The sequence below is a fragment of the Mustela lutreola genome, chromosome X, assembly GCF_030435805.1.
Source record: "Mustela lutreola isolate mMusLut2 chromosome X, mMusLut2.pri, whole genome shotgun sequence".
Classification (NCBI taxonomy): Eukaryota; Metazoa; Chordata; class Mammalia; order Carnivora; family Mustelidae; genus Mustela; species Mustela lutreola.
The window spans coordinates 61,800,430-61,861,377 of NC_081308.1; the positions used below are offsets into that span (position 1 = coordinate 61,800,430).

Sequence of the window (60,948 nt, forward strand, 5' to 3'; positions counted from 1 at the left end):
GGAAGCCGTGCTCCGGAGGACACCTACGTCCTGACTCAGCCACCTCTGAATACCGTATGAAATTGGGTGGCCGCCCTCGGCACTCTGCAAAACAGTGTATACACACGTGTGCGCTCATGCATGTGTGTGCATGTGTGTGGACATACGTGACAGCTGGACATCTAGGTGGATTTACAGTTGTGCATGAGGCTCTGGTCCCGTACATGTGTTTGAGTCTACATGTGTTTTGGGCTCCATTTGTCTAGGTCAAGGTAGACATCTGGAGCTTGGTGTGATTGTATACATGTGTCCATCCACATGTGTCATGGCATCTGTGGATGTGTATTTCTTTGTGTAAATATGTGTACGCCCTGCATTCTCTGCAGTGTCTAGGTGCGGGTATGACACCGAGACATGTGGGGTGGGGGTTCGCCCAGGCCTGCAGAAGACTGATGTATACAGCTTGCTGTGTCTAGAGGAGCCTGATTGTCAGGGCTCTTATTGCACAGCCGAGGGAATGTCTACACATGCAGGTCCAGATTCAGGTTGAGGGCTGGGTGTGAGAGCAGTGCATGTCACACACTCGAATACATCTGCACGTGGGTCTGTGGCTACATGCGCCTGGCCCACGCCAGAGCCCTGAGCATACTCGGGCCTGCTGTTGGTCTTTGCCAGTGAATCTCAGCAGTGCCCCAGCACCTCCCAGCTTCAGCGACCCGCCCCCGACGCCAAGGAATTGGGACCCATCGGGCGTGAGCATCCCTATTACACCCTACCAAGTGTGCTAATCCCCCTGGGGAAGTCATTACCAACAACCATCCACAGCCAGAGTTGCTTAATCACTCTTAAGAAATTTCTTTATAATCTGAGTAAATTACTTTAATTACTTGCAACTACCAATTAGTGTTTGAAAGTTTCCCTTCCAGCCTCCTGCTCTGGACTTCCAGTCCCCATGAGGGCTGCTCACCTAGCTACCCCTCCCCCCAGGCGCCAGGCTGCCCCCTTTCCGCCCACAGCACCTGGCCACAGAGGCCCAGGCCCTGACATGGCTTCAGGGGGCCTCAGTTTCTCACCGGCATTGTAAGCACCACTTTCTGACCCCCAGACCTGTGCCCAAGCAGGTTACGGCACCAGCAGGCCTCTCCCAGCTCACCCCATGGGGCCTGGGTCAGTGCCGGTTTATTCTTGGCTCTGTGGTCAATGGCCAGAACTTTCCTTCTCTGGACCTTTCTCCTTCCCAGCTGCTCCCTGTCTCTCCAGGCCTGCAAGAAGGATGGCTGCTGCCTCTGAGCTCCTCGTGCAAATCAGGCTGTTGTCTGTTCTCACTGAAGCCCGAAGAAGAGGTGCTGGCCCCACCCCGCTTCCACGCCCAGCCCAGGGAGCCCCCTGGGAACTCCCTAAGAAAAAGCAGTGCACTGTAAGAGGAAGGAGAGGGACCCTGGCTTTGGCTGGAGTCCCGGCTTTAGTTCACCCTAGTTGCACGACTGGAGGCAAGTTGCTTCCCCACTCCAAGCCTTAGTTTCCTTATGTGTGAAACACGGAAGATGAGGATGACTTCACAGTGGGGTGTGAAGATAAAACCCCACCCCTCATAGCTAATGTCTGGCGTGCTGGGAACAGGAACATGGAGAGAGAAACTATGGCGGTGCCACTGTTGGGAAGCTTTCAGTCTCCCAGGGAGGACAGGACATGCAGAGAAGTAATGGAATGGAAGAATTGTGGTGCTCACCCTAAGAAAGAGACACAAAGTATGGAGGGTAGTCAGGTCAACAAGAGCTGGAAAGGTGGGCTTACTTAAGGAGGCCCTTTCCTTTGCAACTCAGTTCACCGCCTACTTCCTGTTTGTCCCTCCCTGGCTTCATCTAGGCCTTGCACACATGGGCAGGGGGCATCTTTGCGGGCTGGATGCTGTGTGAAGAGCCATATAGGAAGTTAAGAGACATCCTCCAGGGCTGTTTTTGCTCATTTGTGCGTGTGTGTGTGCGTGCATGCATGTGCATGTTTTTGTCTGTGTGTATATATATATATATATATATATATATATATATGCACGTGAATGTAGAGATAAGTGTGTGTTTGTGTGTGTGTGTGAGAGGGAGAGAGAGAGAGAGAAAGAGAGAGAGAGAAACTTGGAGCAGAGAAAGAGTGGGTGAAGACAAGGAAAACGAAGACGGTACCAGGAAACAAGGCTCCACCCCCTCCTCCCTGCCAACTCCCCTCTCCTTCCCAGTGCTGGTCACTGAGTTTGAGGGGTGCAACCTCCCACCCACCGCCCCCTCCAGACCCCACTCTTCCACTCAGTGCCCCCCAACCCCCGTTCATGAGACGGCTCCCACAGGCTCTTTCTTTCAGTTATCTGAACATACCCTTGCCACAGCATTTGCTCTTCCCATGTCCCAATTGTTCCCAGGGTCCTGAACAACTTAGTGCTCTTACTACGTCTGCTTTAAAGATGAGGAAACTGAGGCACAGAGAACTGTTATAATTAATCCAAAATAAACACTGTTGGAAAAGAAACTCTTGAACTCCTAACCCCTTCTCTATTTAACTTGCCCCATTTGAGGGGCGGGGGCTGGGGAACAGGAGGGGAAGGCAGCTTCCCTGTCTGGGAGCCTGGGATCACTTGGGTCTCAGCTCCACACCCTTTCTCTTAGGCTTCAGTTTCACTGGTCCTCCCCTTTCCCAACCCCCACGGAGAGGAGGGAATCAGTAGCCTTCTGGGCAGGCAGTAGGGCTTGGGGGTTAATTAACTGTTTCCCAAAAAGCTTTGAAGATGAAGGTTCTTCCAGGAGGAAGGAGGGAGAGGGGCAAGCCAGCTCACAGGCAGGCAGAGCCGCCAATGAATTGGGACACCAGGTTGTTATTAAGGAAAAATCCCCAGCTTCTGGCCTCCCCTCCACCCACCCCCTTTCAGGTGCTGCCAGTCGCTTCCTCACTTTGCAAGCTTTCTGGACCCCATGCCCTGTACCATGTCCAGGCGTGCTTTCTGAAGGTGTGCAAGCCCTGGTTGGGGGGTGGGGTGGCTGAGACCCTGGTTTCTGGCAGGCAAATAGGGAAGAAGGGGAAGGCCCTGGGCTGGAGGCAGTATAGATCCCAGGGTCCACATAGAGAGGAGGGTGGATGTGCGACTCAGACATCCTGCCTGTGAGCCCAGCTCATCAGGGGGAGGGAGGCTGCTGGCTCCCTGCTCAGCTCAAGCAAGCCAGGATTCTCCCACGATGTGCCTCTATGGTGGGCCTCATCTAGAGGACCAAAAAATGGCTCTCGATTCGATTCCTTGTGTCCTCAGAAGGCCGGAATCGTGTTGGAGATGCTTCTACCCAGGAAAGACAGGTGGAAAACAAACTTCCTTCTACCTGCAAGTCAGAGGGTTTCTGTAGTCACTTCCTTAACCTCTTCCTCATCTATCACCCTCTCTCCCAGTACACCCAGAGCTTACAGTCTAGCTGCGGGGACAGAGCTGTAAGGAGATACCGTATGATTATTTAACCCTGTATTCCTCTCCTGGGTCATTATCCTACAGATAATGGACTCAAACATGCACAGTGATAGATGGAAAATCACGGCGCGTCGAAGACAGGCAGATTGCATACATCCTAAATGGCCATCAATAGGGGACTGACTAAATAAACTATTCCACACTTGGGGATCCAAACAAGGCTGTTCAAAAGCCCAAGATAGATCTACACATGCAGAATGGAAAGATGCCCCACGCCCACAGCTGAGATCAAAAAATAAGTTGTAAAACATGCACGCATATAAAGGAGGACCCGATTTGTGACGAATGAAGCCAGTTCTACATCTATGCATTTTCTTATGTATGTGTGCAGATGCATAGAACAAATTTCTAGCTTTTCCTTGGCCCCCTGCACTACTCCGCTAGGTGCCGGCCCTTAGTTGGGAGCCTGATGCTTCTTTACTGACCCTTGTCTTTTTGGTGCAACAAGAGGAAAACTACAAAACCACTTACTTCTTTCAAGAAGTAAGAAAGCGCCCACTCTGGGCCAGGCCCTTGCTAGGACTGAACATGTGTTTCCCCGGGGGCGGCTGAGGTGCCCAAACACCTCCGGAAGTCATCCGTCCCGACCCCTGCCTCCACACCATATGGCTTCCTCCCTTGCCTGCCAAGCAGGGTCTCCCCCAGCTGAAGGCATCTGCAAAGCATAGCTTCCTTCCCTAGTTGGAGGCCAGGAGTGCGCGAGGGAGTGTGTACTCTGCGAACCATGCTGGGCACTGATGGGGGAACTGGGGGACCAGAGGATGGTGTCTGCCCCTGCAGTCTGCTGAGGGATGGAGGAGAGAGGGATTGGAGGGCACACGCAGAAACCAGACTGGGTCACCTGGAGCAGAAAGGAAATTTGTACCGAGGCTCCTAGAGGGGCACTCTCAGAACTCACGGAAGCTACAGAAGCAGACTTCAGAGTGAGCGGAAGGCAGGGAAGATTTGAGCATCCAAGACACGGGAAGGGCCGTCCTTGTCTTGTAATCAGCATGGCCTGGCCAGGATACCTTAGCTGCCAGGCAGCATGCATAACCAGTCCCCACCCTTCTGCCATGGCTCTTGCTGGAAGAGGGAGCATCTTTGTGGCTGAGTTCCGATCATGTGTCAGCCCCATTGACATCTGAAGCAATTGCCTTCTATCACCCCCTACTAAGACAACATAAAATGAGACAGGTTAAATTCTCCAAAAGAAATCAGGATGCCAGGACACCTGGATTGCTCAGTCAGTTAAGTGCCTGCCTTCAGATCAGGTCATAAGACCAGAGCTGTGGGATCGAGTCCCATGTTGGACTCCTTGCTCAGTGGGGAGCCTGCTTCTCCCTCTCCTTCTGCCTGCCACTCCCCTACTTGTGCGCTCTCTCTTTCTAACAAACAAACAAACAAAAAACAAAACAACAACAACAAAAAAAAAACAGGATGCCCAAAATGACAAATGACCATGACAAGAGAAGCTAAGACACAGACCCAAAAAGCTGTCTGTGCTTGAGAGTATGGGCAATGGCTGCACGGGGCCTGTGGGGGAGTCAGTGTTGAGGTCCTCTTTGGGGCTGGCTCCATACCTGGCTCTTTGCTCATGTCACCATCTTCAGCCCTGAGAAACAGGCATTATTACCTCCATATACAGATGAGGACCTGAAGGCTCAGAGGCAGGGAGTGACTTGTCCAGTGCCATCGTTTACCAAGTGGCTGAATCTGGACTTGAATCCAGGATTCTGGCTATGCTCTGCTCTGCCGCCCCCCGCCCCCACCCAGTGGTGTGGGAGGAGCTGCAGCTGCTGTCTGAGCTGCCCTTCGGGGATCTGCCTTGAGAGCTCTCTATCAACAGCATCCTCTTGGCTTTCTCTTTGCCCTCCTTTTCCATCTCCTGCTTCCAGAACTCAATCCTCAGCAAATCCCTGAGCTCTATTTAGAATGGGTGCTGGAGGCCTTTGTTGCCAGCCGACTTGTGGGCAGAGACAAGGTAAGCTGTGGTCACATTCCCTGGAGGCTCTCCCACCAGCTCCCTGCAATACTGCCCGGGATCCCTTGGCCGTGGCACACTGCCTCCATCCTCTCCCCCATGACTGGCAGGGCACAACTATCAGAACACAAGTCCTTTCCAGACACCCAACTGCATCGTGGACTCCTGGCTCCTCACTCCTACTTGGCGTGTTGCAATTTAGCGAGATGAGCCTTGGGGGACCCTGGGTGGGTCCTTCCAGGGCCCCAGGCAGATCTTGGCCTCTGGCATTGAGGTTTACATTATCTCTCTGCAGCCATGGCCCCGAGGGATTAGCAGTTCTCTGGACTCAACTTGTAGAAATGCTTGACCTGTCATTCTCCATGGCCCCCCAGCTGGGTGGCAAAAGCGGCAAATCTCAGCCTGGGTGAAAGTTCCTTCCTGCTGTTGTTCTCCAGGGCCACCACAGGCGATGGGGGAGGTGTGTGTCAGGGCAGGTGGTGGGAAAGAAACAGGGCACAGACACCTGCCTGGTCCCAACCCTGCCCCTACTGGTGATGCGACCTGGGGTGAGGCCCTCCCCTAGCTAGCTTCCTCTGGCCACCCCGAGGTCACAAATTTGCTGTACACTCTGGTGAATCAAAGGATGTACATAAACTCTAACGATAATAAGCGGCCGGGTGCTCCCTATGGGCCAGGCACTATTCTAAGCACTTTACGAGTGTTAACGCATTTAAGCCTCACAGCAGCCCCGTGACCCAGGGACCTCTTGCTCTTGTGATCTTATGAAGGTTTGAAAGAGATCGAAGTCACAGAGAGAGAGCCTCAGTCACTTGCCCCATGTCACAGGACGAAGGAGGAGCTGGGCCCATGTGCAAACCCAGGTGGGCCTGGCTCCTGAACCTTCCCTCAGTAACCGCTGTGCTCTACTATACAAGACTGCACGGCCTCCGTGTTATTTTGTAATAGCTGCCTCTAACTGAGGCTGCTTGTGGCTGGAGCTCTTCAGATAGGAGACTGTTCGGGAAGCTTTGGAACGGAGAAAATAGAGCCTGCTTTCTGAAGCTGGTAGAGGTCGGCGGAGGTCAGCTCTGCCTTGCTCTGACTAGGGCAGAGGACCCCTTCCCCTCCAGATCCTTGTATTTGGTGGGGCAGGGGGGCATCTCGGTGCCTCCCATCCGCTCTGGTTGCAGAGGGAAGGATGGTGGGGCAAGAGCAGCGGGTGAGCCAATAATCAGAAGCAGCAGGCCTTCCCCGGGTGCAGCCCAACCGCTTGGCTCCCTCTGATGCAGCAGCCAGCGCCTGCTGAAAGGGCCCTGCTCCACCCGGGAGCTACTGGTGGTGGTGGCGGCGCGATGATGGAGAGCCTGGGAAGCCCCTCCCCAGGGGCCCTGCTGCCCGCCACTCTGCTTGGATAGCCTGGTCCGAGTGGCAAGACTGCAGTCCAGCAGCTCCTCGGGCGTTGCACACATTCTTCCTGGCCAAGAAGGAACGTGGAGAGCTAACAGGATCCAGATGTGGGACTGTGCTGGGCTTGAACCCCAAATACCCCACATACCAGCCAGGCCACTGAGAAACCTGGGGATGCACAGAAGGGCTGCCGGGGACTCCTGGCCTCCTTGAGGGCCTGGAAGCCAGCCCCCCAACCCCCTCTAGTTGTTCTCTAGGGGCCCTCTAGGGCCTTAAGAGCCCCTTGGCCAGACCTCAGCTCCTTCTTTTGAGTCTGGGCTTCATTCTCATGCTCAGCCTGCTGGGCAAATCAGCTCCCTCCCCATGGATAGTTGGTGAGTCTGAGCTCAAGGAGGCCCACCCAAAAGGTTATTTGCTCCTGTGTGCAGCAGAAGCTCCATCCCCTGACACTGGTGAACCCCCAAGCTGGTCCTTTCCGTCTAGGGATGGAGGGGCTTTGGCCAGCTATGAGGTTCAGGGTCACCAAACTTCCATATCAGTTCAGATCCCCTATATCTTAGTGCCATGGCCCTGAGCATGGCCTTTCATTTTTTTAGAGGTCCATTATGCAATCCCCGTGATGAGGCCGTGTGCGGGTGGGTCTATCACAGGAAGACCCCGTGGCACAGAGGGAAAGGAGCTCATGTTGGTGCCACGTCCCCTCATCTTACTTGCTTCCTTTGCCCTGGGGGCCAGGCTACATAAAGGGGGAGGAAGGGGGCTGGCCAGGTGTGTCTTGGACCCCTATTGCTGGTGCCCAAGGGCTGAGAAGAAAATCCCGGAGGGCCTCTTTGGCCACCTTCCTTTAAGAGCTAATGCCACTCAACCCATGGCAGTGTGTTCATCAATATGTTGTGATCCCAACACCTTGGGGGGCGGGGCTCAGCTGGTTATGTCTGCCTTCGGCTCAGGTCATGATCCCGGAGTCCCAGGATCGAGCCCCGCTTCAAGCTCCCTGCTCAGCTCACTGGGGAGACTGCTTCTCCCTCTGCCCCCTCTCTGACTCACACTCTTGCGCCTGCACTCTCAAATAAATAAATAAAATCTTTAAAAAAATATACACTGTGATCCCAGACCAGCAGCACTCCGGGAACATGTGGCAAAACAGGCTGCTGGATAAATGGTGCGTCACATAATGAGATGGGCTCTTAACAGGTCTCCCTCTCCCCCACAGCTCTTGTCCAGCCTCTGAGAAGTCCAGAGAGCCTGAAATTGCACCCCGAGCACTTTACAGCAAGTTGTTATTTGCCATTGACCCCATGGTGTGAACTAGTTGATTTGCGGGCTGTAGTTTTAGGAGTAATGGGGATAGGGGAACATTTCAGAGGCATGAGAAATTGCCTGGAAAGGTGGATCTGGTCCTGAGTCAGGTGCAGGGGGAAGCAGTGCTAGGCCCCCGAAACTGTGGGCACAGACTGAAGAGCTGACAGGGCAGGGGGCTGACGTTCTGGGATGCTGGACAGAGAAACAGAAGACCTGAGTTTGAGTTCTGCCGTTACTGGCACAGACCAAGTTTCATGATCACAGTCAGATCATTCCCCTCTTCTGAGCTTCAGCGGAAGAGCCTGTCGTGGATGAGAGCTCTCTTAAGGATAGCATTCAAGGATTTGCATTTCTCAGTGCTGCTCTGAGTTGGGCCTAGCCTGGGGTTTCCATATGCTCCTGAGGAAAGCAGGGGAAACAGTCTTAGTAAGAGGAATAAGGAAAAAAAAAAAAAAAAACTCTGGGCCACAGGAGTGAGGAGTAGGGGGTTCCTGCCTAGTGGGAGAATCAATTCTTCATCTACACAAGTTCAGAAAGGTAGCTCCAGAAAGAGGAGAGGGAACAAGAGGGATAAGCCTAGTCTATTCCCCTCACTGCATTCCCTTTTAAAATAAAACCCATTTATATATAAATGTTGGCCTGATGCCCAGTCTCTGTAGAAAAGCTTTTCTGTATTAAACGCTACAATGAATTAAATTAACCATAATGATTTCTTTGTGAATGGAAACACCTCTCTCTCTCTCCTCTCTCCTTATTTCCCCCCCCACTCTGCCCCTCCTTTGTGACATGGTTTTGATCAGGCTTCCCCCCTTTCTCTCTTTTTTTTTTAAAGATTTTATTTATTTATTGGACAGAGAGAGAGATCACAAGTAGGCAGAGAGACAGGCAGAGAGGAGGAAGCAGGCTCCCCACTGAGCAGAGAGCCCGATGCGGGGCTCAATGCCAGCACCCTGGGATCATAACCTGAGTGGAAGGCAGAGGCTTAACCCACTGAGCCACCCAGGTGCCCCCCCTTTCAACTCCACCACCACCTGACCACCCCATCCTCCCGAACCCCCACCCGCAGCAGCAGCAACACCCTCACAGCAAGTGACCAGTTCAGTGAGTGCTTCCCAGGATGAAACAGGAGCCTTCTGGTGTCCAGTGTGGGACAGAAATCAGTCAGCCCAGGAAGTCTTATGGGCACAAATGGTGCCCTGGGGAAGTCTGTGCCCAGTGGGACTCCCCTAGGAGGCTTTTCTGGCTGTGGGTACCTCTCTGAGCCTTACCTTCATCATCTGTAAGCTGGAGCTGGGGGTACTGGGTCCAGTAGATTCAAGGGGGAGCAATCGGAAAGGCACACACACATGCATGGTGGCAGGCTGTGCACAGGGGAGAGGTAGATGTGAATGTGGGCATTCGTGGGCCATGCCTGAGAACACCTGCATCCACAGGGGCATCTCCAAGTGTGGGTCCCTGGACCTTTGCCTGACCTCATCTGTTTAGCCGTGTCAGGGTGGGGGAGTGGTGCCCAGAAGAGAAGTGCACATGAGATTCTATCTGCAGGGCTACAGCCTGTTGATGCTGAGAGACATCAGACAGGGCCTCGGCCTTCGAGGCACTCACGGATGCTCTACATGGAGCATTCAGAAATAGGGTGATGCCTGCCCACTGGCAAGAGCAGGGCAGGCTTCCTTCCGGTGGTAGTTTCTAAGCTGTGGGCCAGAAGAGGGGTCCCAATCACAACAATCTTTTCCATGGACACAGGGCTTCCCATTTTCAATGCCCTTTGATAGGCATGATGTCATTTCTCCTACACATCGATCTTATAAACTGTGTGCTATTATGCCCATGTTAGAGATGAGAAGACTGAGGGTTTCAAGGTTCGGGTACCAGATTACAGCCACAGCCCAGCTCCAGGCCACCCAACCTTCCATCTCCGCTGGGCCCAGATGCCCTTGGCACCCACAGCCACCGCGGTGACCCCAGTTTTAAACTTGTGGCTCATGGAGCTCTCCCCTGCTTCTTCACCACCACCTCATGAGGGTAAAACCCTGGGGATGGACATTTTTTCCACAGCTTAGCCTCCCCCATCTATATCATAAACGGTACCCAGAACTCAAGCCTTATCCCCCAACAACACCAGGCTGTTGTGTACCATTGGGTCTCTTCCCACAGCCCTTCCTCTGCCTCCTTGTCCGCCTCCCACACACCTACTAACCTTGCAGTTCTCCCTGGTGCCTAGTGAGAACTCTGTCACTGCCTCCCTCGCACTCCCTCCCTGCACTTGGAACGATCTCCCAGCATGATACCTAACTAGGACATTCGCATTACCAGTGGCTATGTTTGTGTATCCCACCAGATGGTGAGTCCGTAAGGGCAGGAGTGATCTCTGATACATTTCTCCATGACTCAGCAGAGTCAGACACAGAGAGTTTGTGGAAAGAAGGGAGGGAGGGAGGGAGGGAGGGTCTTTCCATTGTAGAGTAGACTGGGGTGTTCATAGCCTTCATTCTAGAGAATGCTATTGAGATAGAGGAACATTTTATATTTGTAAAATGCATCAGCTCAGTACCAGTTAGAAACAGGAAAGGAGAAGAGTGTGCCATGGCTGGGGTAAGTGATGGGACATGGACGATCCCCAGGGTAATGAAGTCTTCCCACCAAGGCTGAAAAGACTCTGGAAAAATCAGGTCCCAGCAGCCACGGAGCATAGCAGGCAGAAGCCACAAACCCTAAAGGACCAGCCCTGCAGACAAAGGCAGATTTATTTCTAGGAACCAGAATCCTCTGAAGTTTCGTGGCCAGGAAGACCCAGGAGACTGGTAAGGGGGTGTCATCTTGAGTTCCACAAGAAGCAAAGGGTGGAGCTGTGGGGGGGACCCCAATCCCACACTTTAGCTTTCATTCTACCTTCCTTGTCCTGAAACTGGTGAGCCCCGGCCTGGTCCTGAAGCTGATAGGCTTCTAGATGGCTGCTAGCTTCCCAGACATCCGGCTGGGGCAGAAGCCGGAGATGTAAGCAAGGCCACCTCCCAAGTCTCCAGCCCTTTGGAGGCTCCTCCACAGATGGCGGCCATGGGGCCTACGCAGGAGGACCAGGCAGTAGGGCTGGCCCAGAAGAGTTTGGCAGGGTGCCAGCAGGCCTGCCCTGGCACAGAGATGTGAGCGGATGGCCGTTGCAACTGGTCTAATTGCTGTCTCATTGGCTTTCCCAGGGGCTTATTCCTGAGCCAAACGAAGGGAGGTTTCTGCTTACGAGACTTGAGGGAGCCTGAGGAGAGGTGGAGGGCCCGGCACTTTGAAAGGCATTGACAAACCCCAGCATGCCCAGGGCAAAGACCCAATTTGGGGGTGGTGGGGGGTGGGCAGGGAGCAAAGAAGCCAGGAGGGGAGGGCCTGATATTCCCATCATGTGCTCTTGGTTCCCCCTTGACCCTGTGTCTCCCTCTAGCTGATGCTCTGTATCTCCTTTTCCCAGGGTCCTTGCCGGCCTGTCCCTCCTTCTTCACCTGTACTCACTGCATGAGACGCCCTGCCATCAGGCTCCCATCCCTACTTGGCTGTCACCTGACCTCAGAGATCTAATTACAGAACTCAGAGGATGCTTTTCTATCCTTGACTCCATGGACTGCTGGGCTACATGAGGTATCTGTGAGCACCTCCTGCTTCCTGAGTATCTCTACTCTCATATTCTATACTCTCTGTGTAGCTGTGGTTTCCCTGGTTCTCCTACTTCTTTGACCAACCTTCGTCAATCGCTTCCCTGGGCCCCTTTTCTTCAGCATGCCCCTTAAAGACTGGGCTTCCCAAACTGACTCTCGTAAGCCTCTCCTCACAGACACTTCCTGACCATGCTCAGCCACTCCTGTGGCTTCTACCACCTCTGCTAGGCAAGCGAATTCCAAATGTCCCCTCAGCCTGGACCGCTCTCCCAAGTTTTAGTCAGTATTGACATTTCCCTAGTGGTTGTCTCCAAGGACATGTCAAACCCACCTCACCCCAAACAGAACCTAATACTCAGGGGGCACATTTCTGCCTTTTTCGTTTCTCAAGGGGCAGCCCCACAACCCACCCAGGCTCTCAACCTAGAAACCTTTGCTCCTCCTTCTCCCTCATCCCTCGCATCTAATTAATTACCATGACCTGCCAATTTTACCTCTTTAATAGCTCTGGAATCCATCCCAAGCATTCCATCCCCACAAACACTGCCCTGATTCAAACCTTGTTGTACTTCGCTGCCGCCAGAGTGCGTCCTCCTCTGACCAGCCTCCCTACTGCGGCCACAGAGACTTTTTCTGTGGACAAATCTGAGCACTTAATTCCCCAATTAAAATCCACCAGTGACTCCTGGTCATCCCAGAGTCTGAGTCTAAGTTCCTCAGCCGGATGCACAAAGGACCCTGCTTACCCAACTTATAGCCTAGTCCTGCCATGTACCACAATCTTCATGTCAACCTCAATACTCCCCAGCCTCCTCTTTACCCAGGGAATTCCTAATCACATCGCCAGCTTGGTGGGGGTTGTTAAGAGTGTGAACTTGGGGGGGGGGGCAGGTTCTGATGCCCAGCTGGGCAAGTCACTTACCTTCTCTGTGCCTTGGTTTCCATATCTGTGAAATGGGGATATCAACATGTGTTTTTGCCTAAAGTTGTATTCATCTCGGAGGGCATGCTTGTTAATTAGATCATGCATGGAAAGCCCTTAGAATAGTGCCCGATGCATATTCAGGGCTGTATAAGGGTTAGCTGTTCTTAGTGATTATTCCCTCCTCGAGGACCAGCCCAGACATTACCATCCCTCTGAAGCCACCTTCTCCTCTGAGACTAGGATAAGCGGCCCTCTTCTGGGCCCCCAGAGCCCTGGCTAAATTCCATCATGGCACTTGAGACCATTTGCCTGCTGCTTGAACTTCCCCTCCTACTACTTGATATAAAGGACTGAGGTCTAATTTAGCTCTGCATCCCTAGCCCCTAGCCCCTAGCCCCTAGCCCCTAGCCCAGGACCTATCATTTGAGACTCAGGCTAGCCAGAGAGTAGGGATATCATCTCCATTCTGCAGATAGAGAAACTGAGGCTCAGGGAGGTAAGGGGAACATCCCAAGATCACACAGCTAGACACTGGCAAAACATGGGTTTCAACCCCGGGTCTGCATGATTCCAAGCCCATGGATCTTTCTACTTCACCTAACTGCCTTGGAGGAAAGGGTCATGAAATCTTGTCCTGGAAGGAAGGACTTAAAGGAACTAGCGAATGCTCTGCCTAAAAGAGAGACAACTCAGGGGCAAGGACAATTCTCTCCCCCTCCCTCCCCGATCTGTTTGAAGCTTACTGGTACTGGTATGTGGGTTTCAATAGCGGTGCCAACGCATATGTTGGACACGTGTGTGATGAGGTCATGCCAGAATGCTAGAGATGAAAGCCCAGAGATGAGTACCTTCATCTCAGAAACCCTAACTCACCTTTGTATGGTCCTCCAGAGTTTAAAAATGCTTTGCCATCCCATTTTGTCATTTGGTCAGCCTCACACACCTGTGATGAGGTAGCCTTGGCTCAGACAGAGCAGCAACTTAGCCCAAGTCATCTAGCTCAGAAGTGGGAGAGCTGGGGCTTCGCCATTGAATTGATACATAAAGTCTTGAACAAACCCCCATTTCCTTTCACCTGGACGCCTCAGGAGAATCAGACTATGACTGGGGAGGGTTCTTACCCAAAGAAATGGGTATGTGAATGTTACAGTGGTTGGGGGTGTCTTGCCTAGAGGGAGGAGACAAAAGAGAGGGTCTCTAGGACTTCAGTGTTCTTGTCCACCAAAAGGAGTGACACCCCCAGCCTCACACCATAGGTGCAAGTCCCAGTGAAATGGCACAAATAGAACAGACAAATGTGGAGTGCCTGGGTGGCTCAGTGGGTTAAAGCCTCTGCCTTTGGCTCAGGTCATGATCCCAGGGTCCTGAGATGGAGCCCCAAATCAGGATCTCTGCTCGGCAGGGAGCCTGCTTCCCCCTCCCTCTACCTGCCTCTCTGCCTACTTGTGATCTCTGTCAAATAAATAAATAAATAAATATCTTTAAAAAAAAAAAAAAAAAAGAAAGAACAGACAAATGCCTCCTGCACGGTGAGCTCTCAACAGATAGAACATTGCTTCGGAATTCTTAGAATGCTTGTAACCATGTAACCGTGACAAAGGCGTTGGAGGGAAGTCAGCATGTCAAGAAGCAGGCAGAACCAGGTTTTGAAATGCTGCCTCTGCCCGTTCCCGATTGTGGGACCCTGAGAAAGATCTGTCCCGTCTTCCTTGCCCTGTCTGTGCAATATAGAAAATTTGTGCATGTCTTACAGAATTTTACATGAGAGGACATGTGTGGAGTGGCTGGCATGGGGAGCAGGTGCCAATCATGGTAGACACAGGAATTAGGACTTGGGAGTCAGACCACCTACTTCGGTTCCAAGCCCAGCTTCTTCATCTGGCAGCTGTTTGACCAGCCGACCTCTCACAAGTCACTTCTCTGGGCGTTGGTTTCTTCCTTGTGGAGCTGGTTGCAAAGATTAAATGAGAGAATACATGTCAAGTGCTTAGGACTGCTTCTGGCACAGAGTTCGTGCTCTGGGCATGCTGGCCATTATTGTTACTATCAGACAGAGGCCTGAGAGGTATGAAATAGTACCCGCCCCTCTTCTCCCAAGGCACTGCATCCTTTCATAAACAAAGACATGAGTTGAGGCTGCTCAGAACAGATTAGTGGCTTTCCTTTCAGTTGGCTTCCTAAAGGTCCAGAATGACCCCCTCCAGGACTGGCACCCTGCTTTTAGGGTTGCTGTGAACAAGCCAAACCTTAGCCAAGATGCCCCACGCTCTCTCCCAGATTAGGCCAGAACTGTGGAGAGCCACTATAAAGAAAGAGCTTTGTTGGATTTAGAGAGCTCAGAAACCATTACCTGACATCCCACTTCTTCCCTGAGGGGCCACGGATAGAAATTAGGGAATCCATTCATCTCTCACCCTTGTAACTCTGACCGCCCTGACCGAGAGGCTACACGGGCTTGGCATACTGGGCCCAGCAGCAGCAGAGGGCAGGGCAGGGCTGGGGACTGGCACCTGGTGTCCAGGCCTAGCCGGGTGAGGGCAGGTTGTGTCACCTGATGTTCCTGTGAGGGCCTCATTTACAACAGGGCTCTTGGAGACCCAGTTACCTGCTTTAAGCTTTCATGGCTTCTCCTTACCACCAAGGCCTCACTCAGGCTTTGGGCACCCCAAAGGAAGCAGGAGCCCAAGGAGCCCCTTGGGTCAGTGCTCAGAGGTCCGGTGGGTTTCCACACACAAAAGCTGCTGTCTTGAGTTAGTGACCCCTCCCCACCTGAGCCCCGCCCCCCCCCGCCTCCACCCCAAGCACCATGGGGAGGAAAATCAGGAGAAGCTGAAGAATTGTTTGTAATTAGTGTGTTTTTAAAGGCTTTTCCGTGAGCCTTTAGCAGATTTCTGGGAAGGGCATCTTGCCAGGGAGCATTGAAATGGAAATCCTGTGTTCTAGCTGGGATAGTCTTGGAAGGAGATTCTTCCCAGAGAAAAGGCCAGAAGCCCCGCCCCCTCCCCCAAGTCCCCCATGCTCCACTGTGGTCACTGCGAGGCTTGGCGATGTGGGGGGCTTTGTGGAATGGCATTCGTGCCCACAGGCCTCAGCTCTGCCCTCAGGACCCATCCATTTAGCCTCCACATGAAAGGCAGCTCCACAGACCCCTAGCTCCACTGTCTTCGACCTCAGGGGCACATCCGTTCACCACCTCCCCATACACACACACTGAATAATCACCCACTTTCCTCTCTCTTTCCAAGAGGGAGTCTGGTCCTGGAACATGGGCCCTCCAGGGTGAGCTCCTCCGAAGTTACCCAGAAGTCAGGCATACATACAAGAAACCATTCTGCAAACAGAACAGTCCCTCCCGTCTGAGCAGCATTTTACAGTTTGCAATGTCTTTGCCCATCTGCCAGTCCACCTACTTATCCAGCAGATAACTTATCCATGGCAGAGCTACTGTCTATGATTACCAGTTTACAAATGGGGCTAGGGGGCGGGGGGGGGGGCGGTTACTGGCCTGAGTTTGCTCAGCTAGCAGAATCCCAGAGCTGGGCCTAAGGCCGAGGTCTGTAGGATGCCTCTTCCCGCCCCACGCCAGGCTGCCTCTCCCACATGCTGGCTGACACGCAGGCAGGACTGTTCTGGTGCAATCCTGGGGCCTTGTGGTCTGGGATCATTTCCTGTGGCCTGAAGTACTTATTTGCAAGTTGTAAGGACTGCCCGTTTTCTGGAGGCCTCACTGAATGCTTCCAGCTGGGAATTTAACCTTCTCAGACCCAGCTGTGGATCTCAAGAGCTCTCTTCATTCCCACCCATTTTCCTAGAACCCCCCACCCCCACCCTGTGGTAACTTAGTTATGTAAGGGTGGGGAATGATGGAGGAGCACTGGCCTGGGACCCAGAAGAACTGGTCTGGACTGGCTTCACCACACACTTGCTCTGTGACCTTGTGCAAGTTCCTTCACCTCTCTGACCTCAAATCAAGACTCAGAAAGTGTGCTTCCCTGCCCGCCTCTTGTTTTCACTGGAACATGAATGGAACTGACCTCCCTTTTGCAGCTCCTCCACAGCCCCAGGTCCTGAGAGAAGTGGTAGATTTGTTGCACATGAAAGCTGGCTAGGTTGGCCCTTTGAGGACAGTGAAAACCATACCCCCACCCCCGACAGCCCCTCCAGCATCATACGAACAGGCAAACTGAGGCACAGGAAAAGGGGAGTCACTTGGCCAGGGTCATGCACCGAAGCTAATGGTAAGGTCAGGATTAAAATCCAGTTCTGTTGTGGTGGCACTCAAGGCTGGCATGGGAGATTTTAGCCTCCTATAATTTTCCCCGCCAGCCCCCATAAGCCATTCCCAATAAAACAGTAATAATAAATGCATGCTTAAACTCCTAGAGAAAATTTGACTCAAAATACCTTCAGAAATTTTTGTAATTTTTTTTAAAGATTGTATTTATTTATTTGAGAGAGAGACCAAGCAAGAGGGAGAGAAAAGAATGGGGAGGGGCAGAGGGAGAGAGAGTAGCAGACTCCCTGCTAAGCAGGAAGCCCAATGTGGGGCTCAATCCCAGGACCTGCGGATCATGACCTGAGCTGAGAGCAGACACTTAACCGACCAAGCCACCCAGGTGCCCCCAATTTTTGCTATTTTTATAGATAACATAACACCCATGCTCTGGGTAAATACAGGGTTTTCTGGCCTCCAGAGATGCCCAGCCCATGCTAGACTGCCAAGGCCCTCAAGGCCATCCTGGAGGAGTGGTGGTGGTGACACGACAGGTGTGGGCTCCTCGTGCTCCCTCCAGCAGCCTCTTCTCTGAGTCTGCAGGAATGGCATCCCTGGATACCTCCCCTGCCCCGCCCCCCGGCCCTCCTGAACTAGGAGATGGTTCTCTAAGACAACCCTTCTCCCCTCCGCCTCTGCCCTTACACTGGCTCTAGGAAGACAAAGATGAGAAGGGGGGTCTAAGACGGACACAAGAGTGAAGGAAAGGACATATCATAGATATTTTAGAAGTGACTCTGCGTGTCATGTCTTTCTCCAGAAAGGAAGTTTCTGAGCCTGCCCCAGTGCACAGAACATAAAAGAACCAGAGCATGCTAGAGTTATAATAGCCCTTCAAGATCTCCAATTCAGCCCTCTCACGTGACACATGGAGAAACTGAGGCTTAGACGGGGGATAAGGGCCTCTTCTGGCCCTGCAGCCAGTATTTTGTTGTTGTTGTTTTCCCACCCTCCCTCGTACCCTGCTGCCTATCGTGCCCACGTGCAGGCTCACCCATGTGTGTGCTAATGCAGGCTGACAGCTGCTGGGAGGGTCACACATGGAGACGAGCACCGGCCCATTCACTCTGACACATACCCCAGCTGGCGGTCCCCTGACAGACTCCTCCATCCCCACTCCCCAGCACCTACCCACCACCCCCACCCCATCTTCTCCACCAGCCTTGTCCTAGAGCAAAACCCACCTGGCACCAAGTCACAGGCCCCTCCCTGCTGGTGCCCCTCCCCAAGAGTCTTGCTTTGTGGAAAGGCCAGTACACAGCTAGGTCGAGAAAAGCTGGGTTTGAGGGTGCTCCTGGGAGGGGGGCAGGGGGGAGCAGCTGGAGGCTCAGGGCCAAGGGGCTGGGATGTGCATTATGTGGTGTTTCTCTGACTGCAGGCTGGATCCAGAAGGCTCCGCCAGGAGGCCTGGAGCCCCTCCACACCTTAGATAAAGCAAAGCAAGGGGAGGAGGAGTCTTGGAGCATTTGGAGAGAGAACAGGAGAGAAATGGAGACAGGGCTAAATAGCCTGTAAAAGTTAAGCCTAGGAGTGGAGTCCTGGAGGCCGGTTCTGGCTGAGGTGGGACTTGTCCTAGAAAAAAAGCTGCCAGGCAGCCATCCAGAAAGTGTGAGCTCAGGAGCCACCGGACACAAGCCTGGGCCAGGGTGGGGGAGGGGCGGGAGTTGGGGGTATAGCTCCCTAGAGCTGGGGTGAGAAGTTGCTGAACTGAGGGGAGGCCAGGCAGAGGCCTCTGACAGCAGAGGTACAAAGGTAATTAGTGTCTCAGGCTGGGTGGGGTTGGACAGTGCCTGACACCCTGGGGGTCCATGCAGGATGGCTAAATGGAAAAAAGAGATGGATGAATGGACGAGTGAATGAATGAATGAGTGGGTTCTGTCTCCCTTTAGAAGTTTGGGCCTGAGGCACCCTCACAGCCAGGGCGGGCTTGATGTGGCTAGTGGCCTGAGGAAGGATTAAAGGGACTGCTGCCTTGAGAAAAGAATCAGAACCCTTTGGCACCGCTAGGGATACCAGGTTGCCAGGCACAGTGGGGCTCGGTAGGTGGGGCTTGGCTCATTATCCTCTTGGGCTTTGGTGCCCCTCATAGCCATCTAATCTAATCTCTCCCCCTCCCATGTGCTTTAAAAGGAGAAACTGAGATTCAGACCAGGAATGAGATTTCCCTGATCCTGCAGCCCGCTGGTGGCTCAGCTCAGCCTCCAGATTTTCTCCACTGGCCTGGGGAGCCTGCCGTTTACCTTAGCTGCTGTCTGTTTCTGTTGCCTCTACCACAGCACCCTCAGCCAGTGGCTGAGTGGCCTCTGGGGCCCAGGAGAGCCATAGGGAAACCAGGAAGGGAGGGGAACAAGAATACAGAAAAGAGGAGAGGTGAATTTCTCTTGGGAAGCAAAGGAAGGGTCCCCTGCCTGTTAGGACAGTGCATATCAGAAGGAGGTGTCTGCCAGAACCCTTCTGTCCACCAGGACACTGCTGAGGTCAAGGCCGATGACCCTCACCCCCAAAAGTCTATGGGGCAAGGTGTGTGTTCCTCACACACCACACCACACGCACAGGTATGCACGCACACACATACACACACAGGGTCCTGGCATCCATGTCCCGTTGTGTGACAGAAACAGTGATTATGAAGACAGTCTCCATCCCCCAGCTCACAGCGGGGCCTGGCCTCAGCTAGAAGGGAAGTACTGGGTGGCTTGGGGGACAAAGGCCATTGGATTCCACACACCACCAATGGATATTTTTCTCGTCAACACACAATGCTGCTTATATAACTGGAACTGGCTAGACACTGTGAGAAACGTTTAAAGCTTAAGAAAAAGCAGGAGGAGGAATAAATAGCCACAAAGCCACAGGGTCCCAGGGGCTGCTTTTCTGAGGATGCTCTGTTCCCCCTCCCTCCAACACTCCCATGAATGGGGGTTCTGGAAAGGAGGTTTCGAGGACGGAACCCGTTCATGTCTCAGCGGCCCAGACAGGCCTCATCAGCTCACAGGGCTTTCCTCTGTGAACACAACCCGAGGTTGTCCACGGCCCCTCACCTTTTTTTGTCCAGCTGGCCTTGAACCCCGCTACCTTCTGGGCCCAGCTTGCCACCAAACCCCATCTATAGGCTGGGTCCAGGCTGAGAGAGCAGTGGTAAGACTCGGATGACTGTCAAATTCAGGGCCAAAGGGATGTCTCTATCCACCCTAGTAACGTCTACAGAGTGAGGCCAGTTGCTTCCACTCAAGTCTGACCCTGACTCCGGTCTCAGCCCCAGTTCCAGGTAGAAAGCAATCCAGTAGAGAACAAGCCAGGCCTCAAGGACTCACAAAAGATGGAGGGGGGGCAAACGATAAAGGAAACCAATTTTATCAGCACATTCAGAACCACTGCGGCCCCCAAAAGTGGCCACCCTCTTTGTCTCCTCAGCGTGCCAGGCAGTATCTCTAAACGGAGGACCAAGCCAAAAGGGCAAAGGACAATGTGCCAAGTTGCTCAACCCAGCTGTGCAAGGAAACACATATGTGTGTGTAGGGGTAAGCGTGCAAGGTAAAGGAGCAAGGATGACACGATGCCCCCCCTTAGTGTCCCAGAGCCAGGTCACCCAGCCCCAGAGACTGCCTTCTTGATGATCACTTGCTCCCTGGGACAAGTAGGCTGTACAGTAAATGGCCACATGACAGCCCACATTCTCCCATTCTAGGACTGGGCAAGGGGAGTCGAAAAGATTGCTGCTATTTTGCAAACAGAACTTCCTGTCTCCATACCCTTACATCTTTTCTGGAGGCAGTAGTTCTCGGAACTTCTCTTCATGCCCACCTCTGCCTTTCGCATCCTCAGAGAATCCCACCCACCCTAGAGACTGGCACTCCTCGGAAAGTGCCCAATCTACTTCCCTAGCATCACCATCCCTGCTCTTGCTCTGCCTGCCCGCTGGAAAATGGGTAAGGAGGATCCGGTGACTGGCACCCGTAGGTCTCTAAATGAGAAGCATGTTTGTTTATAGCTAGATGAAATCCATCCCTACTTCCACCCCCTTCCCCAGGCCATGTCTGCGTATACATCTCAGAATTCCTGCCACGGCCTCTACACCAAGCTTCTGGCTTCTCCCAACCTTCCCACCCCTGGATCCCTGAGAGGCGGGGCTGAGGCAGCCGCCACATTCAGCGTGGCAGAGCCTAGCTCAGTACAAATCAGAAACACATTGGAGGCAGGCAGGCCGGGAGGGAGCAGACAGGCCGGGACTGGGGCCCATTAAGGCCGGAGCCTGGCCATGCTGTTTGCCGCCTCAGCAAAAGGTTTCAGGTCTACCTCCTGATTGTTTGTTTGTCTCAGAGATGAGACAGGCTGAGAAGGCAGTTGACAAGGACCATGGAGGGTGGGAGGCAGTGGGGGTGGGGGGCGGCACAGGGAGACCCCCACCCCGGCTCTCATCCCGGTTCTCCCCAGCCTGGAACTCAGGGAGTACAGGAGAAGCCGCCGAGCTGCCTCATTTCCCTCCCCCCACCCCCAAATTCCAAACAGATGTGCAGTCAGATTCTTCCTCTGCTTGGTTGGGGGAAACAAAAGAAATTAAAAATGGGACCCTAGAGACACTACTTTCAGGCGAGCCCTAACATAAAGAAGGGATAAAAGGGAGACACAGGAAGGACTTCCAGAAGTGCAGGTGAGATGGCAGAGGTGGGGGCATAGTTCACCCCTTGCCTTAAAGATAACTTCTGTGAAGATTCCGGTTGTTGTGGGGAGGATTCCGGTTGTTGTGCTTGGAAGGACGATTGCTCTGGGAGGTCCAACTGAGTCTCACATGGGAAGGATTCAAAGGTGTCTGCTGTCATGAGGAGAATCTAGATATCTTGACTCAGTGAGCCCTGGTTTCATCGGGCCTGGCATTAGAGATCATGGAGCCCGCCCCCTCACTCAGACATACTCTGAGGCCCAGAGAGGGGAAGTCATTGCCCAGGGTCTCACAGTGGATCTGACTCTGGATTCAGTCATCTCAAATGGAGGCCTCCCTGCTCCCCAGCCAGTGCTCCCTTGGCTTCACATTGTTCCCCTTTGTCAGTTTTCTCATTTTTTAGGAAAGCAGATCCCCTACCCTTCTCAGTCTGTTTCATGCCAGCCCGAACCTAGGGTCTGGGCATACTCTCTGATGGGAAATCTTTGAAGTCTGGAAGTCTCTGGATTTGTTTGGCAACCATGGCCCCCTCTAAGGAGGTTTCTGCTAGTGCTCCCCCTTTCCCCGGGGCCAGCCTCAAACACCCACAATTGGTTGTGGACAGTGTGGTCATGTGGCAATCACCCGGCCTTAGGCTACCTCGTTGCTGACAACAGAGCTTCCAGCCTGCCACTGGCTAAGCCTTTTCGAGGGCACTATGAGTCTCATGCCCAGCGCTGTTGTGGTCTCAGCTCAACTCATCCCTCCTCTCTGATCTGCCTGTCACCTTGTCGAACCTGCCCTAGCCGTCATCTCCACCCATGCCTACCAGAGGCCAGGCCGAAGCTGTCTCTGGGCTCCCTGTAGGCTCCCGATGGGGCTCAGCTGAAGATGTCCCCCATGACAAACACGTGCTTGCACAAGTGCACACACAGTGTATGTGCATACTCTCTTTCTAGAAGCATCTGGTGATTGTTGCTCTGCTATTTTGGTCTAGGGGATGAGCCAAGCCTCACTCTACCATTCAGACAACCAGCCTGGCAATCACCACAGCACACATCACATGGCACATTTTCCCCTTGAAGCCCTTGCCCCAGGAGACTTGAAAATTCCTGACTATTGGTGTTCGTGCCAGTGCTGCTAAGGGATAGGTTTGGGGAGCTGGTGGCCAAAGAGAAGGAATCCTCTTCCTTTCTCTCTCTCACTCACCCATTCACACACACACACACACACACACACACACACATCTTCCTCATTTTTCTTTCCCTTTTTTTTCCCTCTCCCTCCCTCCCTCCCCATCTCTCTTTTTTCTTACAGTAAATTCCAAACAGATGGGCAAGTCTTCTCTCCCACTTCTGAAGTTGAGGGGAATATCAGCCATGGGGAAACCAGAAATCACTCCCTTCCTCAGAGTAGATCACCTCAGCCTCGCTGGGTCTCCTATTCCAGTGTCTCACACCTCGCTGGATTAGGTCAGATATTAACAAGTATTTCCTCAAACCCTTTTGTTCCAAGTCTACTATTGACACTTGTGCTTTCCTCAGTGCGGGGCCTCAGACGTCATGGGGTGGAGGAGGAGGGAGGGAGGGGAGCAGGACATACTTTCTGGGATTCAACTAGAATCTTGGGCCAGACCTGGGCTGCAACCCCATTATCAAGGGGGAAGAAGAGCTCAACTGCTGGACATGACTGAGAATATCAATGGAGTGCTGTGTCTGCCTATACAAGCTCTCTAAGCCTAGAGACAAGCACAAACAGAAACGGCAGCATTTGGAGCAGTTAAATTCTGCTTCTTGCTTTGCAGTGAGAACTGCGTTTTGTTATTTAAGCTATAGACAGAGGGATTTATATGTCTCCATGTGATTTTTTCCTTACAGTGCTGAGGCGTGGAATCCCTGTGTATGGCGGGGCTGGGACAAAGCCTCTCCTATCTACAGATGGTCCCAGAAAGGGCAGCGGGAGCCTGAGTGGGGCTGAGCTGCCCCATTTCCAGGGCCTGCAGCCTCTTGTGACCACATCTGTGGCCATGGAGCCACCCCCTCCCCAGGCCCCTGATTCCCCAACCTTGGCTGAAACTTCACCTGGACGCTTGGCTCGAGGACAGTCAGCATCTTCTGGAAGTGGTTTCACTTCATCAGCTTGTACCTTGGCTTGGTACCCCAGATCTGACAGAGCTAGTCCCACAAATCTGGGCCCATTCTAGGACTGCAGAAGGATGCCAGAAGAGGGTTATGATCCCAGCCTGCTTCCCTGACAGGTAAGGAGAATAATGCTAACTAATACGTTTTGAGTAGTGACTCTGTGTCAGGCACCGTTCCAAGAGCTTGACATGTACCTTGTGACATAGGAAATCTTACCGTTACTCTCATTTTACAGATGAGGAACCTGAGCAATAGAGGTTAAGTAACTTGTCCAAGGTCACATAGCTAGCAAGTGGCAGAACTGGAATGCAGCCCAGTCTAGAGACTGGGCTCTCCGGCATGTAATCACTGCTTTCAAAGGCTACTGCCCAGGCTTCCCGGGACTGAGGTCAGGCCTCCCAGCCCGATGTCCTGTGGCTCTGCCTCCACGACCTTCCATCAGAGTCTCGTTACCAGATAAGACCTGTCTGCCTGACTCCTGTCCAGCCGCTGAGTCTGGGCTCACCAGTCCTCCTGCTGTCAAGCTAGGCCTTGTCTTCTTGACGTCTGCTGGGACCTTTCTCCATTTCCTGCCTGGCCCTGTCCCAGCCTCTAGTCAGAACGGAGAGCCTGGTCACTTCCACTGGAGATTTAGCACTGTACTGTTCCATAGAAATATCATGCCAGCCACACAGGGAACTTTGTAGTAGCTAAGTTTAAAAAGTATTTTTCAAAAGTGGAATTAATTTTTCATAATACCTTTCCTTTCACTCAAAATATCCCAAGTAGTATCATTTCAGCATCTGTATTTTGTAATCCCAGCCTGTCTTTTTTTTCAAGATTTTATTTATTTATTTAACTGAGAGAGAGAGAGAGAGAGCACACAAGCAGGGGGAGTGGCAGGCGGAGTGAGAGGGAGAAGCAGGCTCCCTGCTGAAGCAAGGAGCCTGATGCGGGACTCGATCCCAGAATCCTGAGATCATGACCTGAACTAAAGGCAGACACTTAACCGATTGAGCCACCCAAGCACCCCCTACACTCCCAGCATATCTTAATTCCACCTACGCACACGTGAAGCACCCAGATGGCACAGGCAGCGAGAGGCTGCAGTACTAAACAGCACAGATCTACAAGCAGAGTCTGGATTCAGAGAAGCCCTGGGTACAGAGGATAAGTAAAACAACTCCTGAGTTCTACCCTTGGTGCTGATACCAGATCCCTAGTGAGCTTGAGTAAACCCCTTGCTCCCTCTGGATAGTAGAACGAGAAGGTTGGCCTGAAGACCCTTCCACCTTGAACATTCTACTCCTACCCACCTACTCCACACCCCTCCCATCTCCCCTACATCCCCACAGTACCCAGTTCTCAGTAGAGAGAAAGTCCAGGAAAGGATAAAACACTCAAGCATGATGAAAACCAGCAGAGCCTCGTGGTCTCCAGAACATAAATCTGTGGTCTCTACTGCCTCTTCTGGAAACAGCCCCGGTTACCCGGTTTCATGGAGCTTGGCCCTTCATTCCTCATGGCCACTAGAAGCTGGGATTTGGCCTAAGACTGCCACATGCTCCTCGATCTGTGCAAAGAGGGTCAGGTCATCTCTCCAGTAACAGGAGTGGTTTGAGCGGAAGTGAGCCCAGTGGTACGCCAGGCAGTCGGTCTTTACCTTCTTAGAGAACCCAGCTGGCTCAAAGCTTCTCAGTCTTCATTTGTGCACACCACCTTCCATGTTCTATGTATCCTGTACCAACCAAAATGATTTTGATATAAGCTTGGCTTTCTGGACATTAGACAACCAGGGGGGAAAAATAGGTATATTGAATACACTTTTATCGACCACACATACCTTTGGGAATTCTGTAATTTACCCTTCCACGCACCCCAACTCCTGGCCCAGCTGAGTCACTGGCCTAAACGGAAAACGTATAGCCATTAGAGAAATGTTATTAGTAGGGATCTAGAGATTTGAGGAAACAAAGGAGTTTCCAAGTGATTTTGACTAGATATAACACAACTGGAACAATGTTGGCCTAGTCAAAGGATTCTTTTTTTTGTTTTTTTTAAGATTTTGTTTGTCAGACAGAGAGAGCACAGGCAGGGGGAGCAGCAGGCATAAGGAGAAACAGGCTCCCCGCTGAGCAGAGAGCCCAGTGAAAGACTCCATCCCAGGACCCTGAGATCATGACCTGAGCCGAAGGCAGATGCTTAACAGACTGAGCCTCCTAGATGTCCCAATTCATGATTCTTTTGAAGAAAATACTGACTGCTTAAAATCACCATTGGAGTAAAGTGACCTTCTTATCACCAAGGTCGAATATCTGTAGAATTGAAATAGGGATTCTATTTCCAGTTCATGAAGTGATTTTTCTTTGGTGATTCAAGGCGTTGTTTATGAAGGTGGGACAGACCAACACAGGCACCTGTAGGTATCGAACCTTGTCAGTGGGTACCAGAACACAGAAGAGGGGGCCATTTTGGTTGGATATTACCCCTGAAGACATTGTTTTGAGACTGGGTCTAAGCTCCGGCTATAGATGCTAAAGCCAAAATGATTCCCTCCTCTGAGATTTTTGGCCCCCTCTCCTGGTCAGGTGCAACCAAACAGAGCCTGCTCTGCCCTCCTGTGGCCCAGAGTGTTTGTCTCGGGGAGGATAAGGGTCCCATGCTGGACCTAATAGGTGGGAGTGGATTTCATATTGGGACCCTGTGAGGGATTATTCCACCCCCACCCCCAAGGAAAACAAGGGTACAAACATGGAGATTCCTGTGTCCTCTGACCATCGTCTGCATGTTTAGTGTCAGAAGGGCAAGCTCAGAAAATGCTGCATCTACTATGGTCTAGACGCAGATCAGACAGAGATCTGGAGAGCAACTGGAGCCCAGGTGGGGTGAGGGGTACCCCTGAGTCAGAGGCGAGGCAAGAAGAGACAAAGGATTTACAGATGTTGAATACCATCTTGAACAGAATCATTTGCAATGATTGTTAAAGTATATAGTGTCTGTTATTCCACCTTTTGAGAAAACACGTGGGCAAATGCTAATCTTCGTAACAACTCTGGAAAGTGAGAACTATCACTATCTCTGTTTTACTGCTGAGGAAGCGGAAGACCAGAGAGTGTAAGTCATTTATCCAAAGTCACACAGCCAGTGAAGGGCAGAGTCAGAAATGGAATCCTAGGCTGTCTGGTAATAGAGCCATTCTTTGCTCACGCCATGCTGCTCCTGACCCCAGGAGCATCGTGGACCGAACGCGTAGTAATGCTAACTGACTCATGTACTTTTTTTTTTTTTAAGATTTTATTTATTTATTTGACAGACAGAGATCACAAGTAGGCAGAGAGGCATGCAGAGAGAGAGGAGGAAGTAGGCTCCCCGCTGAGCAGAGAGCCTGATGCAGGGCTCCATCCCAGGACCCTGGGATCATGACCTGAGCCAAAGGCAGAGGCTTTAACCCACTGAGCCACCCAGGCGCCCCTGACTCATGTACTTCTATCCAGGTACTGCCCTATGTCTCTCAATGCATATGAGCCCACTTCCCACTCCACTATAACCCTCTGAGATAGGTGCCAAGGAAATGAAGTCACTTATCTAAGGCCAACCCACTGCCAAGGGGCAGGGCTGGGATATGAGCCTGGCATCTGGTTCATATGGAAGTGGCCATAACTTCCCCCTGCTTCCTTTTGGGCCAGGCTTTGTTCTCCAGGTGGCGGCCTGTGGCGGTCACCGCCTGCCCAGTGAATCCCTGGGTTAGTGGCAGCACAGAAACCACCCAGGACCTCCCCAGCAGGCTGAATCCAGCATTCCCTCGGCAGGAATATCAAGCCACCATGCCCACCTTTTAAGAAAGCCCAGCCAAGCAGAAGCAAGCTCAGCCTGACAAAGAGGCAAGGTGGTGTAGTGAAAGAATGTGGCCTTTGGCAGCAGACAAACCTGAGCTGAAATCTTGGCTTTAGAAATTACTTTGTGACCTTGGACAACTCACTGAGCTTCTCGGGACGTCCGTGTCCCACTGCTAAGGGCTGTTGTGAGAAGTAAATTAAATGGCTATATAGCAACGTGAATTATATACTCTAAAGTGCTCTTGAAGGTTAGTTGTAATTGTTCCTTGTTCTATAGGGCTAAGTTCCCCGGCCCAGGCTGAAGCCAAAGCAGCGACTAGGAGAAGTGGGCTTTAGAAATGCTAATGCCATGCGTGAGTGACAGGCCGCGGACAATGGCGGAGGGCGATGTGAATGGGGCGGCCAGGCCTGGGAGCGGGGATCCCCACGTGGGACCCGAGTGGGGGAGGGAGCCGGAGTGGGGGAGCCCAGTTCCCAGCAGAGGGGATCCGAGACTGCGCTAATTGGAAGGGGCTGGAGCTGCGGGGGCAGGAAGGGGGAGGGGATTACCTGCGGGTCCGCCGCTGACGGGGGCGGGGCTCCCGGGAGGGGTCCTGCTGGAGGGGGAATGAGGGCGGGGTTCGGGGGGGTTGCGGCTCTCGGAGCCCTGGGCTTGGGGCCAGGGGGTGCAGAACCGCGGAGCTGCACACCCAGGGAGAAAGGGTCGGGGGGCTGGTAAAAAGAGGCCTTGGGCTTTGGCCGGCTGCAGAAACAGCAGAGCAGCGGTTTCTGGGCTGGGCAACTCGAAGCTGAGCGGGCAGGGACAGGAGGCAGAGAAGACAGGATAGCTAGTTTCTAAACCCAGCTGGAATCCTGACCCCTTTGGGCTGACCTGGGAATCAGCGTTCCCAGTTCCAGGACGCAGTGAGTGCACTGTGCAGTGTGTGTGCGCGCGCGCGTGAGCGTGATGAGCCGGGAGACAGAAGGTGGGTCCCCAACCTTCTCTAATGCGCTTCCTCCACTTCTCTTGCTCTTCCCTCTCGTCCTGTCCCCCCAATCCTCTCCTGCCCCCCCCCCCCCCCCCCCCCGCACCATGAAGGCTGTTTTTGTTCCTCCTCCTGGCCTAGCCCCAGAGGTGTGCAAACAGGAAGGACCTCTCCCCGGGCAGTGAGTAAGGAGGGAAAAATGAGGTGTTGAAAAGATGACAAGTCGCCCTGTCAGAGCTCACCTTGGCAGGGAGCAGGCGGCAGGGGCCGGCGGGTGGTGGGAGGGGGGGTCCGCCCTGGAAGCCAGCCTACATGTGCCAAGAGCCAAGCATGCTGATCCTCAACAAGCAGGCACTGTGTATGCGTTTGTTTGGTTTAGAAAAGCACCGCCCCCATTCCCACCATCAAAGATTCCTTCCTTTCCTTCCCAGTAGGAAGAGGTAAGGCCGATGGGCCAGCGGTTTCAAGTGTGATTGGACGGCGCAGAGCCATGGGAGGGGGCTGGGCAGGAGACCCAAATTCCTCTTGGAAGCTCCAATCCTCCTGGACATGCCCCCCTATGTCTCAAAGGCTCCCCCAAACTCCATATCCTAAACCAAGTTTATCAGTGCTGCTGTCTCCACCCCTGCATTCTGTCCCTCCTATCTCAGTAAATGACCTCACCATTGAGTCACCCAAAAGCCAAAACCTTGGGAGTCATCCAAGACTTCCTCACACCCCCAATTGGATCAGTGTCCTAATCCGCTCAGTTTTCCCTTTCATCTCTCCAATCTGTCTCTCTTCCCCCACCTCATGGCCCCACCCTATTTTAGTTTCATTCATTGATTCATTGATTCATTCACTTATTCAGCAACGCTGTTCTAAGCACCTCCCATGTGCCAGGGAAACGGCTAGCCATTGAGGATTCAGCTGTGAACAGATCCGGCCTGGCCTGTGCTCCTGTGAAGTTTTGTGTCACACGTGGCTGGACTCATGGAGGTTGGAAAGGGCTGGCTGACTGGCCAGCCAGCTTCTAAAACTGTTCCTTCTGGGAGATAATGGTTAAGAGCATCTATGCCGTAGCTAGCCTGCTCAGATTTGAATTGACTTTGCCACTTAGAGCTGTATGGCCTTGGGCAGACCGTTTAATCTCTCTGTGCCTCAATGTCCCACATGGAAGAGGGGGGTGAGCATAGCACCTACCTCCAAGGATTGAATACGTCGATATTTTAAGGTGCCAGCATGTTATTCTCTATTAGCATTGTGAGTTTTATTCTTTCAAGTAGGTAGTGGGGCAGAGTCCTATGATCAACCAAATTATAGGAACCAAGAGGGAGGCCTGCCTGGGGGCAGGGGCAATGGATCGGATTGCGAGCTGATAGCAGCAGGCACTTGCGATGGCCCTGTCAAGAAGGCGCATGGGAAATCCAACACAGGCCTGATTAGCTGGCAGTAGCCTGTGAGGAGTAAGTTAAATGGAAATGCAAATTAAATAGGAAGTCCAGGCCCAGAATCTAGAAATAGGGTATGAAGCACTGTGTGGCAGAGTCGTTACTATCAGGAAGGTTAGCGTAAGAGCTCTAGCTCTGCCACTTTCTCAGCTGTGTAACCTTGAGCAGGTCATTTCCTCTTCTGAGCCTTGGTTTCCTAAGGATAGCAGTTAACAAGAACTGAGAGCTTAATATGCCTCAGGCAGCGTTTCAGCACCTTAACTGCCCTCTTCAAAAGGGAGCTACTCTTATTTAACTACCATTTTGAAGATGAGAACACTGAGGCACAGAGAGGTGGAGGCACTTGCCCAAGGTTGTGACGCTTGTAGAAGATAGCCCTGGGACTTGAAAGCAGGTCTCTTGGAGACTAGTGATTAGAGCACCTTTGTTGGAGCGCTATTGTGAAAATCACAGGATATACTTCTGGAAGTGTTTGGTAGCAGACTGACAGGCTGCCCAGGGAGGGCCGTCTTTAGGCTACAGGCTCTAGTGGCTAGGCTGAGGCTGCAGGGCCTGGGTCAGCAAGAAGCAGTCTGGGCCTCAGACATCTGACCTGAGCAGTGCCGGAGTCTCGGGAGCAGGCCAGAATCCCCTGATCAGAAGCAGGGCACAAGGTTAAGTGGGGCTAAAGGCCAAAGGGACTGGAACCCCTGAGACTGAATGGGGGTAGAGACCATCTTGGTCACGTCTGGATTGCCCAGCACTCCACAAAAGGAAGTACTTAATATATACAGGAAGGAAATGCCACTTCTAAAGTGGTTCCTGCGTCATGCCACTGCGCTATGCCTTCATGTCCTCCTCGAGGCGGCTCCATGAGGTTATCATGCCCATGTTAAAGATGAAGAGACTGACGTTCAGAGAGGTGATGTGACTCACTCAAGGCCCAGAGCTAAGAAGTAGTCAAGCAGCTCTTCGGATGCAGAGAAGAGGGAAAAAAAAAAAAAAAACAAACAAACAAAAAACGGAAAGGGCAAAGAACCCCTTATACTCCTCTCTGGTCCCCATGAGGCTCACCACCACCTCAGGTGAACCACCTGTGACCAACAGACAAGGTCTACCTCTGCAGAACTGAATTGGACCACGATTGGTAGTCCACCAGATATGTGTGTTTGTGTATATACATGATCTAGGCTTTCCCTTGACAGCCCTGGGGACTGGGCCCATGGAAATCCCCCACCCCTTGCTGACCTGAACCTAGCCAGCACTCCAGGACTCGTCCACTTAGAACAAAGAGACTGGCATCAACTTTCTACTCCCACAGACCCAGATGAGCTATGAGGCCAGCCACTTTCGGAGCTGGGAGGACTCTGGGCAAGCCTTGTACTTTTCTTTCCCTGGTGCCTAGCCTGCGAGGGAGGAGTCAATGTTTCAGCCGTATCTAATCAGGCAGAGCCCCAAGACACAGAAGCTCCTTCATCTAGGCCTGAGGAGGGGTCAGGCCGGGCCTCAGGGAGGGGCCAGGGCAGACACTGAGCCCATCCAGCCAGGACGGCCCACATTCCTCAGCCGGCCTGAATGGGGTGGGCATGCTCAACAGGAAGCCAAGCCCTTCACCAGGAGGGGCTCCACCGCCATCTGTGCACACAGACAGCCGTGAGCAAAGGGCCTCGGCCGGCAGAGTCAATTGCACAGAAAAAAATAGCAAACATTTTGCTTCCTCCTCCTCCCCTATCTTGCCGCACTCCACTTCCAAAGGGAATGTTGGGCTTCTGCGAAGTATTTTTCAGCAGACCGGGGCCCAGCCATCCGGAGTCAGCCTTGCTGAATTGCTGAAGAGAGAATGAGTGTGTGTGTGTGTGTGGGGGGGATTCTTTCTACCCAGAGAGTAGTGGCTTCTCTGCGGGGTTCTGGCCTCCTGCTGTTACAGCCTGGGAAAAAAGGAAAAAAGAGCCAGTAGAAATGGTAACAACCAACAACAACGATCACCTTGGGTTTTTAGAGTGGGTTTTGTCCATCTTGTTATTTCGTTTGCTCGTTCCAAGCACCCCTTGAGGTAGGCGTTCTTTTGTCCCATTCTATAAATAAGCAAACCGAGGTGGAGAGGGTATGTGCCTTGTTCACCACTCACAGTTAATTAGCATGAAAACCGTTTCAGATTAAGGTCTGACTCCTAACGCCCTGGTCTTTCTGTCAGCCCCTTCTGCTGATGACTATGGAGGGCCTTGCCTGGCTTCCTTCAGGAAGAGCCTGCCTTGAGAGCCTTGAATCGGGGTTCCAGTGACATTTCGATTTTGTTTTCACTTTTTCTCCCAGGTCACCCGCTTATTGAAGAAAATTTGAGAAATGCCCTCCAAACATAAAGAACTTTAAAATTACCTATCATCCCATCACAGAGAACCACTGTCAGCCAAGGTGATGATAGATTTCCTGAGCATGTTATGCATGTACAAAACCTGGAGATCTGAGATGATAGTGGACCCACTCTGGATGCTGGGCCACCCCCCAGCTCCCACTCCATGTCTTCACGAGGCAAAGCTGAACTGTGCTTCCTCTGCTCCCTGTAGGGCCTGCTTGGGCCAACATTGCCCATTCCCAGGGTGCATGTGCACACCATACTATTTCATACCCTGTGAGTTTGTTCACTTTGTTCCCTTTGTGTGAGGTCTCTGTCCTCCTGCAGAGGTCTCTCCCTCCCTTCTCTGTCTCTGACTCTGTGTGTTTCTCTCTCTCTAGCTCTCTCTATTGATCACGTATACATATGGTCAAAAACCAAAAAAACAGAAACAACCTATCTAATTCACACAAACTCCAAAGGGACAAAAGGGCACACGCTACAAATCAAGGCTCCTCCTCACCCCTGACCTCAACTCCTGTTTCTTGTTTATTTTTCCAAATATTCTGTGTACAGGTAAGCACAGATGTACGTGTATCTCTTGTGAAACATGCGTGGTAACTGTCCTTACTGTTTGGTTTTTTTTTTTAAGATTTTATTTGCTTGAGAGAGAGGGAGAGCACGAGTTGGGGGAGGGGCAGAAGGAGAAGCAGGCTCTTGGCTGAGCAGGGAGCCTGACGCAGGACTTGATCCCAGGACCTGGGAATCATGACCTGAGCCAAAGGCAGACGCTTAACCCACTGAGCCACCTGGGCACCCCTGTCCTCACTCTTCTATGCCTCCTTCTTATAACTCCTTGGGTTTTGACTATTCTTACATGGCAAGAGCTGTGGCTCTGCCTCATCTGGGTAAAGGCTGTCTAGTGAAACCTCTGATGGCTGTGCTGTGATTTATTTAAGCAGGCCGCTAGTGATGGACAGGGAAATGCTTGCCAGTCTCTCGCTACTACAAACAATGCAACAATAAATATCTTTGTACAAACAACCTCCTGCTTTTGCTCATGTAGGAGAAATGCTACTAGTGGAATTGCTGGGTCAGAGGGTGTGTGGATTTTAAATGCTAATACATTTCACTGAAGGGCCCTTCAAACACACCAGTTGACATGCTCCCCGACAGATAATGTTTCAAGGGGCCCATGCTACCCTCCCTCCTTCCCTTTCTTCACCTTTCTTCACCTGGCTAATGCCTGCCCGAGCCTTCAGAGTGGCCACACCTGGGATGCCTCTGACAAGCCTCCCTTCCCGGCGCGGCCAGCCACGCTCTTTGCTTCCACGTCACTGCGTGTTTGCCTCCATGTAGCACTTTTCACCGAGGGTTGCCATCCTCTCTTTACACATCTGTTTCCCCGCACTAGACTCTGAGCTCTTTGAGGGAAGGACTAAGTAAGCCTTATTCTTCTCTTGCAGGTTCCCGTCCAACGCACCACAGACAGAAGGTCAATAAATATTTGTTGAACTAACCCAGTCAGCTCTGAATCCTCTGCTCTGAGTGCAGCCTGGGCTGGATGGCGTTGCCTGAATGCAAGTATGGTCTGGGCCAAGCAGCGCCTTGGGCTCGGGTCCCCTGGGTCCCTGGAGATTTGTCTTCATGCATTTGGCGCCCAGTCCCTACCTCCCTTCAGGCTGGCTCCAATGCCCTGCTTCAGCCATGCTCTTCCCACTATAAGCTATTGCTGTCTCCCAGTCCCCAGCTCTTGTGGAAGAACCCCTCTACAATCCTGTGTCTTGTTTCTCCTCTTCCCATCCAGATGCCAGGCACCCTCTTATCTGGGTGGCCCCTGGGCCTGCAGTATGCTGCCAGGAAGCTGGCGGCCTATTCAGCCTGTGACCTGAGCACCCGAGTGGAGTCCAGCTGGGGCCGGCCTGGACTTTGATGCTGAGGACCCGACACCCCTACCCGCTCCTCACTACACTGGGGCCGGGACGGCTGCTGCCCTCCCTGGCCGAACAGACTCTGTCTCTTCAGAACGCTCATCACTTTTCTGAACCTTGGTATCCTTATCATTCACCTTCCAGGGGGGACGGAAGATCCAGTGACATCCCTGGATATGAAGGGGTCTGGGGTGAAATTGTATCCACATATAAGGGGTTAGGAAGCCTCGCTGGTGTTCTAACTGGAGGAAGGGAGTAGGGTGGGAGGCATGCTGGGGGCAGCAGAAGCCAGCAGCAACAGCCTAGTGGCGAGGTCCCATTGCGCAGATGGGAATGCCAAGTCAGGCTGAAAGCTGGCTCCAGGCCACAGCTTATCCGAGGCCGGGACTAGTGACAGATGGACAGACACCCTCTTCACTCCGTGTTTGACAGAGGTTCAACCCAGGCTTGTTTCCTCCTATTTCTCCATCTTCAAGAGGAGCACCACTTTTCAGCCATAGGCCCTGGGCCTGAAGAACATCTCTGAAACACTGGGGAACTCAGCAGGACAAACAGAAAATGGGACAGAGGGTGGCAAGAGGAGGTGGAGGGAGGGGCGGGGCAGGGCGGGGGCAGGGCCAGCAGGAGCTGAGGGTAGGCCTGGGGCTAAGGCCAGTTCAGAAACTCCTGGTTGGGCCAGGACCCCATGGTTTCTCCTGCCTCATCTTAACACACCCCTGCCTTATGCCTACTTTGGGAGAGCAGCTCATTCCTCCGGCCAGCAAGCGTTGCTGAATACTTCTGAGGCAAGCACTGAGAAGCCCGGGCTGTGGAAATTACTCTGAAATAAGAGCTCCTAACAAGACCTCACAGAGATGGGACCAAGAGAGTGAAGGAGTTAGGTGTGTCAGAAAATACCATTCTCCGGAGCTGGCACATGAACAGGGCTTTTTAAAGGATGGATAGAACTAACTAGAAAGGGCTGGAAAGGGCATTTCAGGTCAGAGGTCCAGGCACCAATGTAGAAGGATGTAGCTAGAACAGAGGGGCTGAGAGAAGGTAGTGCCTTTGAGCCAGGAAAGGCCCCATAACAGTTCAGCTGTAGTGTTAGCTAGGGGGACCACCTCAGGAATGTGAGGTCCTGTCTTGTAAGATATAGTGGCCACAATGTGGGGCTCTTTATCCCACAGCCAGGAAACAAGTCCAGACACTAAGGAGTCTAACGTGGTGGGCAGCACCTTTCATGAATACGCCAAATCACCAACTCTTAAAAAGGACTGTTTCATGTGTAGTGGCCCGAGGCCTGCATGTTCTAGAACCATGGCTCCAGGTGCCAATAATGGGTCCACTGTGTTATCAACAGAAATCGCCTGACCCCTTGCCATTCTGGGTATTTCATCTGACTGAAAAGCAGGCACAAAACTGGGTTATGGGGTTGGCAAGTGTGCCACTTGGGATTCCCAGTTAGAAACAGAAACCAACCCTGGTGAATTTAAGCAAAACAGTTTTATTGGAAAGCTATGGGGAAGCTTGGGGAACAGTTGGAGAGGCCGGGGAATCAGAAACTGGCGGGAAAAGGGGAACTTGGTGTCCAAGGACATAGCCACGTCTTACACAGGACTGTTGGGTCTCTGGTATTGGCAACATAGTCCCCCACTGTGGTCGCCACCAATGTGGCATGAGAGGAAATGCTTCATGACCCTGATGCCTCTGACTTCCTCCCCCTCCAGACCTAAGGTATTAGGCACAAGGGTCTGATGTGCTTAACTGAGGTCCCAGGCCCAAGCCCAGGCAACTCGGAGCCTGGGGCCCAGGGTCTCAGGCCTTAGGGTTGTCCCTCCTCAGGAGCGCCTCACCTCCAGCAGGAGCCACTGTGGCGACAGGCCTCTCCAAGACCAGCAGGGGGCTGCAGGCCCTGAGAGGAGTTCCCTGCACCCCGCCCCCCAAACAACTTCCATGGATTTACTAATTGTGTCTCTAAGGGAAATAAGAGCAGCCCCAAGGGTGCCTCGCCCATACCCCCTGGTGTGGTGCCAGTCAGGGCACAGCCAAGGTAACGTGAGGCAAACCACCACAGGCCCACCTGTCAAGAGCCCTCTAAGGTCACAGACTTCCGACTCACCGTGACAGGTGAGGTGCTGGCTGAAGGCCAAGGGGGGTCACACAATGGCTGTGAGGGACAAAATAACAGTATCAGCTTTGACCACTTCAGAAATAAAGGACTGCCAGGGCTTCCACCCATGTCTCTGGACTTGCACTGAGAGAATTAGCATCATCTCTCTCTCTCTCTCTCTTAATTGGGAATTTTTTTGATTTTACTTATTTTGTTAATATTTATAAAAATCAGTGCCACTGTTAGAAAATCAAGCAAATTAATGAGGGCAGGTGAAAAAAATCTAAAGCCCCCTTCCTTGCTCCCCAACCCCCTGTCCCTCCCCAGAGGTAACCACTGCCATCCGTTAGGTATGCAGCCTTCCAGACACTTCGGTACATTATGATCTATAGTTTGGTTTTGCAAGGTTTTATTTTACATGAAAACAATATATAACTGCTCCACAATATTTTTTTCCTACTTAACAGTGTGCCTTGGAGATATTTCCGTATCAGCACATATAATTTTTAATGGCTATATGGTATTAGCTCTGTACCACCAAGGATCTAAGTCGGGCTCAGAGACATGCACCATTTTGCATCTTGAAAGGTAGCTAACCCCCTAAATCGTTCTCCAACAAGCCTGCTATCACTTGTGTTTCCCGGTTTTCTCCTAGCCCAAATGAGATATTATCATGAAGAAAAACCATGGCTTTCTGATGGACACAGTGTGTTTCACTGTTCTGTTCATTTGTATGTCACTGATCACCCGTGAGGTTGAACATTAACCATATCCAGGCTGTTGGAGCTAAGAACAGCTCCCATAAACTGTCAGCAGGAGCATGCATTAGTACAATTGCTCGGGAAAGCAGTTTGTCAATACGTGGTTAGGAGAAAGACTCTTAAGCCTGCAGGACCCCTAAATTCCCCTCCAAGCCTAAAGACCCAGGAACTCCAACTCCGCATCCTTACCCCTAGAGAAACTCACACACGTGCACAGAGAGACATCTTTTAAGTATATTGATTGCCACAAAACACTGGGAAGAACCTACATGCCCACCAATAAGGGGATGGATAAATTGTGATGATTCATACAACTAAATGTCTATCATACAGAGCTATATGTATCAAAATGGTTAAATCTCAAAAACAATACTCAGTGAAAAAAAAAATCACGTTCCAGAACAATACACACATTCTATCAATTATGCCCACTTAGAAAACATAAACATTCTATATTGGCTACGGATATATACACACATATACATATATATCTACACATATACATATACATAGACACACATACGTCTAAAAACACAGACGAGAAGTAAACATACCATTTCCTGGGTAGTGCTTACCTCTGTGGAGGAGGGAAAGTAAATGTGACAGGTGAGGAACATCACTTGTGCCTGATTCTATTTAGTGGAGAGAGAAAGAAGGACTGGAAGCCAATATGGCCAAATGTTAAAACCTGTTCACTCTGTGTAAGTGGGTATCAATATCTGTCACAGCACTTGTCTGCCATATATTTTTCTAATCTAATCCTTTTGTGTCACTGTGTCAATGTATACAGTCAGCATAGAGATTTGTTATTTGGGGAGGGGTTGCCCACTTCCTCTCAGAGTTTCTTTTCTTTTGTAAGGTTTCACTTTTTTAAGGGATCTCTACACCTGATATGGGGCTCCAACTCACACCCCTCCCCACCCGCCCCCAGGATCAAGAGTCATAAGCTCTATCAACTGAACCAGCCTGGTGCCCTGTTCTTAGAGTTTCTATTTCCTAAAAGGGGATTTTTTAATTCCTTCTCCTCCTAACTCATACTCATTTTGGATATGTTTCTACCATTGTTCTTTATTTTCCCACACACTTTCTCATTGTCTCTTTCCTTCCCACAGACTGACAGGGTACTGTCTATGTGACCTTTGCCCCTAGAGTAGTTTGACAATCATACACTGTATTCCTACTTATAGAAATTGTCACCCTTAATTTCTTGCTCTTGTTGGGGTCAGCATTTCCAGTGACACTCAAGTTTTTCTACTGGGAACACCAGAAAACAAACAAACAACAACCCACAAAACCCTATTTTTGATGCAGGTGCAAGGGATCAATTATAAAGTTACTTAGTACCACCATATTAGACAAAACCAAACAATTCCACTGTACCATGTAAAACCAAAAGGAGAACTTTAATAAGCTTTTACGGCACTGCAATTACAGGAACATTAACCCATAACATGCAACAGAAATGATGATGCCTTCTGGACATAGTTAACAGATAAACTTGACGTTACGGTTAACAGCAACATAGTCTACCAAAGAAAACAAACGCAACTTATCTCAACTTTCTGGTTAGAAAATGTATGTTTTTACTGCAATCTCAAGTAGCGTTTAGAAAGTTTAGACTTCCTTTCCTAACCTCTAAGATAGACAGTGTGATTTTTAATGCAATCGCACACAACCGTTTTCACATTGGAAATAATCACAAGGAATCAACAGGTGCAGATTAATCACGGCTTTCATTGCAATTGTTAATTTCGAGAGGGCTCCGGCGGTATTGTGGGTTTCAGATGGGGACAATCATCTGACCAGGAGTAAAGAGCCCTGGTCTTAGAGTGGGGGAGGGAACATGCAGCGGCACACGGGGCAGGTGCCTGACTTCTGAAGCCAGATGGATACGCACGGCTTGTGGAAATAGTGGTGGCAAGGCAACTCAGTTGCCACCTCCCCCTTCACATATTCACTACAACAGATGGGGCAACACATTTCCTGCCCCACTGCACTGTGATCTTCAGTGACCAGGATCTCGGGGAGAGTGTCGATGCTCTCCTTGCTGGCCGGCGGATTGGCCACCTCCACATCCACAGCGAGAGACTCCAAGTGCGCAAGGGCGGTTTCCATCGCTTGGGCCAAGCGTTCTTCAAGTGCCATGTAGGTGAGAAACTGAGGATCCACGTAGGAGATGGCTTCGGCCACCCCCAAGCCGTCTGCGAACCCATCAAAGAGGCTCCAATCCACTTCGAGGTCTTCGCTCACGCTGGAGTCATCTTCAAGGTTGTTGTTTCCATCCAGCATGAACACCCCGGGCTGCAGGAAATCCTGACCCGATTCATTATCCCCCTCACTGCTACTCTCATTTTCATTGTACTGGAGCCAAGGAACTTCGCCTCCTCTCGGGGACACCTGCTCCTCCTCCCGGAGACATGCTCCTTGGATTTCTTCAAGTTGGCCATTGCCACCACCGCTGCCACTGCCGCCACCACCACCGCCGCCGCCGCCACCACCACTGCCAGTGCCACCACCACTACCACCACTGGCCCCGGCGCTAGAGCTGGCCCCAGCGCTGGTGTTCCCCCTGACCTGCTCAGCCTCGTGTTCTTCCTTCCCCGGCAGAGTTTCCCAGCTTTCCCCGCTGGATGACAGATTTTGCTCCCGTCCGCGATACTTGCGACGCAGAGCAGCAGTCCACTCTTTGTCGCTGTCGGAGTCTTCGTCGCAGTACTTGTAGTAGTCGTCGCTGTATGTCCAGAAGTCGGGGTCGGCCATGGTTCGTCGGCGTCTTGGCACCTTCTCTGGCTTCACTTGGTCCTTCCTGGCCTCCCTCTTGTCTTCGGGGTACTTCGGCTCAGAGTAGCCGCTTGAACTCTCGCCTCTGGCTCTTCTTGCCAGGCCGTCTGAGCGGCCTTCAGCCGTGTTGGCCGTATCCCTCCACCTGGAAGTACTATGTGGCATATCATCATCATCATCAGTATCAAAAAATATTTTTGGTTTCACGCAGTTGGGGCTGGCCAGATTTCTGATTTTGGGCCTCACCACCGGCTCCTCTGCACTCTTTGGGGGGTCTTCCCCCCCACCACAAATACTCACAGGAGCCCTGCTGGGATGTGCAGGTAAACTCTGCTCCCGCCTCTGCCTCTCCAGGCTGTCGCCGGTGGTTGCCACCTTGCCTTCAGCAGATGTCTGAGAGGCCATGCTACTTTGCTGCAGGAACTCGGCTCTGCTAGCAGAGCGTCTGGCCTCAGGGACTGGATCTAACTTGTCAAGCTCCTCTCTCACATCACGCTTAAAGCTAGAGAACTGTGGGGGCACCCCAGCCAAGGACCTGGCCCCTTTCTCTGGGTCATACGGCTTATCATCTTTAAACTTGCCAGTTTTCCCTCTCACTGGCACTCGCTCAGCAGGCCCAGCCCCCTCCTCCTCACTATCATCTGCCCCGAAAGAGTCAACATGTCCATAAGCCATTCCTCTTCTGCTACCCGAGGCCCTGTACTCTCTTGGTGGGTACCTGGAGTAGTCCTCATTATCAACATTCAGGCTGGCTCCAGAGCTCTCACTGTCTTCCCAACTACGACGAGTGATGGAAAATGGTGACCGGCTCCTCTTGGTGGTTTGACTGGGGGCTGATCTGTGCATTGGGACTTCCGAGGTCGTCTTTCTCTGGCTGGAAATCCTTTCCTGCTGGCTCGTGGATGGCCTGAAACTGACATAAGCATGCCTTCTTCCATACCTCCTGCCTGTATTGGACTGATACCCTCCTGCTGGCTTGGGCCACACAGGCTTGCTAGATTCCTGACCCATGGCTCTGCCTTAGCAGGGTTTCCAATACAGCTGGGCCTTGAGTGGAAAGGCTCCTGCTCCCTGCACAAGCTTTGGAGATGGGAGCGCCAACTCAGTTCGGAATAAGAGAGCAGGGAGATCTATTTCCACTTCAGCAGGCAGGTAACAGAAAGAATAAGGGGCCTTTACAATTAGTTTCACTTTCTTCTAAGGCCTGAAGTAGCATTCCAGTGACTGTCAGGTGTAGACCTGGAACACATTTTTAATGTTGGCAAAATGATTACAAAACTGGGTTGATAGGAAAGCCAGACTTACGGGAGAATCTGACAGAAGATTGGGGGCAGGGGCAGTGACTGGACCCTGGGAAGGTGGGTGAAGCACTGTGGAATTATGCCAACATGGAAGAGGAAAGACTGCTGCGGTTATTTTATGGGGTGTCTGTGTCTTTTCTGAGCCCTGCAGACAGACAGGAGAAATGCAAATTGGAATAGGGTGGAAAATATAGATCACCACATGTTCGTGAGTGCTGAGGTGTCTGTCAGGAGGAGAGGGGCAGGTGGAAGTGGGGGCAGAACCAGCCATCATGCTGTGAAGAGAGGCCTGTGTTTATAGGGGGAGGGGACAGGTGTATTGGGGAGAGGCATTAGCGTCAGACAGGATGAGACCTGTTCTGGATGCGGGCAGGAGAACGACAGGTGCAGGTGGGGTGACTTCAGAGGAGAGGGTTGTGTGCAAACATGACAGTGTGCATGCGTGGTCGTATGTGCAGCCGCTGCAACTCGGCGCAAGGATGCCTGTGTATGTGTCTGTGGCAGGCAAGAAAAGGTTTGGTGGCACCGGCCAGGGGCAGCCTATGGTCTGCACGTGCATGGTCAGTGAAATGCGAGGCAACAATAGAGACAAGTCAGTGCAAGCAAATGCATCCACGAGAGGGACAGCACGGGAGAGGGACGTGTGGGTGGCCACTGGGTGGAACAGGGTCAGCAATCAGGGAAATATGTGTGTTTGTGAAGGGGGCTATAGCAGGGAAGAAGGGTTGTTGTCCCTGAGCGAGGATTTCTGTGAGTGTGAGTGCGAATGTGAGTGCATGCACGGCCGGGAACAGCAGAGGAAGGCTGTCTGTGCACAGATGCAGCAGGCAGGGAGCAGGGCTGGGAGCATTTGTGATGGCTGTGTGAATGAGAGAGTGAGGGTGCATACGTACGTATGTGGCATGTGAAAGGGGGCCAGCAATCAAAGGATATCCTGATGTGTGTATGTGGCAGGCAGGAGCTAAGGCAGCCCCCGAAGGGGTGTCTGTGTGTACTGTGTGTGTGTGCACTCACCAGAGCATACAGAGGCCGAAGAAGGAGGGGGCTGCTTCTGGTGGTGTGTATGGGGCAGGCCGTGAGAAGCAGGGAAAGGCACTGAGGGTGTGACAGTGTGCAAGAGGGTATGTATGTGTGTGTATCCATGTGTGCAAGGGGAAGGGGATGTTCCAGAACCTTGAGTGGGGGGGGTGCAGGGAGGGGGCTGCAATGGAAGGTGTGTGTGTGTGTGTGTGTATGGATGTACGCCCGCGGGCACGTGTGCGCATGCGTGTGTGCGTGCCATGCATGCATGCGTGTATGTGTAGGTCCCTGCCCACACACGCGAGACACGGCAGGGGGAGGGGGAGGGGGCCGCAATGTCATAATGAGGGATGGGGAAACGTTATGGGCTCAAACGGCAAATCCAAACAGATGGCCAGGGAAGGGGGAAAAAAGAAAAGGCATGCGAGGGTCTACTTTCTCCCTGGGACTAATTTCTTTTTCCGACAATTATTTTCCTGGGAACAATAATATATTTACCTAAAAATCTTAACAATTTACTATTCAGCAAAACAACTGCAAAATGGGGGAAGAAAGGCCATGGAGTGCTCCGCAAAGGGACCAAGAAGGGAGGAAGGAGGAGAGGGCCCCGACCACCACTCCCCTCTCAAACAGGGATTAAAGCCCTTCGAGTGGGGGCCACGCCACACGGAAGGGGCTGGGAGACGGAGGAGGGAGCCTCCAGACAGGTCGTGGGATACAGGCCTCACTCTGCAGTTAGGTCTTGCGTCCGCCCCACCCCTTCCCGAGGGGCGAGCCTGAAAAATCTGTTCGCAAGAGGAACCCGAATCCTTGTCCCCATGCCAGGTCCCCCGTCCCACCGCCCCGTCTGGAGGAGTTGAGGAAGGAAACAGTCTTCACTCACCCAGTTCGGACACCCTCACGCTTTCGAGAGGCGCAGAGCTCCTGGACCTCCGACCGACACGACCGACCGACCGCCAGAGCCGCTGCTCCTGGTCTCCAGCTCCTCCCCCCGGCAGACAGCAACAGGGCGGGCGGCGACTGCGGCGGAGGAAGTGATTGTGGCGTCGGTGGGGCCCGCCCCCTTGATGTGGCGGGGGCGGCAGCTGCTCTCGACAAATCAGGGTGGGCCCCAAAGCATTATTTCATTTTAAATGATGAAATCGTCAAGGATACTGAAAAGGACAGCAAAAAATGTAACCAACAGCCAGCTTTAACAAATGTTAAACATTTCGCCAAACTCCCTTCTGTTGTCTTTTTTTTTGAAGATGAAATCTAAAAATTCTTTTTGATTAATTCCAATATTAAAGTAATTATAATAATATATCATACCCTATGTTATATGTTATGGCTTTTACTAGAAATATGGAAAATGTGAAATTATATCTAGGGCTGTAATTTTTTTCAACCTGATAATTGAAGCAATTGAATTGTTTACAGTAGAATTTCTTGCTGTTAATTACAAAATCAAGCTTCTCCATCCAAAAGAAATCATCAGTCATAAAGCGCAATACCTGATCAGGATCCGGTAATCGCATTGCAGCTTAAAAATATTATACCTATACCTTCTGGATTTGTATAATTTTACTGAACTCCTGGTTTTTTAAAATTGCACTTTACAACGTATTTTTAGTATTTACATCTAATGTAACAATAGCAAAGTTTTGTTCTTGGAAATAAAATGCATAATAGAAGAACAAGAAATATTAGGGGTCACAACATAATAGAAATAGGATATATATGTAACTGTCAAACCACTAAAGAAATAATATGTAGAACAAAGAGAAAAATCCATCTATCAAAGGGCAGAAATGGAGTGGGAAGCAACAAGAAAGGGTATTTTTTTAAAAGGGCAGGAATAAATCCAAATATATCAGTATGTAGTATGGATTAACACCTATAAAAAGCAGACTCTCATTTTAAGTATTTTGTTTTTTTGAAATCTGGTTATACACTGTTTATATGAGTTTCACGTAAAGCACATATAGAAATGGAAAATATGCCACTTAAATACTGGAAGGAACAAAGGAAGGAGGGAGGGAGGGGAAGGAAGGAATTTTAAAAAGAAGAAAAGAAAAGAGAAGGTAAGAGACATGGAGCAAAGTTAATATCAAAAAAATCCAAGGACTCAAAGTAAAAAACATTAAAGAGAACAAAACAGTTCGTTTCATTCACAGAGAAAGAAGACACAGTCAGTAAACTTTCTATGACAAGCAGTGTGATTTCAAAGTATATGAGGCTAATATGTTAAAATATAAAGAGAGATCAGAAAGTTTTCAATTATAGTGGGAGACTTAACCACACATATTATGGAATAAATGAACCAAATAGACTATAAAATAAATAATGATATAGAGAGACTGAATAACACAGTTAGTAAACCTAATCTATATACATTTTCTGTACTCAAGAAAGGTTGCATTTTTCATCAAAAAATTAAAATATTTCAAATACACAGGAAAGTAGAGCATAAAATGCACGTTTGCATGTACCTGTCAAACAGATTGAGCAAATTTATTTTCTTCAGATTCTCAGATCTGAACTGATACCCTTTGTCATTATTTATCATTATATGTCATTATTTATATATATATCATATTTGTTATTGACATATATGACATTCGTTATGACATATATGACAATATGTCATTATTTTTTATTAAATAATAAAAATTTATTATTTATTATTTATTATTATTTATCAGGATTTATTCCTGATAACATTTCTTGTTCTGAAATCTGCTTTGTTTGGAATTAACAGCTATTCCAGCTTTCTTTTTATTAATGTTAGTGTGTATACCTTCCTCTATCCATTTACTTTTCATCCCTCTGTGTCTTTATATTTAAAATGGGTTTCTTGTAAACAACATATACTTGGGTCTCTTTTTTTAAATCCATTCTGATTGTCCCTTGCTTTCTAAACTGGTGTAGTTAGACCATTCACAATTAAAGTGACTCTTGGTGTAGTTGGATTAATATTTGTCAAATCATAAGCATTTCCTATTCATTGCCTTTGTTCCTTGTTTCTTTTTTTGTCTTCCATTTTTTTCTGCCTTCTCTAATTTTAACTGGGCATTTTATAAAATTCCACTTTCTCTTCTCTTTTATAATGTCAATTATATTGCTAATTTTTACATTTTTTAGTGGTTGTCCTTAAGTTTGTAATGTACGTTTGTAACTAACTGGGCATTTTATAAAATTCCATTTTCTCTTCTCTTTTATAATTTCAACTATATTGCTTATTCTTACATTTTTTAGTGGTTGTCCTTGAGTTTGTAATGTATGTTTGTAACTAGTCCTTGAGTTTGTAATGTATGTTTGTAACTAATCCAAGCCCATTTTCAAGTGACACAACACTACTTCATGGGTAGTGTGGGTACCTTTTAACAGAGTATTTCCAATTCTTCCCTCCTGCCCCTTATAACTTTGCTTTCATTCATTTCACTTGTCCATAAACCATTATCATCCATTACATTGCTGCTATTATTTTTTTGAACTTACTGTTATTTGTTAGATCAGTTAAGAAGAAGAAAAATACAAGCTTTTATCTTATTTATACTTTCATTTATTCTTACTCAAATCCCCTATTGTTTTTAAATGTATATACAAGTTACTGACCTATATCATTTTTTTTCTTTCTGAATAATTTCTTTTAACATTTCTTCAAGGTAGATCTCAGGAGAGACATCATAACACTTTTTACCATATTTTACTTATTAAAAATGAATTAGTAGGTCTAGCTCACACTCATAGAGAGGGGATTACACAAGGGCAGAAATTCTAGGAAGTGGGGCTCACTTGGGCCAGGACATAGATTGGAGCATCTCAGCTTCAACAGGTATTGCCAATCCATTTTCCAAAGTGGTTGTACCAATTTATTTATTTCTAGGAATTCTTTCTATATCCCAGAGACCAGATGTCGGTTATATTTGTACAGTTGCAAATATCTTCTCCTAATTGGTGTTTTCTTTAATATGAAATTTATGAATTTATAAAACTACTTAAAATAAACAAGAGAAAGCTCTTTAAAATCCTGGAGACCAGACCTCTATAAATTTGACAAAACATGCAGGAGCAAAAAAAAGAAAAGACTTAATTACATCTCCAGATAGGCAAAACTTATAGAGATAGATAAACAATTCTAAGTAAAGTAAAGCACAAATGAAAACCTGGGGACAATATACACTGATATATATATATATATATATATATATATATATATATATGCCTATCGAATGTTACAGCCTTTTCTTCTGCGTACTTGTCTCTCTTCTCTAACTGTATCACTGCTCCCCATAACCTACTTGAGTAACTAGTATCCATTATTGCATATTTTTCTTTATATGTGAATAATCATATACAGGTAGATGTATGCTATATGTATATATGTACATGTGTGCTGTGTTCACGGGTTTTTGCTTGTCCTTTTTTGTTAAAATAGGATTATCTATAGATTTTTGCCCTTCTTTCTGTACTTACTAAGTAATACACCCTGAAATCAACTGGTAGGGCTTGAATTACTAATCTTCAGTGGCTGCCTAGTATTTATGTTGTGGATTTGCCATAATCTGTCCAGCCATCAACTGATTGATAGATGATTATGATTCTATGTTTTGTTTCTGTTTTGTTTTTTGACACTGTGAACACTGCTGTGCTACATGTCTTTGTACTTATAGGTCCTAAGGTGTCAGGGCCTTCATTTCCATGGAATAATGTTCCAAAACTAGAACTGCCACATCGAATGATGTGTAGCCTTTTAATTTTAGTAGATGATGCCAGACTGCTTTTCCCTCCAAGGCTGGGGCCCTTCCCATTTCCAATGCATGGCCCTACACCATGGCTAGCCTGACTGATCCTGGAGCACAGACTCCTGACCCATGCTGGGTCAACTAGACTCTTCTCCTAGGGATCTAAAAGTCAGAAGGAGACACACAGACACTGAGAGGACTGGAGCTGAGTCATGTTCGAATCAACCAATTCCAAAGACCACCCCAGGATCTTTGAAATACAGTCTTATCTTCTGCCCATGTTAGCTAGAGTTGAACTCTGTTGTTGACGACTGAAAGAAACTTACAAACCCTGGTCAGACTGAGCCCTGAACCTGGTCACAAACTCAGCCTTGATCCCAGCTGCAGTGTTAGCTCTGATCCATGCCACAGACTCAGTCATCACCAGAGTTGGAGATGGAGGGCCACTCCTGGCCCCAGATTCAACTAACCCCTGCTTGGCATCTTTCTGGCCAAGCTCTGGGCTGAAAGAGGGGACAGGGGAGCCAGTGGATACGTTTCAGCCACATTCATCAGAGCCTCAAAGTTAAGTACTCTTTGTAGCAATTAATGCTGATGACTTTGGAGACAGAGAGGAATTCCTTGTGAAGAATAATTGTAAGGTCGAAGCCAGTGATGGTTGGGGACGACTGTGTGTTAGGGAGTAATGGATCCAAAGGGAACTCTGATTGGAATGGGCATCAGGGGTTTGGCTGTGGAGACAGACAATGAGGGCAATCAACTCTGACCCTGGCTCAAGGTAAAGGGGACAGAGCAGGGATGTGGGGTGGGGGACCAGATGTCTGAAGCTGGATGGGGCTAGGCTGAGTCTCATGTTAGAGCCTGGATGGGTCCCGATGACACAGAGATGCTGGGCCCCAGGATCGCCTAAGAGTAGCTACCATCAGAAGAGGTTCAAGCAGCCTGCAGCTCAGAAGCTTCTTTCTTTGTCTCTCCTGTCTGGTATTGCCTGGCCGGGCAGGATGGACCCCCATGCCGTCTGGCCCTTTCCTTGCTGTCCTGACTTCCCACAGGCTACAAAGCCACTTGCCCCCTTCTCCATCCCTCCAATGTCTCCTGCCCTTCATCCTTTCCCCTGGCTTAACTTCACATTGTGTGCCTCCTGCTGAGTGTCAGGGATTAGGACTGTCTATTGTGGGATACAGCTCTCTTCTCTTCTCTCCAGAGCCAAGAAGCTCTCGCCAAGACCTGGTGCCAGCCTCTCCCCAAGGATCTCTGGCAGAAACCAGGTAGAGATTGCTGGGAGTGGGGCCGGAGGGGCAAGCCCAGAGCGTTGGGGAGGAGACCGACACTTGTCAAACCCCTATCATCTGCCAGGCTCTTTACATACGCTCGCTCATTTAATCTTCATAGTTAGCTGGCAAGGTAGCAATTTGTACATTCCAATGGGAAAGCCGAGGCTCAGAGATTGTAAGGGATTTGTCCAAGGCTACTCAGCTAGAGGTGGTAGAGCTGGAATTTGAGGGCAGGACCATCAGCTCCAAAGCTGGCTACTTCGAGGCCTGAGGCAGGAAGAGTGTGGTGGCCTCAGTTCCTGACTGAAAAGGAGGCCTACCAAGTGGGGCATTTCCTGATGGAGGCCTAGAGCAGCTCACTTTATCCATGGCTGAACGGCAGGCGCCGAGTGGCAGGGAGCAAGTAGCGGACTAGATGGCATGTGACACCAGCTAAGCCAGAGAGGCAGAGAACAGGTTCCCCTTGTTCTTCCCCCTGCAGCCTCTGCTCAGGAAGTGCTGGGCCACCCTCTCTCCACAGAATTTTCCTTTGACCCTTGGTGCGTCTGTGCTTCTATCAACAGAGACAGAAGGGAGCCAGCCGAAGATACTGGGAGGTTGTAGGGCAGGGCAGGGGGTAGGGATAGGTAGAGTCACAAGGCCAGAACATAGCACAGCGATCCTTCAGGCGGGACCCTGGGTGGATCCCCATCCCCCACCCGGGCCTCACTGTTCTCATCTCGGCAATGGAGAGATGGTATTAGATGGTGGCTGAAAGCCAATGAGTGAGTGTATGGTGGGGCCTGCCCAGGCAGGAAAATGGTGTGGCCATGTCATCAGGGAGAGATTTGCTCATGGAACATGACTGGGGGGACTGGTGAGGGCAGAAGTCATGGTAAGCCTAGAAGATATATGTGTGGCTGGCACAGGAGTAGTTTCTCTGGGCCCAGCCTGGGATCTAAGCCCTGCCCCTGGCTACCCCATTCACAGCAGAAGGGTGGAGGATAAGCAAATGAGGAGCTGAGGTTATGGAAAATGTGTCTTTTTAAAAAGAAGAACACTTGGGGAAGTGCAAGAAGGCAAGAAAGGACTGGAAATCCTGCCGGTTACACTGAGAGGGAGAGACAAGGGTATCTCCCGAAAAAGACAAAAGCAAAAACAAAAACCACTTCACTTCAGACTTTGGCTGAAGCCTGAAGCCCTGGGTGGCCTCTCAGACCGGGCTCTGGTTCCAGACCTGACAGTTTTGCTGGTCAGGGGACCCTGAGCAAATTTTTCTTCCTCTCTGGGCCTCAGTGCTCCCACTCACAAAATAAGCTGGGGCCTAAACATCTCACTGAGATGGCCCTTTTGTACTCCAGAAACTTCTACCAGTTTCAAGCCCCTTGATCTTGACCCCACCTCAGGTACTGACAGGTAAGTTGATCAGCTATGGGAGTCAGGGTAACACTGGCACTTTGGGCGGGGCGGGTGTCCTCCTAGGATCCAGTGAGAGCTCACCACAGCCCAGAGGCTCAGATTCATTGGCGCCCTGCTTCCCCCATTCCCACCTCTTCTGTGCCCTCCCAGCCCAGTTTCCACTGACCTCCTCTCCTTGCCTGGAACATGCCAGACTCCCTGTTGCTTCAGCACCATCGCCCATGCTGTTCACTATACTTGGAATGCAGCGTCCCCACCTCCTTGCTGACTAATTCCTCCTGATCTTTGTTGAAATGTCACTTTGTCCAGGAAGTCTTTCTTCCCAGCCCCCCTGGTGTACTCCTACTCTGAACCACTCTGGCAGCATCATCATGGTCTTCATCACAAGAGTAATTACTTGCGCTGCATTTTTTTTTTTTTTAATCAGCCTCTCCTCTCAAATTACTATTATAACCTCTGTGAGGGCAGGGGCCTTGTCCATCATGTTCACAGCTCTACCTCTGGTGGCTGGTAGCCTGGGAAACACTCACCCAACAGATAGGTTTTGAAAAAAAATTCCTAGCACCGACCATGTAGCCTCAATCAGCTAGGTGCCATGCACAAACACGCAGGGTCTCATTTGACCTTTGTATCATCATGCTCGCCTTTCTCATTTCTTTGGAGAGGCAGTGAGGTGACAGGTTGCATTGCGCCAAAAGATTTTGTCCCGGACTAGACGCCCGGGCAGTGTGGACCTGGGCCTGGCAAGCAGGTCTGCCTGCCTCATGCCTCTGATTTCGCCTGCCACCACTCTTCAGAGAGGAGCAGCAGCTGTGGCCTCTCCTCGTGTTCCCATAGCAACCAGTGCTTACCTCCCGCTCACACTGGTTCCTAATTGCCTGATTACGCATCTTCTCCCCCGCCAGCTCCAGAGCTCCTTAAGATCAGGGTCCATGGCGCATTGCGTGCTTCAGGCTCAGTGAGTATTAGTGAAATGAACAAAAATGAATGCATGACCATCCATACACATGGGTTTTTAAAAGCTTTCATCCCAAACAAGGCACCTGGCAGCCTGTGGTGGCTGAGGGCAGCGGGACAAGAGGACTGGATGCTCCTCATCTCAGCTCACCTCTGTTCAGTGATGTGGGTGGCTGCCCCCCCTTCTCCTCTCTCCCCTGCAGCCTGGGGAAGCTCTTTAGAAAATGGGCCAGGCAGCCTTCGTGGTGGCTGGTGGCAGGAGGGGGATGCTGGAGACGGTGTGACCCCCTCCCTAATGGTCCCCTGTGCTCATGCACATGTGCTCCCTCACCACCTCCTTGGGGGGGGGGGGCATTGTAAATGGCCAGCCTGTGCTTTGGGAATTACCAGAAGCAACTGAGTTTTGTGTTCACTTCCAGTGCTTGGTTCACGGTCTCCAGAGTCAGCCCCTTCCCCTCTCAGCTCCCACTGTAACCACCTTAATCCAGTTCACTTGCATCTCCCACCTGAGCTGCCCCACTTGCCACTCCCACCCCCCACTCCTGTCTGTTTCCCTGCCTTCTCCCACTCCATCTTCCCCAGTGCAGAAAGAACGAGAGCTCCAAACAGAAATCCGCTCATGTTATTCCCACAAGTCCCACAAAGGAGGCAGCCACTGACATCCTTTTCGTGGCAGGACGAGAGCCTGTTCATGAGTTTAGTCCTTCCATGTTGGTTGCCTTCAATGCTTGGCTCTGGATCAGGTACTGAGTTTACCATGGTGAGACCAACATGAATTTTTACTCTAGTGGAAGGGAAAGAAAAAAAAAAAAAAACACCCTAGAGTGGGTTGCACGTTGGACAGGGAGCTATGAGAATGTTCAGAGAACCAGGGAACGCTTTGCAGAGGAAGAGACATCTGGGCCGGACTTTCAGAAACTTTCGGTCACGAGCAACAGAAGCTATCTCTGAGTAACTGACGAGAGAAAGGAATTTGTGGAACTGAGGGGGTGGGCTTCAAGGAGCTCACACAATCAAAGAAAAAGCTACAGAACCAGGTTTCAGTATAGACAGAAGCAAAGGCAGTGGTGGGAAGGAGCAGGGGAGGGGTAGGAAGTAGGGAGGGTTAGAGGAAGGCATTGCCTCTGAAATGGAAGGCAGCCACGCTCACCATTATACCACCAACGCCGACAGTTGCCGCTGAAATGGATGAAAATGACCCCGATGTTCCTAGCAGCAATGTCCACAATAGCCAAACTGTGGAAGGAGCTGAGATGCTCTTCAACAGACGAATGGGTAAAGAAGATACTGTTCGTATGTACAATGGAATATTACTCAGCCATCAGAAAGGATGAATACCCCACATTTGCATCGACATGGAAGGAACTGGAGGAGATTATGCTGAAAGAAATAAGTCAAGCAGAGAAAGACAACTATCATATGGTTTCACTTACTTGAGGAATATAAGGAATAGCACGGAGGACATTAGGAGAAGAAAGGGGAAAATGAAGGGAGAGACATCGGAGGGGAAGACAAATCATGAGAGGCTCTGACAAACAAACTGAGGGTTTCAGAGGGGAACCCGGTAGGGAGATGGGTGAGCCTAGTGATGGGTATTAAGGAGGGCACAGATAGCATGGAGCACTGGGTGTTAAATGCAAACAATGAATCTTGGAACACTATATCAAAAACTAATGACGTACTGTATGCTAACTAACATAACATAATAAAATAAAATAAAGGTAAAAAATGATCTCTTCTATTCTTACACTACCTGCTCCAGATCCAAAGTCTAAAGAGAGTGTCTAGTGACCAAACTTCATCCTATGCCTACTCCCTGGCGAGACCGGACTGGGGAGAAGAAGGCTATGTCCCTTTGGCTCCCATGGTAGCAGGAAGACACACAGATTGAGTGTTTCACCAATCTTACCCCAGTGAGGCAGGTGAGTCACTATAAAGAAGCAGGAGTCTAAGAAAAGGAGAGGATGAATGCTGCGGAGCTACAAACCAATGCATGTCGGCTCACAGGAAAAAAAGAGGAGGAAAGTGTGGCCAGAGAGAACCATGGGCAAAGAGCCAAAGCCTGCTGTGCTGGAGGCAGGTGGGCAGCATCATGTGACTGGCTGGAGTACAAGGCAGGGGGAGGCGAAGCCCCCAGGAGATGTGACAGGAGCAGGGCAACAGCCTGCCCTGTGGAGTGGGCCCGAGGGAGTCGGTCTCCGGAGGTGAGAAGGGAGGCTGACTGGATGGTGTTTCAGGGCCTTCACTCTGGGGGTGTCAAGAACGGATCTGAGATAGCACAATTGGACATGGGAGGACCAGCAAGGAACTCTTCAGGGCAAGAGATAGCGAGGCCTGAATTCATTGGTCATGGATGGAGAGGGAAGGACAGTTTCAAGAGCAGTTCAGGATGTTGGATCTACAGAAGTATGAGGGGCGAGGGAGGGAAGAAGACGTTGGGAGAGACTTTACAATTCCCTCGTGGGCTTCGGGATGCCAAGCCCACTCTTATTAGCCATTCATTCAATATGTAATGCAGCCCAGTCTTCTTTGTATGTGCCAGGCTCTGTGTTAGGAGAAAGAGAGACAGAGACAGAAATACATACACAGACCTTTCACAGGCCCTCTCATCCTCTGCTCTTAGGAGCATAGACTGATACCATTGCTGTGGAGAACACTCTGGAAAGAGGTTTCCTCGTTGTATTTATTTATTTATTAAGAATCCTTTTATTTTAATAATTTTTTAATAAACATATAGTGTGTTATTAGCCCCAGGAGTACAGGTCTGTGAATCGCCAGGTTTACACACTTCACAGCACTCACCATAGTACATACCCTCCCCAATGTCCATAACCCAACTCCCCTCTCCCAATCCCCTCCCCACAGCAACCCTCAGTTTGTTTTGTGAAATTAAGAGTCTCTTGTGGTTTATCTCCCTCCTGATCCCATCTTGTTTCATTTATTCTTTTCCTACCCCCAAGACCCCCTACGTTGCATCTCCACTTCCTCATATTGGGGAGATCATATGATAGTTGTCTTTCTCCGATTGACTTATTTCATTAAGCATAATATCCTCTAGGTCCATCGACGTAGTTGCAAATGGCAAGATTTTATTTCTTTTGATGGCTGCATAGTATTCTATTGTATATATACATGACATCTTCTTTATCCATTCATCTGTTGATGGACATCTAGGTTCTTTCCATAGTTTGGCTATTGTGGACATTGCTGCTATAAACATTCAGGTGCATGTAACCCTATGTATCACTACGTTTGTATCTTTAGGGTAAATACCCAGTAGTACAATTGCTGGGTCATAGGGTAGCTCTACTTTCAACTTTTTGAGGAACCTCCATGCTGTATGCCACAGTGGTTGCACCAGCTTGCATTCCCACCAACAGTGTTAGAGGGTTCCCCTTTCTCTGCATCCTCGCCAGCATCTGTCATTCCCTGACTTGTTAATTTTAGCCATTCTGACTGGTGTGAGGTGGTATCTCATTGTGGTTTTGATTTGTATTTCCCTGATGCCAAGTGATGTGGAGCAATTTTTCATGTGTCTGTTGGCCATCTAGATGTCTTCTTTGCAGAAATGTCTGTTCATGTCTTCTGCCCATTTCTTGATTGGATTATTTGTTCTTTGGGTGTTGAGTTTGCTAAGCTCTTTATAGATTTTGGATACCAGCCCTTTATCTGATATGTCGTTTGCAAATATCTTCTTCCATTCTGTCAATTGTCTTTTGGTTTTGTTAACTGCTTCCTTTGCTGTGCAAAACCTTTTGATCTTGATGAAGTCCCAATAGTTCTTTTTTGCCCTTGCTTCCCTTGCCTTTAGCGAGGTTTCATCGTTTTAAATACACATAGCTTGGCAACTTGACTTCTGGGAATTTACACTAAAGAAACTATTTAACCAATGTGTATTGATAGGCATATGTATGAGGATGTCACAACATTATTTATAAAAGTGAAAAACTGGAAATGACTTCAATACCCACTAATGAATACTTGGGTAAATAAACAATGGTGCGTCCTTACCGGGGCCTCCTCTGCAGCCAGAAGGAAGGAACAAGGGAGCCCCCCGCACTGTCATCTATGACAGCCTTGCTTCTGGGCCTCATAGGCCCAACAGAGGACAAGGGAAAACTTTAACTCTCAGTGATGTCCGGAGTATCTTTCATCTGTGACACTAGACTGGACATGTTAATTCCTGAGAGCAATCAGTGGAGGATTATTTTAATTTTCTGAAAATGGCTGAAAAAGTTATGGCTCTTCTGGAGCTCTTACCCAAGAAGCATAGAAGAAATAGGTCACAGAGAGACTGGACAGGGGAAAAACAAGTTGTTTTCCACTTGTGGTGTTCAACCTGTTCACTAAAAGTTACAGTAACAAGGGTTATCTCTGGGGAATTGGGATGGGAGGGAGGAGGCCTGGCTTTTATTTTATACTTTAAACACTGTGGCATTGTTGGAATGTTTTCCAGTGACGCACACATCACAGAAGTAGAAAGTCCGTAGCAATAATGCAGATACTCGCTTTTGAGGAGGGACAGGGAGACTATGAGAAAGTGCTAGGCCCTGGGAGCTTCTGAGGCTGGGGGTTCTGCAATCTGGGACCCTAGGCCTCTATATTGTCAGGTCTGTCCTGCTTACTGAAGGACATTCAGCAACATCCCTGGCCTCTACCTACTGGGCACCAGAGGTGAACCCCCACCCCAAGCTGTAACAACCAGAACGTCTCCAGACATCGCACAATCACCCCCTGGGTGGGAAACACCCAGCTGGAGGGAATTTCAGAATACACAGGTGTCTTCAGGGTCTCTGGGCCTCCGTTTCTTCCTTCATCCCATCTCCTCAATGGCTCTCTCCCAGGACCTCTCCAAGGCCCAGGAATCAGGAGATTTGGGGTCTGCTGGATTTGGGTCCTGGCGTTTTTCTAGCCTTGTGACCATGAGCCTTCCTGAGCCTACTGTGTTCAACCCTTAAATGGATTTAATAACATGGTGCACAGGACCGTTGCGAAGGCCAGGTGTGAGGTTACAAGCACAGGTGTGTGGTATGACGGCCCTCAGTTGATGTCAGGACCCATTTATCAATGGAGACAGGAAGATACAGCTCCCTAGCCACCACCTCCATGGAGCCCACCATACACATCTGTGTAGGGCTGGAGCTCCCAGGCTCCAGGGGTTCCCCCAGGAGATTTTGGAACCAAGGCTGAAGCCAAATGAGCTCTCGAGTCTTCCCTCCCTGGCCACTCGTCTCCTCTTATAATAAAGGAGCTGCCTTTCATTGGGAGCAAACTTCATGGGTACTTTGGGTCCCCCGTCATTCTGCCTCTCCTGGAGAATCGACCCTCTCAAGTGAGTGAAACCTTCCCTCTTATGGACAACCAGGCAATTTCTCGCTATTGTCAACAATACCTAAACGTCTTTTAATCCATCCACTTGTTTCCATCTCCTTTGTCTCCATTCTGGGACAAGTTACCACCATCTTTTACTGGACTCCGCCTAACAGCTTCCTCAGTGCTTGGCCAAATTATCTCTTGCCCTTCCTTCGTACAACAAGCCAGAGTGGCCTTTCCGAGACAACACTGACCATGTTGTACTCCTGTTTAAAACCCTTCCATGGCTTTCCTGTGCTTGTAGGGCAAAGACAAAACCCCTCATGATGGCCTGTGAAGCCTTATCTAGTCTCCGCCCACCCTCCATCCTCACCCTGACTCACTCTTCCTTTTCCCTTCTCCACTCTGCTCCCACTGGGCACCTTCAGGTTCCTTCATATATGTGGTGCCCTCTGCGTGAGACACTCCCCCCTCCTCTGTTTACCTCTTCCATTTCCATTTGTCCTTCAGATCTCAGCTTGCTGGCCTCCTCAGAGAACTCTGCCCTGCCCTCCCAGCGGGTCAGAGCCCAGTTCTCATTAGGACCTTGCGCTTCTCCTTTATGACGCTTACCCCAGTTGCGGTTTCACATTTCTTTGCCTAATACTCAGATTCACATATGGCTCCTATTGCCCATGCCTCCCCTGTCCCCAGATCCATGAGGGTAGGGGCCTTGTTTTTGCTTCTCATGAAGTCCCTGCATCTAGAAAATTATTGACAGGATTGATGTAAGAATAAGGCAAAAGGTGGGGACGTGCTTGGGTGGCTCAGTCAGCTGGGTGTCTGCCTTCAGCTCAGGTCATGATCTCAGAGTCCTGGGATCAAGCCCGGCATCGGGCTCCCTGCTCAGCGGGGAATCTGCTTCTCCCTCTCCCATTCCCCCTGCTCATACTCCGTCTCTCTGTCAAATAAATGAATAAGATCTTTAATAATAATAATAATAATAATAATAATAAAAGAATGAGGCATATGGGGGCCCATGCTGAGGACCGGGCATATAATAGGTGCTTGATAAACGTTGCTTTACTACTGCTTGCACTCACCATCTCCTCTTGGCTCTGGAGCCCAAGACAGGCAGCCTTCCATATGTACTACTCAGTGGTGCCTCTCCCTAACAAGGAGACCTCTCTTCTTTGCCTGGACCTCCCTTTCATTCACTGTACTAATTTGAAGGTTGGTCATTCCTTCCTCCTGGAAATCTCCTCTTGTCTTGGTTCAACGCCTAGGCCTCCCGCCCCTGACTGCTTCCTCCCTCGGCCCTCCTCTGAGGTGTTGGGGTGCCCCTGGTTCCATCCCAAGCCCCTTTGCTTCTCACTCTTTACACTCTTTTTCCAACCGTCCCATCTATGCTCACAGGTTCTGCTGCAAGCTGCAGGTTTCCTGCTCAGTCTTTGTAACTTGCCTCCAGGGTACTGATGGTCCCTCTGCCCTGGGAATATAGACAGAGCCGGAGAGCAGAGACCCTATCTGTGTTTGCTCACTGTGCTCCACAGCCCCCAAAGCAGTGTGTGGCCCCTAGAAATCACCTGATAAATATTGTCAACAGCACCCACGGGGGGACACCAAACCGTGGTGGAGATGGCTGCCTTCTCCAGATGGGGTCTCTTTCCTGGCAGAGCACTGGGGCAGAGAGAAGGGCTGGGACCTAGGTGCCAGGTTCTGGCCTTTTCTATTCTGGGCCCCAGCAGATGACCACACTCTGAGAATAAGAGAGAGGACAGATTTCCAGGCAGGACCTGCACCCAGGAGCCGGTGATACCTGAATCAGCCAACTGTCCTGTAGGGTTGTTTTACCCCATTTGCAAACCACAGGTAATTCACCAGAAAATGTGCCTTTTTCATGTCCAGCCATAGCATCTTGAAGGGGAGCATGCTTCTGGCCATGACCTGTGGCAATGTCATCAGACTATAGGAGGGCATCAGCTGGGGCCCCATGAGCCAGGATGGGGAGCTGAGGTTGAATACTCCTACCACTTGGAGTAGGGGGGGCCAAGCCGCACTGCCCCCAAGCCCAGGGCCTTCCTGACAAAGGAGAGGGCTTGGGAAGCCCAAATTGAGGGGCAGAGGAATCCTGCTTTTAATTCTGAGTGCTTGTGACATAACCTCCTATGTGTGAAGGCTGGGGCCCTGCTCCGTGGATCATGAGAAGCTGCACAGAAACACAGAATGTACTAAGTCAGAGCTGAGGAGTCCCTTGGAGACCACCAGTTCCACCTACCTCGTGGTTCTGACAGAAAAAACAGAGGCTCGGATTAAGGAAGAGACTCTCCTGTAGTTATTAAGTAGCAGACCAGGGTATCTGGCTTATCTCTTGGCCAACTGCCTTGGACCTACTCAGCCCTACAGAGTTGACAGTCTCTTCCTGCTTACATTCTTGGGCAGAGAGGCAGACCACAATTTTTAAAGAGGAAAAAAAAATAACTAAAATACATAGCATGAAAGGTGGTGCTGTGTGTTACAGAGGCAAAGAGGGCAGAGAAGGAGGATTGGGAATGCTGGGGATTTGCAATTTCAGAGGGAGTGGCAGGGAAGGCCTTCTTGAGAAGGGGTCACATGAGGCAAACCTAAAGGGGGGTGTTCTCCACAAAGCATTATGGGAACATCCAGGAGTGGGCCTCAACCCCCCATCGGCCATGGTGGGCCGGCTCCCTGGGAGGCTGCCATATGGATTTTGGCCCTGTTGCAGGGCCTGGCCTAGGCATATCTTTCAAACCCAAAACTGGTCACAAAACCAAAGGCCTGTGACACATTGGGTCAGGTAATAATAATAGTAATAATAGTAACAATGATAGCAGTAGCATTAATTTTAACCTGTGTCGAGCCCTACCACATGCAAGGCACCGTTTCAAGGATGCTTTCTTGTGATCTCATGTCATCCACATGGTGACCCTTTGAGGTAGGTGCTGTTCATATCCCCATTTCACGGCTGAGAAAATGGAAGCTTAGAGCCATTATGACGCTTGCCCATGATCAAAAAGTAACAGAACCAGGCTTGGATCCTAGGTGTTTGAGTGGTCTACACTGGAACAGTTGTCTGGAAACAGAGGGAAGATTACATGATCCCTTAGGTGTCTGCTGGGGCCATAAGGCTGAACATCTCAGAAAGAGATGAAAAGGCATGTCTGACCCGACAGCTAACCTGGGTGTAGGACTGTATTTGAGGCCTCCCCAGGAAAGGTAGACATCATCGCCACTGGAACATGAGCCCTCTTTGGCCCTCTATTCTATTACCAGTGCCTGGCCCATAGTCGGGGATGAATAAATATTGAAACAAATGAGCAAATAAAAGAATGAACAAAGATTCCCCTCTCACTTATAAAAGGCCGGTCCAGCCACAGAAACTGTCATCATTCCAAAGAGCTGGGCAATCTGGACTTCTGCCTCCTTGAGAAGTCTCAGCGAGGAAAGGCTCAGATGAACAAGGAATGAGGGTGGCACTGCTGGGGCTGGGGGCTGGGGGCTGGGGCAGAGCCTGGAGCTAAAGACCTGGGAAGGGGCAGAGAGAGGGTCCCTCTGTGAGCACAGTGCTGAGTGCCTGACATGCCCCCACCTCATTTCATCCTGCTCGTGGAGGGAGGGAATGCTGTTATCCCTACTAGGATAGACGGGGAAACTGACGCAGAGAGAAGTTAAACAGCTGGCCCTGGGTGGCCCCAGCATTGTGGAGCAGAGCTAGGTTTGAACTTGGAAACTTACAGGAACCGTCAGGGCAGACCACCTGCTTGGTGTGCTCCCCTGGCCCCTTTGCGGTCTCCCTGACCCTGACTTCCCAAGTTCCTTTGCTCTGCAGCTCCACCTGGACCCTGCCGGGCCCTGTCTCTTCAGTCTCCCTGGAGAGTAGGGGCTCCAATACAGAAGTTCTTCCCTCCCAGTACCCCCCTAGAATTCGGGGCAGGGCCAGGCCCCATATGAAAGAACAGGCCAGGAGTGAGGTGAACATTTCACATTTTCTAGCTAACATGGCCCTTGCTTGAAGGAGAAAGTAATTTTTGCCAGTCAAGGGCACATCATCTGAACGTCAACGCTGGGATTCGAAGCTGGGTGCCTGTGATTCCCAAGTGTGTGAGACACTACCTTCACCTCACATTGGCGACTCCTGTTTTGTCCTCCTCTGGTAAGAATTGGGGGGGGGGGCAGGCGGGGAGATGGTGGTGGTCTTCTACAGGGCTGGCTTACCCAATCCCCTGCCCCAAAGCCAGGCTTGATGTTCCGGGTGGCTCCCTCTGAGGTCACAGCTTTGGTGAGGAAGTTTGCTCCCAGTCCCCTCTCTCTGCAGTGGCAGTAGCCAGGAAGGGAACATGGCATTTCCACCTTGACAGAGGGAGGGGCTGTTTCGCATGGTCCCGACAAGGAGTGGGAAGGGACTGGCAGGTCAGCAGGAATGCCAAGGAAGCGCAGCCTGGATCTATCAAAGCTGGCTCTGTGGTCACCAGGAGAGGTGGCCTGCTGGAGAAGCTGAGCCACCCCACCAGGCGTGGCTCTGCCATGTGCCCACAGCTGTGTGGACTGGTGGGTAGGCCTCTTCCTTGGGACCCAGCAGGTCTCTTCCTCTGCCATGGCCTATCCCATCCCTGGAGGTTTTATTTTTTATGGCAATGACCGTATTTTCTATTTTAAAGATTTCCAACTGCTTTTTTTTCTTCCTGTCTCTCTTCCTGCTTTTGTACAATCCTATCTTGTCCTTTTAAGGACGATCATGCCTTCAGTTATCTCTGCGAACATCCTAGACACGCTTATTTTCAAAATCTGTCAGCCTGCTCTCTAAAACTTCATCTGGAGTAAATTTATGTGCTGATTGTAGATTTCGTTGGCTCTCTTTGAGCATTAGATTTTGTTATGTGTTTTGGAATATGGGGTTGCAGGCTCATTTGGAGAGGGAGAGTTGGTACTGTCTTGTTTGTGTTTACGTTTTAGTATCTCTCTCTCTCTCTCTCTCTCTCTCTCTCTTTCTCTCTCTCCCTCCCTCAGTGCTACCCCTTCCTTCACTGTCTGGTGGTTTTGTGGTCACCTCCACTGGTCCCCCAGGCCCCCCAGTCCAGAATCAGGTCTAAGAATGGCAGCTCAGAGCTCTGCCCCAGG

The 60,948-nt window shown here is 50.5% G+C and overlaps 1 protein-coding gene and 1 long non-coding RNA gene across 6 annotated transcripts; one reads left to right on the forward strand and one right to left on the reverse strand.

The window, feature by feature from the left end:
• The first annotated feature begins 23,503 nt into the window (after nt 1-23,503).
• On the forward strand, nt 23,504-36,467 carry LOC131821515 (uncharacterized). Of its 2 annotated transcripts, none has more exons than XR_009349933.1 (3): nt 23,504-23,870; nt 33,742-33,859; nt 34,083-36,467. It is a non-coding gene; the product is annotated as an uncharacterized LOC131821515 (long non-coding RNA). The 2 variants fall into 2 exon arrangements; XR_009349932.1 differs by lacking the exon at nt 23,504-23,870 and adding an exon at nt 28,290-28,534.
• A 1,969-nt stretch (nt 36,468-38,436) lies between these two features.
• On the reverse strand, nt 38,437-43,202 carry PJA1 (praja ring finger ubiquitin ligase 1). Of its 4 annotated transcripts, XM_059157670.1 has the most exons (3): nt 43,045-43,200; nt 40,559-41,079; nt 38,437-39,994 (listed from the first exon to the last, which is right to left on the reverse strand). In XM_059157670.1, exons 2-3 carry the CDS (start codon nt 40,849-40,851, stop codon nt 38,884-38,886), a joined length of 1,404 nt encoding a protein of 467 aa, XP_059013653.1. In that variant the 5' UTR covers nt 40,852-41,079; nt 43,045-43,200; the 3' UTR covers nt 38,437-38,883. The 4 variants fall into 4 exon arrangements, with proteins under 4 accessions (XP_059013653.1, XP_059013651.1, XP_059013650.1 ...); XM_059157668.1 differs by having other exon boundaries at nt 38,437-40,753; nt 43,045-43,202; XM_059157667.1 differs by having other exon boundaries at nt 38,437-41,079.
• Nucleotides 43,203-60,948: the final 17,746 nt, after the last annotated feature.

Excerpts from the sequence above, each read along its gene's own strand:
- PJA1 (XM_059157667.1), bottom strand. The coding sequence starts at position 40,851 with ATGGGTCAGGAATCTAGCAAGCCTGTGTGGCCCAAGCCAGCAGGAGGG.